The sequence below is a fragment of the Anopheles moucheti genome, chromosome 3 (assembly GCF_943734755.1).
Source record: "Anopheles moucheti chromosome 3, idAnoMoucSN_F20_07, whole genome shotgun sequence".
Taxonomy (NCBI): domain Eukaryota; kingdom Metazoa; phylum Arthropoda; class Insecta; order Diptera; family Culicidae; genus Anopheles; species Anopheles moucheti.
The window spans coordinates 71,354,626-71,426,714 of NC_069141.1; the positions used below are offsets into that span (position 1 = coordinate 71,354,626).

General features: G+C 49.6%; 3 protein-coding genes across 3 annotated transcripts; 2 read left to right on the forward strand and 1 right to left on the reverse strand.

Annotated features, from left to right (window-relative positions):
- Positions 1-3,413: 3,413 nt before the first annotated feature.
- LOC128303650 (uncharacterized) lies at positions 3,414-25,732 on the forward strand. Its single transcript, XM_053040688.1, has 4 exons — positions 3,414-4,800; positions 23,934-24,710; positions 24,788-25,457; positions 25,530-25,732. The coding sequence occupies exons 1-4, from the start codon at positions 4,777-4,779 to the stop codon at positions 25,553-25,555; spliced, it is 1,497 nt and encodes a 498-aa protein (XP_052896648.1). The 5' UTR covers positions 3,414-4,776; the 3' UTR covers positions 25,556-25,732.
- A 596-nt stretch (positions 25,733-26,328) lies between these two features.
- On the reverse strand, positions 26,329-28,121 carry LOC128302057 (nuclear migration protein nudC). The gene is made up of 5 exons (XM_053038775.1): positions 27,970-28,121; positions 27,602-27,885; positions 27,330-27,507; positions 26,842-27,236; positions 26,329-26,771 (listed from the first exon to the last, which is right to left on the reverse strand). Exons 1-5 carry the CDS (start codon positions 28,042-28,044, stop codon positions 26,720-26,722), a joined length of 984 nt encoding a protein of 327 aa, XP_052894735.1. The 5' UTR covers positions 28,045-28,121; the 3' UTR covers positions 26,329-26,719.
- Positions 28,122-37,563: 9,442 nt separating this feature from the next.
- LOC128304861 (basic helix-loop-helix neural transcription factor TAP) lies at positions 37,564-38,958 on the forward strand. Its single transcript, XM_053042100.1, has one exon. The coding sequence runs from the start codon at positions 37,564-37,566 to the stop codon at positions 38,956-38,958; it is 1,395 nt and encodes a 464-aa protein (XP_052898060.1).
- Positions 38,959-72,089: the final 33,131 nt, after the last annotated feature.

Sequence of the window (72,089 nt, forward strand, 5' to 3'; positions counted from 1 at the left end):
ACGGAATGTTTATTTTAAAACACGCATTTGCCTTTGGAATTAAATCAGGTCGATTAGGTGTGATCGAAAAATGTAGGGAAAGATGCGTCCGATGTTGAATGACGGTTACGAGCTACAGCGTGCTCTTTCTTGAACTTCCTAACTTCGAATCGCCAATGGAGTTTGATCGATTTTATTGCACACGGAAGTAAGCGAACCAGTCGACTCAATCAAAGCTGCCACGTGGAAGTGCATCATCTCGCATGCATTTCAATTACACCCACGGTGTGGATGCATGCATGCAACTGTTGCACACGGCGTTGTGCACGTGTTTTTAATCGTTGCGAGCCACAAATAATGCGCGCATCGATAGGATACTGTAGCGTCGATGGATTTCGAATTGATTCGCGATGAACCGCACGAGTTTTACAACCGATCGACCTCGCAGCAGAGTGTTGTTGCGACACACGCTTCTGCGGCAAGTAATTAGCAGTGAAGCGACAACCTTTTGCTGTTCTTGCTGCACAACGGCTTTCCGTCAATCATTGCGGAAAATTAAAGATGATTAATTCACAGTACGTTCACACACCGCCGCATGATGTTAACAGTCAAAGTGGACGAGCGTTAAATTTAAAAGAGAATGGAATGCCTTCCAGTTACAGTTACAGTCGCGGGAGGCACAGTTCGTTGAACACCGGCGTGAACCTACAATACCTCAATGTCTAACCCGTGTCTAAAAATACATGGGCTAGAAAACAAGTCGCATAATTTTGCATATTAAAACAGAAAATTGGATTTCAACAGGAAGTGGTCCGTTTGTTTTGCATCCAACACATCCGTGCAGGCCTGCACCATATCGTCGAGGATCGTCTCTATAGCCTCTCTATTACTGTCGCATCATCGTATCGTGTCGAAAACAACCAAAATCCCAGAATTAGGTGGTTTTGTTGAACCCTTAACGTTTGCACAAACGGTTCGGATCCGTTATCTCGCAACACTCGCATCAACTTAAACTCCTAACGATGCTTGAGGTAGTCTTGGCGTGGCGTGTCCATTCTTCGGCCACGGCGATACCACCACTTCGGCAAGACCTCCCGACATCAGCCGTGGACAGCTACCTGACATGAATTCACCGTACAACGTCTTCAAACCTCAACTTGAGGCGCATCTTCAAGGTTACAATGGGGGATCAAAAGAATAGAGGAGGCATGATTGATGGAAATAGAAATCGATGGACGGCAACACGGGAAGGCAATGCTTGATACGGACTCAACCCGATGTCAATCAGAAGGTGGCTCCTTTTTATATATTTTTTTACTTCTATTGAATGAAGTGATGTAGCCAAGGTAGCTACCAAGAGTGACGTGAAGAGTTCTAGCCTGAAGCAACACGCAACAACCGCTAAACAACCGGAACAAATAAAGAGATAAACAAAGAAATCCAATCACATGCCAACGGGAGGTCCTACGGCAATAAGCCCTATTGGGTGGGTTCCTTTCAAACGCCAGCAACATAAGCTAATCTGCGGTCATTTACATTGAAATGGCAAAACCCCAAAGAATCTCCTGTTTTAAGTTATGTATTTTAATTTAATTTTTAAATACTGAAAACATTCGCCCAATCCACAGAAACCGAGAACGTTATCGTTTCGGAACGAGCGTAATTAAAAGCATGAGCTCATTCCTTGCCTGGGGCTTCTCATCACTCATGTTGCATGTTCATCGCTGTGGCCGGTGCGTGTATGTCCTGGTTTTGAGGAGGTATCGTATGTAGATTTATTCGCCCGGAATCCGGGGGGAGGCACAGCAAATGGCACGATAACGAGCACTCGACTCCCGGATGCGAAACGACCTCCGCTATGGTTCAACGAAACTGTGTCTCGCGATGAGGCACGAAATGGTGACCGGACGCAGGAAAACTGTGGTATTACAATGTCTAATCCACCGCTGGTTAGAGTATGCATTGATTTTCAACACGTCATGATCGATTTGAACTTGTTATTTCTATACATAAATTCTAAAAATTAAACTTCTCCCATGTTATGATGAATTATCACACTAATATTCTTATAAAGAATAAAATAAATTTCAAGACTTTTCTTCGGCAGTCCGCAGCGTAGCGTACACCATCAGAATCCAATATATCATTGATTTGCTACGTGAAATAAAAAATTACAAAACGATTGTTTTGCCAACATTGCTAACAACTTCTCGTGCTATGTAATTTTGTGTGTTGCGCTTTTTATTGCCCACTCGTTAGGGTGCTTTTTTTTGCTTCATCTTAAATCGCCGTGTGAGATAGGTCATTTTTCCTCACTACACACGCTGCATGAAAAAAGACGCTTCTCTAGCGTTCTTCCATTCCAGTGTGTAATTATGGACATGAGCAAATGAAACATTTATAGTGATTACATAATCAACACCTTCTTCTAATCCTATTACCCTGCTTCGGCAGGATGTGATCCGTGGCGATAGAATTTTAGAAGCTAATTTTTTTTATCATTCTGAACCAATTGATCGCACTGGCATGGTAAAAGGTCAGATAAGATCAAAGCAAGCCAAAGCAGGGTTTCTAAATTTAGCATCCTTGTAGAAGCGTATGGTGGTCGGTGAACCTTTCCATATTGGACAATACAACTCACCATGAAGAGCATCTTCATTATTTTGGACAAAGAAACAGAGGGAAAACTCACCTCGTCACGTCCCTTCGCGGGTAGGTCCGGGATTCGCACGCTGAGCATGATTGGGGGGAAGATCGAGTCATGAGTTAGCGCAAAACGATTTGCCCCAGCCATAAAGTTCCGGTATTGTAATTGAAGAAATTAAAATTCCTGTACGAAAAAATTGGTGATTGAACGTTGCTTTCGCTGTGTCCCAAAATAATGCCCAACTGGTATTGGAATGGGCGTGCGGGGAAATTGGAACTTCATTTCATGTTTTTAAATTTAACCGACTATCCAAAAAATGCTGTAGTCGCCTCGTGAGAACAGCCTTAGTGAGACAATCTAGTGAGCAAGCCTGCAGGAGAATCTGAGTCTCTTTCTCACCTGATCGGCAACAGCTGATCAGATCCGAAGGCTACCAGTCGAGAGATTGTGAGAGCAGTCAGTCTTAGTAGACCGTATGCTCGCCGATATAACACCAATCTACTCTCCCAGCATCCACAAAGATCAGCGAGAATTTATCTTAGCGTCTTCTCTTCTGGCATTCGAAACGCGCTCTCCTCGGCCGTGCCCCCTTTTCGTGTTGCGAGTGAGCGCGTGAGAGTGTGCAAATTTATGTAACTCCCATATAACTCTACCGCCAGCATCGCACGGACTGTCAGTTTATGCACAGCCTTTGCGGAGTGTGCCGACACCGAAAGCTACAAGTGCGGAGTGACTAAACCGACGGTGGCCAGAAAGTGGGGAGAAACCAACGTCCCGAAACAGACGGACACGATCGTGTGCTGGGTGTTTGCGTGCCCGTAGACTTTAGTGCCCGGCGGTCTGTGCGGTTTGCCGTGTTAAAGCATAAAGCTACCACAGCATCTCCTGCGAAACACCCGGTGTGGTGTTGCGCAAGATACGGTTTGCCCGCACCGTTAACTCCCGGGAGCATTAGCGGGAACTGCATTGGTGGGAAGGTCGCGTGCAGTAGAGTTCGTGCTGGTGCAGTTTTGAAGTTCATTTTATCAAATGATCGGTGGAAAGGCATCAGCAGAAGCATCCTAGAGAACGAGGCCGATGAGCATCTTCAACGCTTGTGACTTGCCGCGCTAAGTGATCGAGATCAGTGCGTCCTTGATAAAACGCCACCAATTTTAAGAAAAATACACCCAACTCCATCATCCCCGGTTGCGCAATCCTGCAGGCTCTTTCAAGGACCCGCATCACCTTCCACGTTGGAGCGAAACGTGATGTAATCCGGACGCAGACAACCGCTCCAGACACAACACTTCCCAGAAGCCGGTAAAGCTGCTCGCAAAAAGAATTAAAGATACATTACTTTCCTCAACCTTCCTTGCGGGGTTGACCGGTGTTCCGCCCACTACCCTTCCGCGCTCTCAATCTGGTGGGCTTCTCGATCGTTAAGGCAATCATTTAGCCTCGTGCCACGCCACTGCTGCAAACCACATCAACGCACACGCATGATTCATTGCGATAAACGTCACCGCCCGAGAGACAACTAATACACCACCAGAGCCGGGCGTGAGCGGTTGGTTGACGGTAAATGTCAATCAATTCCGCGTGTGTAACCCATTTCCCTGAGAAGTATCGGCACACATGCAGTTGAATAATCTTGCCACCTTGTGTTGCCTGTGCAGTGCCGTGCGCTGGCAAAGATTGGCAAATGCGTGTGGTGAAGCTATCTCGCAAGCCGGAGTAAATTGTCGTTTGGAGTAACACACGAACACAAAGTGACTTCCAAAAACAGAAAACAAAACAAAAAAAAAGCAAGCGTGCCAAAGTGCAAGTGTGAAAGTGCATTTAGTGAAGACAGTAAAAGAAAAAACCACTTACTCCATGTTGCATGTTGCAAACGCACCCAAATCGATTATGCATTGAATCATCGCCAAAGCAAATGCATTTGCTGCGTCCTTAGTAGGCAGAGGGGCAAATAAATTCGCACAATAAAACTTTAATGTTTACCGCGATTTTGGGTGATAAAAAACCATCAAAGTAGACATCAGCGTTTTTTGAACGCTTTGCAGTGTTGTGCAGCGTGAGAGAGCGGTTATTTGTTTCTGTCCGTGCTGCACGTGTGCAGAGAAGGAGCAACAACATAAAAAAAAATAGTACAACGACCCACCAGCACCATGAGCTTTAACACCTTCATGCAGGTAAATATATCCGTAGCGAAAATGATGTAAGAAGGGCTCAATTAAGATATTAGCACCGGGTGGTGGGATGTACGTTATGATTTAAGGTTTAAGGTGTAGTTTTCTACTGGGCGCCAAATCCTCCTATGACCTTTTTCTCGTTGCGGTCTTGTGGTGCAGAGTAAATGCAGTGTGCAGTAAACAATGGATATTGTGATGTTTAAAATGATCGTAGCGAATACCTAAAGTGCACAGGACGAATGATGCGTATCTAATGGTGGAAAGTGTGCTTTACGCTGGGGGCACACCTCACGTGTTGATGGGGTGTGATTTAAAATTTCCTTTCAACGTTTACAGCCATTATTGTCAATGTGTTAGATAATCAAAATTGTGTGCTTCAATGAGTTTTCCCCTTAAACTTATCGATGTTTATTTTCATCCTGGTCACGGCACCAAAGTTTAAAACACAAATATGAAAGTCTATGCGGCAAAATACATACCGATGCACAAAGAAGGTGCATGCATGGGAACTAGCACACACTAGCCCATCTTGAAATCGACAACCGCTACTTTATAATCGTTTGATCATGGATGTGCGTTTATCACTCATCTCTTCATGCCCATGTACATGCATATTCACCTACTCATAGAAAACAATTTTGAGACCCAAAGTACACCAGCATGGGATTCACACTGTACCCTTCGATTAGAGTCACTACCTTTCGTGAATAGTGCGCCGTGGTTGGTTTGCGATTTTCACCACAAAACAAAACAAAAAAAAGTGCATTTGCGCACCATTTGCATATGCAGCGTTGTGCCGCAGCATCATCTTCAGCAGCATGTACGTGCCTGATGCGTTTGCTTGCTGTTTGCCTTATCAAGCCTCCAACGACAGACATAAACCAGCACTCGAGATGAGCTTTTGCCGTTGTGGCCAATATGCAATATTTGCAACACCTCTCTCTTTCTTGCGATGGCTTATTTTGGGGCACGCCAAAGCGAATAAAAAATTTCCTTTCGTGACCTCATACTTTGTTTAATGATGAAGATGATGCGCTTGTATGAGCTGTGGCTTGCATCAGACACTCGATGTGTGGTCAATCACCAAATGTGTTAAACATTGCAAGCAAATTTTATATAAAAAAAAAACAAAATAATAAATAATATACTCATTACGAAAATGAGCCAAAAACAGAGCGTTTGATCGTAAGGCGCGTAAAGTTGAAGAACAAACAAACACGAATCGATACAAAGCATAATCAGGTCTGAGAGGATTGGCGTCTATAATTTCAACTCTCATATGAGGCAGGTTTACGTAATTGACCTTTTAAAAAGATGAGACGCTTTAATACTCCGCGCTCTGCTACGTCCGGAAAATGATCAACTTCAAAATTGATATAATTGAATGGTGTCAAAGTTAAGCTATATTTTGCACTGCTTCTCTGGTTTTAAATCCGGAAGTCCCGCTTCAAATAAAACATTCACGTGATTTATAATCTACTGTCGATTGACTTTATACAAGCGCTTTAAACGATTGATTTCTTAACCCATTTTTCTCACTATTCCATTCGCATTCGGGACTTGGCAAAGAAAACATTTAACTCCAGTGTCTGATGGACCGCGAATACCCAAAGCGGTGGTAAAAATAGCCGACCTTCTTACCATAGCCTCTGCCCCTCTCCAAGGTCAACCGTTTTTCCAGTAAACGCTCCAATTTTGCTCGTCACCGAGTTGGAAAGACCGAGCCTTCTCCATCGCGCATCGCACCAGTTCGGTGGCTTAACATTTAAATCAGCTGTTCGTATGAACAGAGATCTCCCCCTCGAAGCCAACGTGGCCACGAACACGTATCGCTTGCTCTCGATGGCGAGCAAGAAGGATGATGATGGTGATGATGATCATGACGCTGCTGAACGTTGTGTCGAGTTGGGTTTCACTTTTTGCGCTCTCTGTCTACCTTTAAGCCCGTGCCCAATCGATCGATCATTACCACTGCATTGGCGCAATTTGCATCTTCCGCTCGTAAGATGGTTCAATGTTGATCGTACCGCGGTGGACACCGTAGACATACGCTTCCTGACCCGTTGCGTTTCGTTCGGTGTCAATTTACACAGCGCTCGCCGCAGAAGGAGAACGTTCCGTGATGCTAGAACTCAACGGGCACTGTTATGCAAAAAAAGAGCCCCGATACATCAAGCCAAAGACAAAAAAGCATACAATCGCGCCGTCAGTGTTCTAGAAGGGATGGTTCTTTGCTCTGGCAGAATGACATAGATTGAGCGCGACACAACGACCACAACCAACGACAGCCAAGAATTGTGAGCAGAATGTGCAAAAGGAGTGTTGGTATCTGTTTTATATTTATTAGAAGCAGAATGAACCAACCATTCGTCACGCGATGCGGCTAAGGAATTCTAGATTTCTATCAATAAATTACCATCGGGACGCGTTATGCATTTGTTAGCAAAACTAAAAATCTAATTAAAACCCTTTTTTTAATTAAATGTCAAATGTAATTATTGTGACATGATTAACACACTCGAGATGGACAGAAAATGTCGAATAAGCTATTAAGATTAAGATAAAATTTATGGGATAAGAATATTTCTATGGCCATGAATATTTCCCAATGGCAAAACGAAAGACTTCAAGCGACGAACCCGCCAATTTGTCAACAGAAAATAATCGCCATCAGGGCTGTATGTGAGTGTGTGTTGATGGTGATCGTTTATACACTGTTGCAGAAATATTTCTCCGTTCCCCATTCTCACAATGGGTGTTTCGTGTGCCCTTAAAACGTTTTAATTAACCTGCCCAACGGTAAGCACCAGTGTCGGCACCCTGACCATTAGAAAGAAAGAAAAAAAACACCATTGCAAAACCGCCCGTCCGCTGGTTGGCACTGACTGCGCATATCTTTCTTCACGCCAGGGCAGGTTGCAGCACGCGATAACGATCGCCGCGTAGATCGAAAATGTGTGCGTTTCGTTCTTTCTTTTCTTTCAAACGGTGATGATGGGACACGCGCGATATCGCGTCAGTGAGCCCTTTAGAAACCTCCACCCGGTACCGCTGTCCAGCTTCATTCGTGGACGCTCCGTGGTGCTGTTGGTCAACCGCTACACCTTAAGTTTGTAGCACCGACATGTGCACGCGGCGGGTAAGTTTCATGCACACCGGTATTTTACTCACGCCTTACAACGCCCGCCCGGTGCGAGTTCTCAGGCTGGGGCTGGGGAGGTGCTCAATTTTGCGTGGATCGATGGCATGGCTTATCGGATGCCATCCATCCATCGTCGATTGCTGCACCCATTCCAGCGGCAAGCCAGTGTGGCGTATGAAGACACTTTTCTAGTTGCTCGAATATGCCCTAAAAGGTGCAACTTCGGCCGGTAGTTTTGTAGGTCAGTCGCATAGCTACTTCGATGCGGCGTACACTAACAGACCGATCCGCAACTGTCGCCCTACCAGAGGCCAGTAACAAAGACATTTCTCGGTTCGGTGTTTAATCTATTTCTGACGAGCGGCTCGTTTACTATCGTTTGAGAGTGATTACGCGATTACTTCCACCCAAGACGCAGCTAAGACCGAAGGGTGAAAGAGTTCACTGCTCTCACGCTGCACAACATTTCCTCGTGATAGACGCAACCGCACGCCCTGTCGGTGATCGTGTTTTGGATCTTAACCCATTTGCCCGGCTCGGTACGCTTTCAGGGGAGGGTGCGCTGGTAAGATTAAATGATTGATAGAAAATGAATGACAATTCATTCCCGCCTCCTTTTGCTAATACTTTCCATACGCGCACACGCGCTTTACCGTCGCTTTCTCGCGTTATGTCTTCCAGCCTGTGGTCCTGCGTTCGGCATCGTGACGGCAAAAGCTGCCCATTATGCAACACGCCACAGCAACTCGGTGACAATTTCATTTTCCCGGTGCATTATGCCGTTGCATTCTTCACCCATTTTTGGTATGAGCTTTCCGCGTTATCCACATTGCACATAATCGATCGAAACATGCTAACGATATATGGCACGAGATTAATCATCTGTTGGTGTAATTGTACACGGATCCGGTTATTCTTTTGAAATTCCCACGTCTATATCTGCGTGAGTAGCTCATGGAATAACTTTCAAAATAGGTCACCTTTAGGTATCTAACGGAACAACGAGCTGTAAAGAGTGACGAAACTGTCCTACGAAATTCCCCCTAAAAATACCACACTTCCTTGCATATTAATCATCACGATTAGCTGTGCGCGAGAACAACTTTTATCTAGTCAACATTCACACCGCCACGCGGTTCTACGTGATCTCTCCGCCATCTGTTTCGCGGGCGTTCGTCTCCGGCGTGTTAGACATTGACAACAACAGCGCTTAAATAAATCGCCCCCCCAAGATCCGGCACCACACGAGTGCGCTCCCGTGCGAAACGTAACGGTTTGGTGGGACACGTTCTGGTAAAAATAGCCCAAGCAAAAATAGCGTCACAAAGTGACTTTAAAACGCTTCCCAACAACCACCCGATCCATTCGTCACACGCGGCCGGCCCTGCCAATCCCTGTGAGCAGCTAAAAACGCGGATCGTAAAACTCTGCCACGGCTAAAAATATATCGCACGCGGCGCCTTACAATGAGCAAGAACGCTACCGCTTCGAGAGGTACCTAAGGAGTGTAAAATCACGTGCCGGAATCAAAACGGAACCAGATCGCACAATGGTAAAGGCAGCAAGAGGTTAAAAATAAACAATCAAACAAACTCACACCATCGAAAAAGGATCCAAACTAAGCGTGATGACGAAAACGGCCTAAACAGGGGTGGCTATAAAATAACGTTTCGGTCGGTACGTAAAGCCGGATCACACGCCTACGGGCAGTTCTAAATGTGACGCATTGTGTAGCCACCGACCGTAAGCGTGGACCGGTGGAGCAGTAGCAGCATTAGAAGCGTCTTGATCCGGGTCCCGGTAAAGTGCATTCGATCTTATCGTCTTTTTAACTACGCGCTTCGTCATACCCACAGCTATCACCTCGACAACAATCCCCCGCGTACGCGGATCGCGCCTCCTACTGCCACGGTAGTTTATGCGACAAATAGCAAAAACAGCTAGCTCGCCAAACATTAATTACTGTTGCCAAACTTTTCGAACCCCACAATAGAAAGGCTGGTCGCGAGGGGGTTGCATTTTTTGTGGAAAAACTTATCAGACCGATCAATCTCCAATCAGCGTAACGATGCTGAGAAAATGTCATACGCCTTGCAGTGCAATTCTAATGCAATCCCACATTCCCTCGGCAAACCCGTGAGCAATTTTCATCCCCTTGTCTAGTAGCGCCGAATGAAGAAAAAAAACCTTAATGTGTGTTTCAACCACGATTGGAGGCAGGTGTACACACTCGCCAGTGTCGCCAATTTACTCAATCGAGTGTAACATAAACAGAAAGCCAGCGGGTAATATTTACACCCATCGACTGTTTGGAGGAACCCCCTTTTATTCGGTTCTTTGTTTTTGTTGTTGTTTTGTTTCATCGCAATATTTTAGCTCATTTAATCTAACCAACAACTCGTGCTTGGAAAGAAAATGGAATTGGAATGGATAGAAGTGCAGCTCCCATTGCAACATTCCAACAGGGGTTGCACGGGTGCATAAAGCGGGTGTAAAAAACCCCTCTCCAAGCAAAACTCAACCAACACATATTATCGACGATGCGCATTTGTTTTATGTGCTGAACAGGGCTGTGAAACTGTGCTGTGCTTTGTTGTACAACGATTGCTAAGCAACCGCGCGCAAAAAAAAACCCCCAGAAGCCAAATGAGTAGGCTGTGTGGCAAACGTGTTGTGAGGGGCAGTGCAGTGCTGAAGAAGGCACACACATGTTTTATGTTGCATCTTTTTCCACCATGTTTCGCCGTGTTGCGCGATGTGTTCTAATGAGGTGCAGGTGGAGAGCGATCCATTATCGGGTCCCTTTCTTGATTGGATGGATCGAAGCAAGCGACAGCGGGTTTGGTGGAGTTTAATTCCAGAATATATTTAAGAGTATCACTTTGTGCCTAACAATCGTCGGTCGATGGTTTGATACTTTGTGAAATGAAACGGGGGAAAAAAATGAAACACATAAATCAAACACCGCCAGAGCTTTTGTTCGTTCGCGATGCATCGGCTGCGTAAATGAAAACATATTTTTTATGATCTATTTAGTGTGAGTAATGCAGTAAATTGATACAAAGAGACACAATTTGTTAGTTCGCAATAAGTATTACATTCTAATGTCCACAATATTGTACTCTGTATCTGTAGTTGTATCTCTTACGCCTGGCAGTTCTGACACACATCTGTTAGGGGGTTTACCTTAGAACGTTGTGCACTTTATACGTAAAATTGTGTTCACGATTCGGATGCAGGTTATTGAACAGGGTTTGGGGTTAGAAAACGGAAAGACACACGCATGCGTCATAGTCATAGTCGTGCCGGATGCAGTCGACTCCCTGGGAACATAAATCAGATAGTAGAATCAGGTCAAATACCACAGCGACAAAACGCAATAAAAATATTATTTGTCTGCACTCGTAGCCTGTTAGGAATTGTAAGTTCTGTATTAATATTAACTAAAACAAGTACTATTGATGGCATTATATCTCCCAGGATCGCTGATCTTCTGTGCCATTTTACACCACAATGAAACATTTGTCAAAATGATTTATGTGTCTACCACGAACTCAGCAAATCGTAAATTAATTTTCCAACAGCTCCCACTGTAACGGTACGATGCTCACCGAATCGCCTGCCAAAGGGCTACGGATAAACCCGATAGACAAAAGAACCCGGAGAGTCAACCCAGACATGTTTGCGCCGTCGTATCGCTACCCCGAAACAAAACCGTACGCTTCCCGCTGATGCTAGCGTTGAAGTCTTTCGTGGTTCGGGGTTTTATTTCTTTCTGTGTCAGTGGGTGATGAAGCGCATTTATGTTTCCTTCTCGGGGATAGTGTACACGATGGGAGTCTTTTGCCCACGGTAGTATGGCAGAGTGCTGAGGGAGGGGTGTGGAATTTTTATTTGGACACTTCGTACCGGCACCACGAACGATCGGTACCGTGGCGCGGTTGGTGTAACGATGAGCTACGGGCCGTGCGCTGCATTGTATGCTTATTGTATGGTAAAGAGACGCACTTTTCGGGTAGATCCACCGAATTCGAACACGTCATGATGGCCTTCGGGCTGGGCACACAAGCCCATGACGGGTGAAAATGGGAGAAAATGCAAATGGGTGTACAATTGAAAGCGGCAAAATACATATTTTAAGATTGAGATTTACAGCAATCGGCGTGCGTGTGCTCTTCAGAATGCTGTATATTTTATTAGGAGCGAAATATGTATATTTTCTTGCAAGATTTTTGTTTCGCAATAAACACTGATGCACTGGGTATCCAGTTGGGCTTTACGATGTATTTACATTTCCATCACGCTTTGTCGGCAGATGCCAGCTAAATGCGCCAACAACGTACGTCAGGCGAGCAGTCAGGATTTGAGTGTTGTAAAAAGCCCTGTGGCTGCTGAGCCACCGTGACAGTTGACCCCTACGGCTTGAAGAATTCACGCCAAAGTAGTTCGGGTTTTAAGTGCATTAAGATAGCAGCGCAGGCATGCAAAAAAGCTGTGCCAAACAAGCAACACCGTGTTACACGGTGACCTAATTCCACCTCCTGCAAGCATATCCTGCACATCCACCATTGTCTGTCAGTCATGCAGTGTGTGTGTTTGTGCACGAAGGAGGGATCACGCCGTCCGCATTTGCCAAATCGGTGAGCTTCGTGCCGTTGGAAGATGTCACCACCATCATGTGCTTTCGGGGGTATGGTTTTTGTGGCTGTAATAAAGTAATCCTAGCTGCCTTTAGCTGCCGGTGTTGCAATCCGATGGACTCCGCAACGATGACAGAACGATTATCGTAAAACAGAACGACTCCTCGCAAGAAGGTGATGCAACCGGTGGATGTCGTTGTTTGCGATTACATGTTCATCGTGAACTAGGTACGTGAGGGTATTGCTTACACGATGCTTTACAGTATTAGAAGTATTTTATATTCTGATGAAGTGGATTAGATAAATTTAAAGGAAACAAACAATTCGTACAATAAAGAGAAGTGAAGAGAAGTTTCAATACATTGAAATTTTCAAACGTTCTCTAATCAATGCACATCATTAGCTCTGCATGATCACCTTTTGTTCAGTGTTCTAAAATTGTGCTCAAAAATTCCAAACCATCTGCAGCGCAAGAACAAAACCGTTTCTGTCGGGCGTCGCCGTACACAAAGAATTTGCTGCTGACAGCTTCCGAGCCACGGTTGGAATAAATTCTTAAGCCTAACAGCCGCAGCCTCAGGGAGCTGCCACCGATCAGACGCGATTCGATCCGGGGAAGGTCGGGGTCGGCACAATCGACGAGATTGATCTGTAGATTAGTTCCAACCTGACAGCCGACAGTCATCAAGCTGAAGCCGCGTTCGGAACGGTTCGCTGTTTGAAGGCAGTAGTTAATCGCATCATGAACGCCACACCAACGGGTGGGGAAGCTAACGGATCGAAAAAACAATAGACGATGGGTCTGTTGCATAGATGAAGAAGGAAAGTTTGGAGTTGTTGCTTTATTGCTCAAACCCCTAAAGCAACTCCGGCGTTGCTTATCACATCGCTGATACGACTAAGTGACCCACCGTGCAATCGCTTATCGTTCACCGGTTTGCGAAAAGGGAAAGTCATATTATCCACCAAGGGGGCCAGAGTGTGCAATTTGACACCATCCGGTGTGATGTGCCCTTCATTCCCGCTCTGCCTCGAACGGATATTATCTTACAGCGCAAATACCTCCAAATTCGCCAGCATGTCAGCCACGTAGTGGAAGAGAGCACAGCTACATCTCGTTTCTCGTGCCTTTTTTTTCTTACTGGAGCAATGATTGTGTGATCTCCCTGGTGGCGGTGGCTGCATCTATTACCACTGCCACGATAACTGCCACCCTCGGACGGCGCGTACTCTCAAGGGAACGTTTGCCTGACCTTGGCATAATTATGCAATCAGCTGTGCACGAGAGGTTCCACGAAATGGTCGGCGCCATCCACACCCCTGCGCGTAAATGCAACACCTTGGAAAGGAAGGGGTTTTAAGTTCATCGTTGCTACGTACAGTAGCAGCTGCTGCTGGTGAGAAAGATTATCGTCACCGTAAACGCCCTGATGACCGTACCATCCACACGAGATCACCTTTACGTGAGGTACGATCGGAGCGTACCGTACAACGGTCGTCACACTTGCCCACTTGTCGTGTGCGAATTGTCAAGATGATCGCGTTCCTCTTGACGGAACAAGTTATCATCTACCCCCAAGATGATGTCCACGTCAGCTAGAGGGCAGCACTGTTGTTGGTAGGAGTTCTTTATATTTCTGCACTCCTCACTTTGCGATAATTAGTGTCAAAATTATCACAAGCCAGAACAGCGCGTTACTTACAAGATAACATTGCTCACACGACAAGGCAACGAAGTAAGACGCATAATTCTTCCCTAGCGTTGTTTAGCAATGTTAAACAAATAATTATGTAAAACATTATGATTACATTGCCAAAGCTCTTTATTCCCGCAGACACGTAGTACATATGACACACGCTGTAGACATTCAATTAACTTCTGGTCTTACGACTTGATCTCTACTTGCGGCTCCAGGCGTTAGTATCAATCCGTTGCGATCATAATCGGTTTCGGAGTAGGATTTTCACCTCCCGCTTCCCAACTTCTTCGTGGAAGGTTCTCTGAGCAACCCTGAAATATCTTACCATCCATTCCTTTTGACCGCGTGGCACCGGCCCAACAAATTCGATTTAACTGGCCACCGAGTAAGGCCGGCATCGTACCGGGTGGAGGAGGGGTGAGAGGAGAAACCTTTGGGGGGGGGGGTACCGAACATTCTTAAACCTCGCTTTAATTCAATTACCTTCGCGCGCCCGGCACAACAGTACCGCCGACTCCGGACCCAAACCGGGCTGCCCATTCCATCACCCCCGCGTTCTTCTGCACAAAGGGGTTGATCGATTGTCGGTGTATCGTTCGGTTTCCAAGATCCGGAGGAAACAACTATTTGTAACGAGCACGTATACGCCACCACCGAAGTCGGCACCGTGCAACATTGAATAATTATTACTATTATTAGTGCCGAAGGTTAGTCGATCGCGTCGGTCGGATTCACGTTCCCGGTGGTTGACGCGGGGTTTTTTTCTAATCGATTGATCGGTTTGGGACCATTTTGGGTCGGGTTCGGATGCCGGCTGCCGATGTGGCAAGTGAATCCGGCAGATGTGTCCTTCGGCCGGGCACTGGGCTCAGAGCGCCATATTGCAGTAGGTTAGTATTATCACGCGCAGCACGAGTAGCCCCTAGTGTTCGTCGACCGGATGACACATAAATCGTGCCCCGTTGGTACAGACGAGATACCACACACTCTGCGGCACAGGTTTTGCGTGGAATTCTTAATCCAGTAACGAACGATCCACCAGCCCCAAACACCCAGGAAAAAGAGCCTGTGGACGATGGTGGAGGTGGCGTTGTCGTCGTAGTATTTTCGCGGTCACGGCCTGCTACGGAACTTCCACTGGCCACCATTTAGCCGGCGGAGCAGCCAGTTGGCGTCCAAACGCGTCATTGACTCTCACCTTCGAGAGCACACGACACGATGCACCGTACGATCATGCACAGTGCATGATGGATGCAGTTGCATTAGCATACCCGATCGATGCGAGGAAGCTGGTTGGAGTTGGATTCATCTAGCGTCTTCTTTTTTTCTCTCGTCTGCCTGTTACGCTCACACCCCCGTCAAGTGACAGAGGTCATCAGGTTTCCACGCTGGACACAGTGCGGATCTGTTCCAATTTGTAGCATGGGACTTTTCCACGCGTCCGAACACCTTTGTCCGGTTTGTTAATAGTGGCAAATATCGTCCGCGGTGTTGACGCTGCTTCGAGCCGTTTCTCAAGCCACCTCCCCACGGTGCGTTAGGCAGCTTACCCAACAGTCCGCCTGCTAAAGGTCTTTGCATCCTTCTGTACCGCCTATAAAACTGAGATTGAGGTTATCATCATCGCAAGTACTGGTCGCACCAGCGTTTGCAGACGAAATATTCTGCAAGTGACCTTCTACCGGCCACCACGCGACCGGCACGACGGTGACAACAGGGTTTGCTTTTTTTCATTCCCAAACCTCAAAGAGGCTTCGCTAAGTCACACCGAACTGTGGTGCCGTGAAATGTATCACACTCAAATCCTAACCACCCGCTGGGCTAGATCGGTCCAGCCGAAGATATCTTAGACAGAATGCTGGGAAAAATATCGCCATGGGGCACACGTTCGGGGTTCGGTGAGTGCTAGAATCGCGCTGTACATCGGTACAAGGTTCAAATAAATTGGCAAACATCATCCCCCTTTGTAACGCCAATGGCCACCAGTGGAAACACGATAGCAATGCTTCATGCTTCCTTTTGTGACCGCGGAGCGTGTGCAATGGGGGATGGGAAATTCGGAGCAGCAGAGCGCGAGCGAACCTGAGACACACAGGGTAGGCGAGTGAGTCACTCGCTCGTAGGCGATGACGGTACGCGGCCTCTCGAAGCTGTCAAGAATATCGGGGAATTCTTAACGACACACTCTCGAGCACACTCATGTCTGTTATCTTTCCTGTGTGGTTGTGTTAATGACCCGTGCAGGAAAAATCCCCGGGCGCTGCATGAGAATGCGGAAGCCGCTAGATCTCGGCCAGTATTCGGTAGAATTTGTACAGCTGATGATGTTTTTGCAGTATCGCTTGTTTGTTGAACATTGTTTAAGCTAAATCTGACTAATAAATTGGTTCCACTGGAAACGCACTCCAACGTCCAACCCAAATGTGCTCCAGTGGACAAGCAGTTGGCGGTTTAAATTGTCACGGTAAACACACCGAAACAGGGCGCGTAGAATTGTTTCGCGTCGGTCAAATTGTTCTTACCTTGCTGGTGCCTTTCGTGGATATCATGGGCATGTCCTCCAGTTAGACAACCGCCGAGGGGAGAGCAGCTGTTGTTTGCATTGCTTGACAGGTCTGCATTAAACATTGAATGGTAAATATCGGTTCGTACTCTTGGCGGTCACACATTTTAAGCCGATCGGTTCTGAACCGATCCCTTTTTCATTTCACTTTTGAAGAATTATATGTTAAAGATGTTTTTAAGATCAAATAAGAATTTGTTGTAGTAACTTCAAAACAAAAACAAAAACAATAACAAAGGTTCGTTTCTTGCCCACCTCCAAGTCTTTTCACTCCTGAAGTGCAACGAGCTAAGCCTTAGAGCCGTTCTATTGCCATTCTCTTCCTATGCAATGCACATTTAACGCGCGAACAATAAATCTTTCGAATGCAGCTGTTGGGATCGTTCGCATTTTTACTTCTTTTTCATAAGCTGTCGCACGGTATTCCTTAAAGATCGATACCTGGTTCTCCCGGATGCATCAAATTCCCCCGCCAGAGGGCAAATGCGAAAAGCCCTCTGGTGGATGCAACTCCGTCTACCGGTTAGCTCTTGAGCAGGAGGACGAGACGAATTATCGCGCACCGCGTAACCTTCACATTCGTACGATCGCGATCACTACCGTTTCGGTTTGAAAGTCGATCGGGTGGTTGGTTGATGATTGGTTGTGCGAGGCAGTGGAGAGCAGGAAATAGACGATCCTACTGGCACGGCGTGATGCGCTTCACCGAGCATCTCAAACGTTGTTTCTCCGCGTGCCGCATGTGTATCTTCTCGCTCGTTTATCTATCGCCGCGAAGGAATTGTTAATTCACACAGAAAGATTGTAACGAACCGGATCGTAACATTGTACCCGCCAGAAGTTGTACGGAGCTAGAAATAGGGGTAGTTGATATTATTTTTCATTAAAAAAACTGTTTAAAGTTGAACAATAATTACAACCAATAACATATGTCCTTCAACATCGCTTCCATACACTGCACTGCGGGGAGGGACTTTAAACCTGCTTATCTGTTTTGTAGTCCAACGAACCTTTTAGGCAGCGTGACACAATAACACCAAACCACCTTCTCCCTCGTTAACCCGAAAGCGAAAACGAAGAATTCGTCCCGCCCAGCAAACAGCAGTTCGCATCGTCACGCAGATTCCGATCGATTGTGGCTTGCATAACATTTCACATCTACAATTCCTACCTTCCTACCCATCCTCCCATCCAACAGCGCCAATTGGCAATAAATCTGCAAACTATTCGGCGTCCACCAGTTCGCTTGGGTTCAGGTCAGGCGCAAAGCAACCGAAACAACAAATCGTCCTCCACCATTCATCCATCTGCGACCCTCGCAACCATTCCCAACCGGCACCGGGAGTTATGCTGTTGTTCCGATTCCTCTCGGTTTTCGATCGGTCCGCTGGTTTGGCGTGGTCCAAAGAAATGACATTGAAAGTTGTAAGTGTTGTAGCGCGTAGACGACGACGCCAAACCCCCAGTCACACTTTTACTTTCGGTGTGAATGCTTTCGTCTCGCTGCAGAGCGGTACGGCCGGGCAGATCTTTTCGGGACGCCTGCAAACGATGTAAGCGCAACCGGTGGAAAGGTTTCGAGAAAGGTTTAAATTTAATTACGTTTTTTTCTGTTACGCAACCACCAATCAGCTTCTCCAAGGGAGAGAGGCCACACTTCAACGCCATCTCGCAGCTGATCGTTGGTAGATTGTGGGGCGATCAGATCGATCGGTTTGATTGAGTGGTGAGTATTACTCCACCCGGCAGTACCCATCGGGCGAGAGGTGCAAGAAAGACCGAACCACCGTTCATCCGGTTGGTTGGGGTTGGGATTGTTTGGTTTTGTCGGTTGTTAGACGGGCGAGTTCATCGACCATTTGTGGTCGACATTTCGCCACCCGGCGTATTCGTTATACGACGGTAGCCTCCAATAGGTCTCGAGGGCCACGATCAAGTAAGCACGCGCGATCAAGGTTAGCCTTGATGGTGGTGCAGTGAAGAGGCCGGTTCAAAAGTGGCCGCCCAACACGATTTATTGCCCGGTTGCATCAGCCAAGCATATCCGCCTTGAAGATGATCGATATTTGACGAACAAGGTGGAATTCGTTTGTTTATGAACGCCGACGAGTTCGTTCATTTATATGCTAATGGGGCCATGTTCCAAGTGCGGGATGGATGTCCCGTTCGAACAATTTATGTGCATTTAAGATAGTGGTGGCAGATGATTTAAATCAATGTTACACAAATATTCACATCGAAATACGACCATTAAATATGCATGAAACATCCGACTAATCTTAACGCATGATTAAAAATGTATCGCACAGTCCTAGCCTAGCTGGAGCTGGAACTGGGTAGTTATCGAACTAGTCACCGGTGAAATAAAAATAGATGGCTAAAATCTCAAGGTCTCTCGATCGATGGGAATTGGAATGTCTGCAAAACATCCTGCGAACAACGCACGCATTCCAATACGTAACGGACGTAAACATTGGTAGCGTTTGTTGAACTCTTCCAGTGGCATTAATTCTCGATACTAGTGACTCAACTCTTTCCACCAACACCGACATCCACGGACTATGCACCCACCGTGGAAAATCCACCGATTCGTGGCCGATTCGGGTTCCATCTGGCTGTGGCGTCTGATCCGCATACGAAATGGACTGTCGAGTGCGCTGAGACACGGAGCGATGATTCACCGGCAGAATGCACAAAACTAGTCCACCGGTACGCCCGCACAGTCAGTCGTTGCCGTTAGTTCAGTGACCAGTGTGTGAAGAACCGAAGCAGCTTTGAGCTGCCCAGCATCCCAGCAGTGAAAGATTCGGCACATTTTGTCTGGTGCTGCGTTGGTGGATTTTGTCACCCGGTTCTCAAACCAAAACCACCAAGAAAGGTAGTATGAGCTAAAATGTAAGAACGCGGAAAATTAATACAGCGTGGCGTAAACAGGCGGCTATTAATGCGACGACACCCCCGGGTAGGACGGTGTGTTGGAGTCATCATCACACCGCAGAATTTATACAGCCGGGGGGTTGCGACAGATGGGTTCCGATACGACAAACATGTTTGTTTGCTTCGACGATCGCGACGCGATCTCGACGAAGAGGAAAGGGTTTTAAAAATACCAAACGGGTGTCCGGCATACCGTCACCTGGTAGCGCCAGGTCAATTAAAAGAAGATACACCAGAGAACGCCTAGGACTGGTGTCCGCTAGCGAACGAAAACATTTACATGTGATTAGTCGAGAGAAGAAGAAAAAAACACTTCTCCGGAATTCTTAATGGTCATCGAACGAAAATAAACGCCATCTTCTATTCCTGGTTTTGAGTGGTTCGTATGAAAATGTTAATCTGATATATCCTCGGGCTTTACGGCGAATTTACGGTACCGGGTGAGCCGTGTGTCTCGCTGCCCTGGAAAGTGTCTCGAGCGTGATCTTCTTCATCGGTTTGTGACGTCGCCGCGAGGATGGTCGCTTGGGGTTGATGATTTTCTGACAGAAAAAAAACAACCGTACCCAAATGGCACGAACCTGTTTCCGGGTTGTTTGGTTTTATTTTTACCCATTCTTTCCCTCGTACCGAACGCTTCCTCGCTTATCATTCTTGCCCATTCGTAATGATGTGATTTACTACGGCGGCGGCTCGTACCAACGTCTCGGCAGGCGGGGGATACCGTTTTGCTTTTCTTTTTCGCGCGTGTCGTAGAAACTCGCTAAATTGGTCAGAATCGGGCTGGTTTAATGGTTTTACTACAAACCCCAAAGGTTGAAGCCTCCAGCGGCAAGCGCAAAAGCGCGCAAGGTCGTACCGCGAGTGGCTTTGTGTTGGGACGCGATGACGGAAGCCTTCTGGTGAAGATGGACCGACCGCCGTAACGGAGTGTGTTTATACGTATCCGTGATTATTGTTCGTTGGGGTTGGTTTTTTTTTTGTTCAACGTACAATAAAATAAATAAAAAATAACACTAAAAGGAAGCACGCATTGAACTGCGGGGCCGCCGCTTGTGAGCGGTTGTTTGATGATTTTCCAATCATGCGAAAATGTCGCCCAGATTGACGGTGGCTCTGCGGTGCATAGTTATTAAAAAAAGAATAAAGGAAAGGAATCCTTTTATAGCATGATTATGGTCGACAGCGAAGCTTGACTGATGGATAAAGCATGAATAAAACTACGATGCAAAATTCTTCTTTTTTTAACCATGCACCTCCCGTGATGGGCTTTTTCAACATAAAACACCTTTTAAAAATAATAAAGTGATCTTTAAATGTCTTGTGAACTTCCTGCTCTCATCTCATACCATCGCAAAGTATTCTGTAGCTTCCAAAAGAAGTGAACAAGTGAAGTGTATCAATCAACGAACAGGCCAACCGCAAAATTAAATGCTCATCTTTAATTTATCAACCACACCATACACAATCAATTCTATCCCCCGGCAATATTACACGTACATACAAACGGCGTCCGTTGGCCGTCTGTCTGGTGCTGCGTCCATTCACGGACCGGCGCGGTAATAAACCGGTGTCGCCAAACCGTGACTCTTAAGGCCGTAGCCGAGGTCATTCGATAGCATCGCACCGAAGATCACCGGCCTTCCCGAGCCAGAGGTTCGCCAGAGTGTACGACGCGCTCGTCGCCGTCGCTGTTAACACAACACGGAAGCCGGTGTGTCATCGAGCGTAACGTTGGCCGCACTCGTTTTGCCATAGTATTCTGGCAGACCAAAGCAACAGATAACCCGATCAAATTCGTCAGCTGTCAGCCCGATGGAACTGACAGTGTCCCTCCCCACCGGCGAAGAACGTAGATGAATGGCACAAATATTTAAAACTATGTTAAGCGACGATAGGACCATTGTGTGGGATAATGGGTGTGAATGGAGCGGGATGCACTCATCCGCAGCCAAGGCTTTTAGAGAGCGCGCAAATGAAGGCGTTAAAACCTTTCTTGGGCTAATATAAGCGATTTTTTCCGAAAGAAGGATTTTAAGAAAGGAAAACGCTTCACACATTCACCCACACATTAGACCCTTGTCATCTTGATCCGTCTCCAGTAATTCTCACCCTGGCGCCCCGCAAATCACATCCGCCAAAGCAAACGGTGCAATAAATCAGAAAAAGCAAAAGAAAGGAATCATTATGCACACAAAATCCAAATACTCCGGCGGCAGTCGATGCTGATCGCACGTAATAATGCCGCGACCAATTGCAGAGAACCCGGGCAGCAGCAGCCATTGAACCCGGATTCTGGAGCAACAGAGCTCCCACAGGGATCGTGATGAGGGGGGAGTTCGGTGTGCCGGGATGTCTGCTGCCAAACCAGAACAAACCTACTTCTCTTTGGTCGTTCGTTCATTGCCATTCCTTTTCTGAACATTCCCAGATGGAAAAGCACCCCACTGGTGTGTCCGGCGATCGAGACGATTAAGAATTTGATGAAGTCCCGCGGGCCGAAGTGGCTTTTGTTGTAAGTGCGTTCTTTCCAGCAAGTCATCCCCAGGAGAACTTCATTCAAATGTCGCTTCAATCTTGAATCGTCTGTAAAGTAACCCATTTTGAACCGAAAATCTTGCCATCCATCCGGAACAATACAATACAAGTGCAGGCGAACACTCTCCAAATGCCCCCGGCAGGGGGAACAATCATCAAGGCCGTTCGTTCAGCCGAGCTCAGGGGTGGTGGTAACGGATCTTCCGAAAATAAACTTCACAGAACGGTAGCACGGAACAGAAGGCAACTAACGCGATCGAAAGCAAGCAAACAATGAGTTCCAAATTTTACACCACCATCGTGCCATCCATCCTCTTCCAAAACTCGCCGGATATTGGAGGTGGGCAATGTCTGGGAGTCGCAAACATGCTGTGGCAGCGGAAGTAGCAAATGAGCAAGTACTCAATGTACCCGACAACACCACAGATTGCAAACTATCGCTAAATTGGTAACGGTGGGTGCATTGAGCGCTGGTATACGTCAGGACCATACTTCAGACCATACCATTCTCTGCCGTTCACTTCTGGCGCGCAGTGTCTACAAGGAAAGGGGGTTGTCCCCTTTATTCTCCCGCGAATAGTGCGCGACCGCACCGACGCGCATACCTGGGGAGGAGCGGTCAAGTAGAGCAAGATTTCAGCAGGAAAACAAGGAAAACCACCGATCAGGGCCGGTCAGCGTAAGATATTGTACCATTGCGCAATACCCGCGCGAAGTTACACACGCGAGACAGCAATCGGTGTGTGTGTGCGGGAAGTTATTACGATTACCAACCTGCCACCACGCAAAGCAATGCGGGTTGACCATTGGCGAACTGGCCGTTTAATCCTTGTACTTGGCTTTCTTCGCGGCCAGGAGAGCAATGGCGCGGTGCGACCCATTAATCCCGGAGATCTTGTTTTCCTCTCGGTGCCCGAAAATCCTCGTTCCCTGCCAAGGATTTTAGTTGTTTAAATTATATTGACCACACGGAAGGGTGGTAAGTCACCCACAAACGAGCTGCAGTACCGTAAACATGTCGGTGATGTCTTTTTTTATGTTGAGAGTGGTATTAGTGCGTCATGACAAGGTGTGTCCGGTGACGATGTTACGCGAGATTCAAACGGTATACATTGGGCAAATCCAGAGGAGGGAGGTTTTAACTTAAACCGGCTCCACATTGGCACCACTTTTCGAAGGGATTTGTGCAGTATTTGCCGAACCTGCGCCTGAGGGTTAGTTTGGGTGTAGCTGAGTCATCAATAGCGATATACTCGATGCGTGGCAGACATAAGGCGCCCGGATCACGGGAGGCAAGAAGCCGGCTTGCGCTCGGTGCAATCAGACTACGTGCAGATGTGAACGTTGCGCACTAACTTGCGATCATTCGAAGGATTGGTCATTGAGCGCAATGTGAAGAAGGCAAGACGTACGTTTGGTAAACATAGCGTAGAAGGAGTATTGGCCCCGATTGGCATGCAGACTACTGTTTAAGAAACAGACAGATAAACTGTTGCTATTTATATAATTCATTTCCAATTGCAATATTTACTATTAAAATGTTATTTCATAATAACTCGCCACATGAGCTATGATTAAACCAAGATTGTCCCTACCCTTTGCCCTTTTTGCAGATGACAAACAGTTGGGAGGCAGCTCGGGCTTCACTAGGTTCCCTCTCTGGTAGCAGTAGTTCAACACAATCCAACGCGCCAAAACACCCGCAGCAGCAACATTCGAAACAAAAGCAACAAATGTATCTTCCAGCCTCCGGGCCTGCCGTACTGTCGTCCGGTGTCGTACCAGCAGTGCTACCAGCCGCCGCCACCGAACCCTATGATTATTTCGATACCACCGTCAATGCCAATGCCATCGCCGAACGGACCAACAGCTTGCGACGGTTGCGAAGGGCCGGCTATGCCAACCGCAGCTTTATGTACCACGGCGAATATCCGCTCGGGGGTGGAGATGACGGGTACGGTGATGATACCGGGGGCGGAATGGGACGCTTGCCGTACTACGTCGAACCGACCTACCGTTCGCTCGAGTACGACCGAAGGCAACGGCGCCGGCACAGTGTGCATCAGCTGGCCAACTTTAACCCTTCCTCGAAGCTGGACGATCTGAGGCAGCGCTTTGACGAGTACAGCTCGTCGGCAGCAGTGCCTAGGGGTGCGTACTACGGCTATTACACGCTCGATCGCCACAAGAAACTATCCCGCCAGATGGCGACGAATCCATTGCCTCCGATTACGTACGGAAAGGCCTTCTCCTTCGGACAGAGCGCACGGTACAGTGGGAGCCGATCGCTGGATCGTGTACTGGTGGAGGAAGAACGCGAACAGCGCAAGGGCCCGAAACGTGGTTCCCGCTCATCGCAGGGTTCCACCGATAGTAATAACAGTACACATGTAAGTATCTTCTCCCAGGCTGACACTAGCCTTCAATGCTCGCGTAGGTGTTGATCATATTTTATCTAAACCGACAGAGTGCATCATCCGGGTCGCTACTGCTGACGGTAGCAAACCTTGAGAACTTTGCCAAAATACATCGTAAATCGACTGCTGGTGGCGGTAGGGGTGGCGGTCATCACTCCAAGCAAGATGGAGCCGCTAGCAGCCGAACGCTTGAAAGATACCTTTGCTCGACGCTCGATCTGGTCCCACATCCCCATCCCGGTACGCTCGGGCGACGATCGCGCTACAACAGCAACATCCTGCTACCACATCAGCCGATCGACGACGATGATGAGCAGGAGGAGGACGATCGTAACGTTCATCCAGCCGATCATGCCGCGATCGATTACCGAAAGGATGCGCATCACATTGGCAGTGGTGCTATCGTACCGATCGATGAAATTTCCATCGACGAAGGTGAAGGTAGTGGCAATGGGAGCGAACGGCAGCTACAACTGGCCGGTGTAGGACCGGCCGGAGGAGCTAGCCTCGTTTCGCCATTCCGATCGCTGAAGGGCAAAGATCCGGACTCGGTGTCCATTGCCAGCTCAACGCATTTTACCATGGTGAATGGGATCGGGGGGCCGCAACGGGTAATCAAGACTGGCATCTGCTCCAGTGGCCACCAGATCACGATACTGATCGTCACGATGAGCATCATCTTCATGATCGGTATCTGTTCGGCAGTTTTCCTGCTCGAAAGTATGTACTGTTGAACCCTAATTCCGCGACAAATATCATTATGCTAATTTTCCTCCCTTTTTCTCGTTACAGTGCGCGCTAGGGAAATGCCAAAGTAAAGTTTGTTTCCACCGTCAGCCGACAGAAGAGTTGGGGAAAATATTACGATTACCATTACGAAGTACACTTAGCAATCAAAAACTGATGGATTAAGCGCTATCGCCCCGCAACACCGCGTTGCCATATGGAAAGTAGAATAGTTATTATCTTTAAGACTTTTTAGATATTTTCTTCTCAAATCATGTTAACCGTAGACCGACTCTATAACGATAAAACGCAGTCATTATTGAAAGTGATGTACTATTTCTGATACAGATAAACACATACTATTGCCGTTTGCTCCGTCCTGATAGGTAGGCAACGATAATTACATTAGATTGATATCATTTAAGATTTCATGGTCCTCGTGCTTCTTAAGGATTTGCTTTCTGAAAACAAAGGAGAACCTCAAACGAATTAGGCACTAGGGACATCTTCTAGAGTTGAGTTAGACTCCGTAGAGCGTATAGTTGAGATAATGATAAGTCAGCGTGCGTTTCACATATGCCAAATGCCAACAGCCTCCCATATCCTGCATTCTAGTGGCATCAACAGATACGAAAAATGTTCTCCTTTTAGCAACAGACTATTTTCCCCAATTTCCTAAGCCACCAGTATCTACATTTCACTGATTCAGTTCTGTGATATTTATTAAATTATTTAACTTATGTCGAGAGCATAAAGAAATAATGTGAATATTTTAGAGTGCGGCGTTTCTATTGCTTTGGTCGGGAATGAAAGAAAGAAAATGCTTTTAAACGAATGATTTTAATGCTACATTAAATGTACAAAAATACGAAAGAATAGTTTTGTTTCTTTCGGCACGCGTTAGAACAAAGCGGCAATTTGAAGGAACTCTTAAACGATCATACTCTATTTTCTACGTCGTTGGGTGGAAATGACAATATAATACGTGGAAAGTAAACGTAGCAGTGAGCCAGTGCTCCTGCTACACGCTATCTGCATCACAAAAGTACAAACATACCATGGTTAATGGCGATGGCCTATGAGAGCGCGGCAGCATTCTTAAAACCTGCTAAACCTTGGAGTATCGATCATTACACCTGCTAATTTTGTCATGCACCACCAGCATCGAGCACCATGCGGTTCGATTGGTTTGTGAAAAGCATGTTAAACGGAGATTTTCAAATCGATTGCACTGTTCGAGAACCCGGTTCGATCGTTTAGGTAAACTTACACTTCGAAAAGTCCATCTCAGGATGCTGTTCCATGAACCTGTACGAGAAAAGCAGAATTAATGTTAGCAAACCTCAAAAATGCACAGGCGGAAATTATGAACAATTACTTTTTTAGCATATCTTGCTTCTTCTGCTCGTCGCTCGTAGGTAGACCCATATTCTTTTGATGTTGGTCGTACATCATCTTTTCGACCATGCTGCGCGTCGATAGGTCCAGATCGGCCAATTTCGACGATTCGGGATTGATTTTGCGCGTGTTAATAGGCGGGTCCGTTTTCACCAGCCTGTCCCACCAGTTCATTTGGTTTATCTTTTCAAACGTTATTATTACCGCATTTTTCTCCAAGTGCCAGAGTGAATCCTCCATTTTGATCTCTGCACATAGCTCTCCGTCAATGACCGGCGGATGACCCTTCAGGCCTACTTTCAGTGTCTTTCGCTGCATGTTTACAACGACATCTTTCGCTTTTAAAGTAAACTTAACATCGAACGGAACGCGCAACTATAATGAGCAAAAGAAACATATTAAAAAGCGGAACAACCTATTACTTTGTCGTTACCCTGAAGGCCGATTTTGGCATAAAATTTTACTTACCTCAATTTCCTGAAGCGTCTGTGTCCAACTGTATTTGTCCAGATCACATCCGTTGAAGCGGTTTGGTTTCAGCTTACCTTCATCACCCGGCTCTACGTCGTCCGTATCACTTCCGGCTTTAGTTGCTGATTCCTCATCTGTTGGTGTTGTTTGCACGGGTGGTTCACTTTCTTTTTGTCTAGAATAAGCAAACAAAGCAACAAAGTTCTTAGTTTCTGTGCAATACGCTCATCACCATGGATACCGGAATTCAAAACCAAATCGTGACTTACTTTTTCGCATCCAGTTCCTTCTGCAATTGTTCTGCTTCTTCCTCGGTCAGCTCGGTAATGGAAGCTGAATTGCTTTGTTCTTCCTCCTCCTTTTTCTTGCGCAGCACTTCCTGACGTCTTCGTTCTGCTGCCTCACGCTCCTCGCGCTTTTTTCTTGCCACTTCCTGTGCGTTCGCTGCTTCTCGTCGGAATATTTGTAACACCAGCTTCTCCCACTCGCCTTCATCTCCGCCAACAAAGAAGTCAGTCTTTCTGTTCAAAAACCCGGCGAATGTAGCTAACATCTGTAACGGAAGTATGAAAGGAGTGCGTAGCGGTGAATGATTTGTTAGGTTAGGTCGAACCGGGTTAACGAGAGTCTATGTTACCTCCGGTACGCCACCGGAATGTTGTTCTGCCATCGCAAACAAAACGGAGTCAAACTTTGCTTCGTTTTCCGACATTTTCTGTACTAAACCTTTGTGAACTGTTTGCTCGAGGAAACCGAAATCTACAACTCACGCACGACACTTCTGTGCTGTACAACGGATAAAGGTAAATAAATAAATGTTCTAGTTTTTCTTGTTACCGACCGATTGACAGTTCTCGAATATTCGAGAAATAGCGGCAAAATTTGACCAATTGTGAAAATTACATTGTGCGCCCAGTGTGTTCGGTAAACCCATAGCTGGAGTAGTAGCGTGGATGACACGTTCAAAATTATAATTAACAATGTGAATCTGTACGCATCGAATTAATTATTATTCTGCTAAAAATATATCAAAATGTGTTACGTGTTGAGAAACAATACCTTTTATCTTACACCCTATTTTTCATCGGTCTATTTTCTGACTGCACATATCCGATAATTTATTAATTGGTTGTACATGATTAATAAGCCACATTCGATGTTCTGCTTATCTTATCATATGCATGTTTTATGGAGTGTTTATGTTACATCGTCCTTATTAGTACCATGAGGCTGCCCCTATCGCGTACTTCAACCCTTTTTTTGGCGTTGTTTGGCCCGAGGATATCAAAAGTAACATCCAGTTCCAGTTAACACCCCACATTGTACGGTAATGTAGGGAGATTAATTTTATGACATGAACGATGACGGATCGATTTGCTTGTCCACGATCGATTCAGGGCTACCCTTGCATAAAGGATAGCCTCCCGATGGAGTGGCTCCCATGTTTATTTACCGTGTCTGTTTGTTCAACTCAACATCGTAATGCTACCAACTTGTTTGCTTCAATTGAAAATAGTACCAATGCTCTATGAGTTGCAAAATTTAAGTTGCTCTATGCTCTATATGATAGCTACTATGGGAGTGGTTTGCTGAAACAGCCCGTCAATTTCAAGATATAACGATCTTCAAGCGAGAACCCGTACATTACATTTTACTTCACATGCTCCACATGATCCAGTGTTTGATGTCATCAACAAGATGTCCAACCAACATGAAGTGCAACAAAAGCACCTCATTATCGCTCAATAGCTCCAGCATCCAGACGAAAATGAATTCAGTTTATTATCTTGCTGGTTTAACTCGAACACCTTCCACAGGCACTAAACACACGACAAAGACCACCATCACCATTATCCGAAATCCGTTAACCCGTTACTGATCCATAACCTGGATAGAGAAACAACAACGCATGATTATGATTGTGCGGAAATTTATGAGCTTTTCCCTCCCTCCCGACCGTGCGTCCAAGGCTTATCCTTTGATTGATATCCTTGCGCAGATTGTGCCTGGAGGGTGTTCGAAGGCCCTCCTCGCTTCAATAAGGACGAGGGACACAACTTCTACTGCTGCATTTGTTTTTTTTGCATCCTCCCCGTCCCCGCGAAGATACAAAGTCGGAAAAACTAACATCATTTTTTCTACATTAAACTACAGAAAAGTTCTGCACCAGTTTTATATTTTATTCTTGCCAAACCTTTTGTTGTACTTGAACAATTTTATGCTCGTGAAGCGGGTTAACGATTTTTTTTTTCATATTTTATGACATCATTTTTACCTTAACCCTCTCCCTTTCGCCCTCTTTACTGTGCCGTTTTGTTTGTTCAAAAGCAAGAAAGAGCCAACACATTCGAGCGCATCGTCACCATTAAACGTTCTGGGTTTTCCGTTTGCAAAAAAGAAACGGAAAGATTTTATTATTTAAATTTTTTTTCTATACCCAGTTAACTAGTGACAACGGCTATCGGTGCAAAAAGGGCAGAAGCGGGAGTTGCTCCTGCCGTTCGAATGAAAGGGGTTGCAAAACGGTTCGGAAGGGTGCGATCGAGTTGCATTTGTTTAACTTTTGATAGAGTAGCAGCGACTGACAATCGGGTCAGAGCGGGACACACAACTCTGGGAAGGGGATGAGGCACTCAATCGGTAGGGGAAGAACTTTAAACATTTTGTAACATTTTTGAGGTTAGGAGGTGGTCGGTAGGCGAACACACAAGCATGTGATCCCTGCTGCAGGAAGAGAAAGTCAGCCGCTAGTTGAAACCGTCGGGCCAGCATTTCTAGGATGCTTTCGGAACACGTGTAGTTTAGGTGTAACGAGCATTTGGGTCAGGATGGGTAGGGTTGTAACAAAAGTTTTGCTGGAACATAATATTCTATTTCATGTTCGCTTAGATCGGTAAGAGTTTCATACACATTATACTTAATTTTTATTTAGGTTTTTTTTATTTTTATTTAGGGTATAATGTAAAATTAAGTTTTGTATAAAACTTTCAGTTTTGAATTCAAATGTAGAAGCATTTCCTAGACTCTATTCAAGTTGAACTAAAATATGTGGAGGACATTTAAATTTTTAAGAAAAGTTCCAGTTCAACTTGAAACCATGCCAGAAATGGCTGCAACATTCATACTTAGGTTCGAAATCACTGAAAACTACACATTCTATAGAACAAAACTTTTCGCACAACCCAATCCCCGCGACAATCTTGTCCCTTTCCAGCAACAAACATTCACCCGGAAATCTGGATCTTCTTCGGCGGGGGAAAAAAGGGTAGAACACCAGCAACAATAACAACAAAAAGGGGTTGATCGTTCACTCCTCCATGCACGCGTGCTCGCGTTGTGTTTGCGGATGGATGCATTGCTCGTCCTTTACAATAGCACGACCAAAGTGTAACATTTATTTTGATACTTTTCCATGTCGTACGAACCGTAGAACAAAAAAAAAGTTGTAGCTCTCTCACCCTTCCGTCTTACAGTGCGCGCGAAAAATACACAGCCAACGCGACAAACGCACGGCCACCGGAGCAGGGAGTGAAGGATTAGCTCGTGAATGTATTCATTACCCCGTGCCGACTGGCACGGCCTGTGCAACGGGTGTTTAACCAGGCAGGACAGGATTAAGGCTTGTAATTAGAATTTTATTCACATTTTACAGTGCCGAGGAGTGAAATCAACAATAAAAATCACTAGCTTTGATCTGATACGGTACACCAATGCAGTGGAACGGATTATCAACAACAAGCACACAGCGAACCGAAAAAAAACCCTCTTTTGGATGTTTATATGGTTTGTTTTTTCTTCCACCTCTTCACGATTGACAACCCGTAACGGGTTGCTTTGATGGACGAAACGGGCTGATTGGGGAATAAGGCTGCTACGGTGTTGTTAAATTGTGTTATTTTAAAGTATTTACGAGTAGCAACGACACTGGACAAGGATTAGCGCGCTTTATTGCATGTTGTATGGTTTTATTATTTGCCGTACTAAGCCTGCTATAAACGTGGCTTAAAACAACTTTAATTAACAACGTTATCGCACACACACACACACACAGCATCAACTGATCAGCACTATTTGTTCGAACACATTAGCAATATTAGCAGTGATCATATCAATTCAATTATGGGAGAAATCTTTCCTTCCAAACAACCATCCCCCGGGAGGAGGTTTCTTTCTTACGTTGAAGTCTCTCGATTTCTTCGCACATCTCACCCTCGCTGATGCCCAGAATTTCCCTTCTTTCAATGTGCAGAAAAATGTTCGCTGTGAGCGAATAGCTGAATATAGGCTTATCATTTAATTTCACAATCATAAAACCAAATGCAATAATGGTTATGCATCAACGCCTTCGCTCGTCTCGTTTGATGCGGTCCGCCGTGCGTCGTTCGTCCACCCTAAACGAGTATGTTTTCCGTTGAAATACCGGCAACCCAGCGTACCAGGCTGGTGGTTGAGCGTGTTTAATTAAATTTTTCCCATCCCAGTTCTCGGAGCTCGATTTGCCTTTTCCTTACCCGCGCCAATTGGAGAATGACATGATTTCGGGTGGTAATGAAAAATTACCACACCAAAGTCAAAAAAAGGTTCATTACCGAAGCGATTGTTATTCAAATCATTCCCCCGTTGCACATCAATCGGGATACCAAAGGAAATGGAAAAGTTTTGCAGCAACGAAATGCATCTCGTGACGCTAGTCGGCAAGGACCTTCAGCAAGCATTTCTATTTGTTTTATATTCGTTACAAACTTTGCACCGATTGTTTTTTTTCTTCCTTTCTCTCTCTCCATGATGAGCTAAAGTAATTTGAAATAATCTGCACTCAGATAAAAAAATGCTATCCATGAGGTCCTTACCAGGAGCAAGCACTGCACGTCCATCGCTCGCGGGAAGGGGCAACACGTCTACGGATGCCCGAATCGTTTGCATAAATTAAATTTTTCATGTTTATTTGCGTCTGACAAAACAACGCATAATTTATGGGCCAGCAGCTCGGGTGTTTTGCGGTGCATTCTCTCGGGAACGCTCACGAGCTAAGGGAAAAAGGGGCCACCTACTGGAAGGGACGTAAGCAAAAAAGAACGTATCAAACTGGAGAGCGGCGTAAATGGCGCAACGGTCCGTAACGGTAACGAAAGGATGATGTCCTTCGGGAGAGGATACCGATCCACCAGTCAAAGGGATGCAGCACCGTTCCGAATTGTGCCGAAAATACTCCGATGGATGGATAGAAATATTATGCAAATTAATTTTCATCAGCAAGCCCCCAAACACACAAACACACACATTACAAAATCACAAATACACTTATGAAAGGTTAGATTTGATACACACTCGATTCGGTATGGTTGGTTAGGAAGGCAACAACTATCGCCCAGCAGTGAAAAGGGGTAGCGCAGAACGAAATGGCATTAAACAACGGACAAAAGGCGAGGTATTGGGTAAAAAAGAGTCTGTGGCCAACCACTTGTGTTCAAGTGGGATTTAAATACCACTAGCATAATTCGCTGTGCTGTGATCATAGAGAAAAGATCGTAAGAATCTTATTTTTACGATTCATCAAACTTTTGTTCTGTTCATTCATAATTTAGATTACGTTACAAACGCTACCCACGTGTCATTACACGGAGCGTGATAACGTGGCGCAAAAAAGGGCTAACCGAATAAACATCCCTCCAATTCCCACCTTTCCGACGCATTAATGTGTTTTTCTCCCTTGCACGGTGGAGCGCGCGCGGCACGCGATCATTTGCTCTGTTTGTTCGGGTGTATGTTTGCCGGCTTGCCAACGGGTTTCGTCACATATGAAGCATATGTTTCCCCGTTTATGATCTATGGGATGTTTGCATACCCGGGAGCTACAAGGGTCAGTTTTACACCAAGCAAACGGCACAGGTGTCCGCTTTACATTTACACGTTACAATGTTGACTTTGGTGACGGTGAATGGTACCATACTGTTTAACAATTGTGTATTAATTTTATTTTATTTGCTAACTAGCAAAGTCAGAAAGGCAGTATGATACTGAAAGGTACATGTGTGCATAAAAGCCATAATATTTTTAAGTAATATTTTTTTCCAAAACGTTAAATGATAATTAGTGACATGAGTTAATATTTCTTGAAAACGTAGGATATTACTTACGCTACTTGTCTATCAATTTCTTCTCATGTGAATAATATTATACACGTAAATAGAAGATGCAATACCGATATAAAAACATTAAAGCTAAATTTCATGCCTTCACACAGTGGAGGAGAATTCTATCCGAAGAGTGACTCGGAGAACGGATGAAGTAAAGCCGTTATGCTAAGCCCCACAGTATATGTAACACATAAAACTTAAATTATTAACTTCAAATTGCTCTTTACAAGTTTACAAATTTACATGTTTAGTAATAATTCTTTATCCTTAAAGAGGATTTCTTTAACAAAATGTTGTTCTTGAACGATTGGCAACAAGGATGTCTTTTAACTCCTAAAAAAACCTTTCTTCCCAATATCCTTTTACATCGAAATAAATATGATCTTAAGCGTCTTCCTTCCGTATGTAAATGAGTTACCGGAAGAAGGCAGGCAAAGTCCAAAATTATCATAATAACAACACTAATGAGATTCCAGGACCTTAAAAGCACTCCTCTGTGAGAGTGTTTCTTCCTTCCACCACAAAAAATGGATAGATCATCCTCGCGGAAGCATAATTGTTACCTTCCTTCCGCTTATGCTCAACCGTCCTTACCGGTAGCTCCTGACGCAGCAACTTTCTAGTTCCGCTTTTCGATTCTGGTTTCTTCGCACCTCGCTTTTATGGGGTCATACAGCCCAAAACCCATTGACCATTCTGTAGGGTGTGTGAGCATGCATTTACTGTCTACCATCGCTTACGCTTTCATCGTATTCGGATATTGTTTTGGGCTAGGACACGTGCGAGTTGTTTGTGAGTTCGGTGCGCTATATCGCGCTCAGTTATGGAGGGAACGAGCCCAGTCGACTTCGCACGTGTCCTCACTTAGTTAACGCGGGCGCGAGTACCTTTCGATAATTGTATGTTTGTTTTCTTGGGTATTTGAGAGCAAAAACTTTGAACCAGGACACAACAACAAAAAACCCCACAACAGGACAAACTTTCGTATCTAGTACTAACGAAGCCTCACTGTCACTGATCGATCGCTGGAAACGCTCAATCTCGGTCAGTGGTCAACACATTGTGTCCAGCCTTAATCCACCCACAATCCTTCCAATGAAATGGAGTCGTGTTTCTTCAGCTTTCACCACTCAACGAAGAACGGAAGCCAACGATGGGAAGGGTGTCGAAAGGCTTAAAGGATTGTCTCACCCAGCAGCGTGCCACAGCCTTGATGGGTTAATCCCTCAGCGAAAGAGTTCCAAACGAAATAATCCTTCCTCGAAAACTTGCCACTTCTTTCGGGTGGTATCGTTTCGAGATGTTTCTTCGCGAAGAGATGGAAGAAAAAAACAACATCCTCCATCTGGATCATTTTTTTTTTGCAAAAGCGTGACAATTGCAAGCTGCACCATTCCACCAAAGCATCTGCCGATCTGTACGTTCAATCGATTTATCACCTTCAATTATTGTTAAGCATTTTCCGCCGATTTAACCCGGGCCACCAGTTCGTCGTTCGTCGCTACCATCAATAAAATCAAATAAAATTTCGCCACGCATCCGGACACATTTTGCACTTTGCACATTTGTAAATAACGCGTTGATAAAGGATGTACGAAAAAAAAACCAGGAACAGACACACACCGAAAGGATTCCATTTTGCCGGTGCGGGGAAAGATAAATAGAAACGCCCGGTTTGGCATCGATTTGGAAACGGCACACGCGTACGAGAAAAAGCCAATCCACATGCCGAAAACATTCCGAAACGAATCAATCTTCTACCTTCCGTGCACATGCTGAAGCGTCCCAGGGTGGAAAAAAGCAACCCGTCCGCCCAAAATATGCCATGAAAGGGTTCGGTGGTGGTGGTGGCCGTTTTTGGCAAAAAGATATTCCCGAAATAGAACACTTTCATCACAACCCGACTCTCTGTTTGACAATGTGGTCTACTTTTGTCAGCGATCGATCGTACGATCCGCAACGAATTCACCGCCCCGATCAGACCTGATGCTAGACAATACCAGTCCGGTGGTGTACCAACCAAATAAAAAAAGGGTTTGCAAAAAATGGAATGATAAAGCATAAAATCGCAACGACCCCGAGGAAATGCTAGGGTTAGCCAGACGAAGATCAAACAATTTTCATTGATCCGATACCGCCTTCGGATGACTTTTTTTCAAGGGTCGATGAATCCTTTTTTATTGTGGCGTTTGATTCATTACCTGTCGGCACGTACGGTGCCGGAGAGGGGATTTGTTGCCATTTTTTTTACTTTGCAAAATAAAAAAGGATGTATGGTTGTAAATTTTACGCATATTTGTAAAAATGTCCGGTTGCAGCAGTGCGAAGCATTGGGAAAAGATCACACCATGAAGGATGATCGGATGAGATCTGCACGTTTGAACGTTAAATTCTTTATAGTAAAAGCTCGTGTCACGTGTAAAAATATGTTTTTTCCCCTATTTAGCCTGCGTGCTAGGAAAATTTGCCCTTTTGTACAAACCACTCCCGCTAAACAAATGCTCCTTTACGGCTTTACAAATCATTTGTCACCCATGTCGGTCACCGAAAAGTGCCATTAAAATTCGATAACTACCACCCAATCCGACCAAACCCAGCATCATTGAATATCCACCAACCACCAACTAAAACCTTCCCGCAAAAACTTCCTCGCACAGATAAATCCTCACAGATTAGCAATAGTATTAGCAGCGGTAGCTATCCGCCTATGGTTCGATCTAACGCACCCATTATACACCACCCGGACACTCGGTAGGGGAGCGCAACCAACTACCCGAACCAGCCATAAAACCAACTCCTTCACCATCACAGCTCAGCATCTTGAGACTGCATCAACCACTGCGGGGATCGTCGATTGTGTCCCTCTGCGGCCGAAGCATGCGAGCAGGTTCGTGATTAGCATCCGAAAGAAACACTCGGAGTGTTTCTCCGTTCGGCGGCACATCAAAACAACATTTTCCTCACCGCCCAATTGGTGGAAATTGGATTGATGCCTCGTTTGATAGTGCCTGGCTGGAGGGGTTGGTTGTCGTTTTGGGGAGGGTTTGGTTCGCTTTGTGTAAAAACACCCCAGACACCGGTTGCCGGACGGTGTTGGTCGTACGAGTAGGCACGTTTGAAAGGTTTTTGTAGCATTTTTCATAGCAAATATTCATAGCAGGCGTTGCTAGCTCAAAGCTGTTTATACATTGCAGTTCAAATCGCAACTTTATGTATTTTATTTTGCGCATTTTATTTATTTTTAATTCTAATGTTTAACACACGACTGTAGTTTGCTTAGTCTTTCCTGTCAAGGACACAGCAGAATCCACCCTCTCTCTATACAATCCCCGGTATACCAGCTCCTGGTCCACCGATACTGACCTGTACTAGCGTCCATGTCACCGGGAACAATTGAATACTTCGGAAACAAGTGAACGAGGGTTGCCGGCACGGTCCCCGAACCGATTTTCCATCCCCTTACGCACGTAATCAAACCAAAAAAAACGGCCCAGCACTTCTAACGAGCTGCTTCACTCTGTAGCAAGTCCGCGCGAGCAGGACAACAGCAACGCTGTGCTTCCTTCACCATAGGAAGAAACGAAATACCCAACAAGGGCAAAGGGAAAAAAGGAACCCCCGGGAAAAACAAACGCCACTGATAGGACGCACTTCGGTACGGGGTTGGACGGGAAGATCGGAAGGAAAAAAAAGGGATGAAACGAGGACGAACGCTACCGGTAAGGAGAGGGAAAGCTAGGGCGAATGTGAGAGCGAGACCGAAACCAGGGCCCCGGTAGGGGTTGTTCGTTATAAAACTTTTCAACCCTGCCGGTCGGGTGCGTATTTGGTGTTCGGTACCGGTAGAGTACGGTAGAGCGGGAGCGTGTTTTATTTTTTCCACTATGCGACTTTACTAAGCTAAGAAGAAATTGACCGTGCTTGTGTGTATGTGTGAGAGTGAGTTTACTAAGAATAGTTTATAAAGAACCTAACTATAGTGCCTGAAGGTGAGACGTGTAGCCACATGAGTGTGCTGTTGTCCGCAACGTGTTGTCACCGCTGTTCGTGTGTTCTGTCCCAGTGCTCCAAAGGATTCGAGTGACGCGCGAAGTATGTCCTCGTACTGTGGCTTCGATGATCGTTCGTTTGAAGACTTCGACGACTACACGTCGGAGGACAGTGGGTTCGAAAAGAGCTATGAGTCGGGTGCCGGTGATCTTACGTTTGCCGGCTGTCTGCAGCAGGGCCCGCGAAAGTTAAATTTCCAACATGCAGCACTCGTTCCCCAGGTCGTCCCGGTTCCTACCCAGATCGATATGATGCTTGCCGAAACCGAGACTTCACCTCCAGCGAAGAAACGAGGCCGGCAATCGCTCAAGGACAAAACTGTAGCCGCGTCCCTAGGCAAGAAAGAAGCCGGTGGCGCCTTCTGTCCCAGTCTGGGTGTTCAAACCTCCACTCCGGTTAAACCCGTGCCTGGCGGGGATGGTGTGGACCAGAAGCCAAAGCGTAAGTACGCGATGGGCAAAAGCCGTATCACGCGCAACCGGAGTCCCACTCAGGTAATGCGGATCAAGCGCGTACGGCGGCTGAAGGCGAACGATCGCGAACGGAACCGGATGCATACGCTCAATGAGGCACTCGAACGGTTGCGGTTAACGTTACCGACCTTTCCCGAGGATACCAAGCTGACCAAGATCGAGACGCTGCGCTTTGCGTACAACTACATCTTCTCGCTGGTGCAGCTGCTCGATCTGGACGGCTCCATACAGCTGGATCTGGAGAAGCTGCAGAGCCTCACACTGAGTGGGGAGCGTATCAACAAGGAGCTGTTCGACGCGATGTTCATCAACCCACCACCGCCGGGTCAGCACTGGGGCATGGGAGGTACATTTACGGCAGGCGATTTCTACAGCAGCATCCAGCAGTACGGTGCTGTCGTGAATGGGCCCGCCAGCACGGGAGACGTTGGCTTTCCACAAGCAACTGCTTCAGCAGGACAATTTTCCAAACAAAACTATAACCTATTTCGTGGTGCCTTCGATGCGGCCTATAATGCACGGTCGCCACCAGTGAACCAGTCCACATATCCGGCCGAATATCCACACCAACATCAGCAAACCGCAACGCCGATGTCGATGTCCCAGCAAAGACCTCATCATCATCACCTTCATCCCCATCATAATGGCACTCGGCAAGCGTCTTCGCTAGCTTCAGGTCCACCAAACGTACAGCCTGGACAGCAGCCAACGTACAGTCGTGATGGGTACTACCCTCAGATGGCCCAGCATGGAATGTCCGAGTTTAGACAAACGTCAAGCCAATGTCCGGAAATGGTCAGTCAGCAGCAACGCCATTCACCTCAGGGAAGTGTTGGCCAGACAATGCACTACAGCAGCAGCTTCTACAACCAAACTCCACCCTGGCGTGAAGGCAACGGAGATCCCAGTTACACGGGGCTAGATTCGGGCATGTTCGATGACTTTGGTGGTGCCGCCGTAGCATGAAGGATTGGGGGCCTACCTGCATTACTACTACTGCCCAGTGCTTAGTGAAGGTTTACACAACACGAAAAGTGATACGCGAAGAACGTTTTAAAAGCAATTCTAGAGGTACAATAACTATAGGTTAGACGACGCACGGCAATCATGTTGTTCATGGTGATAGACTTGTGATTGTTTTGTTGCAAGAACTCAGTGTCCTGGCGTGTGTTCCAACAGGTGGGAGGAACTAGTGTAGGGCCGGTTCTTAATATCGCAGAGCAATGGTGATTCTATCCACGTAGTTATCGGATAATGCATGTTTAACTGTTTTGAATCGTTTACTCCATTACAATCGGTGCTGGAAGAAATTTTAGAGACGGAAGTCTCTCAATTATTGGTTGTTTATTTTAGTGTTCTTTTTGTTAGTTTAGTTTTGTTAGTTTAATGTTCCACCCTATAGTTGTGTTTGCTATTATTTTTCACAATATTTTTCTATGTTTTCACAACTTTTATGACAGTTTTCATTTATGCTGTTCTTATCCTTTCATTATTTTCATTTTTTGTGATTCCTCGCCTTCATCGAAGTATATTTCTTAATTCCTTCCAGCAACGGTTGTACTTTTCGTTAGGATGAACAATACTTTTATGGCTTTTCTGTACAGTAAACAGCTTGTTTTGCTTCATCAGTTTCGAAAGGAAAATAATGGTTTGAGGTAAAACGATTTGATTACTACATTTGCAGAATGTTTTCACATAACGATGGTCTGATTTACCTAGTCAAGTTCATGCAAGAAAGTTTATGTAGATGTATAAAACCTATGTGGAAGTGGCAGGAGGTGAACGATTTTTTCGTGACATTTCGATTTGCAAATCTCACCCAACAATCGTTTTATTGGATAAATCAATTGGAAGGATTAAAAAACTTTTGCTTTTGCTCCTTCCGATCGATTTCAGCATCTCGACAATTCCTTCTGTAACATTGCCTTCAGAAAATACAAAATCATATACATTGTACTAGCTAAGAGGTATAGCGATATAAAGTGCTCTTCGGCAAATCAGGGCCTCTTGAAAGATTTTTTTTCTATATACACAAACTAAGTAGGAACATTTTTAAACACGTTTATAGCGCCAGAGAACAAATTAGAGAAGGAAAACAAACGATGAATAAAAATAAAACACAATGGAACCGGTAGACACCAACCATTATACATAAATATGTTTTGCTTTGTATTGTGTCCTTTACGGATGACCTTGTTATGTTGTTTATTATGAAGTTTTGTTTTTTTTTATCACCAATTTAGCGAATAATTTGAACCTTCTAATCGCCGATGCCAATCGCAATGTCACGCGATTCGTTTCGCGCATTAACGGACAGGTCGGTCCGGCTTCCGAATTCTACCCTTCGCTATTTACACCAGTCGAAAGAAAGGGAGTTCCACAATGTCCAAACAATGACTCTGAATCGCCGATGAATGGAAGGAATCAAGAATTCATTGCTAACGTTTGACACCCGCTAGAAGCAGACGTCGAGTTTCACTAGCGCATGGACCCAACTGCTGGATGGGAAAGGCTGTACGTTTTCCCCCTTTACGATCGCTCCGAAGTTTGGTGGAAAACGAAGCAAAATCACGGGTCGATTATTGGTCCCTTTAAATGCGAAACCTGTCCACCGTGGTACAAGCTCAAACACGCCTGGCAAGCGCAAAAACCCCAATTCATCACAATTACCCGAAGCAAACAAACAGTACAAAACGTCATCCGGCGTGCGCGTTCGGCTAAGGGTCCGCGTTTAAATCACTAGCGCACGCATGTTCGTTACTGGCACAGCATTACTGGAAGCGCACAAAAAGCGTCCCTATGAAGGCGATGGTGTGGTGGTTGTGCATGCAAATCACCACTAGCACCGTCACCCGAGTACGAGAACGACCGCGCGAGCGCAACTTCGTGAAAGCCAAGGCGCAGAGAGTCCTTGCGGAGTCCTTTCTGCGTCCCTTTTATTCCCGCCTCGTTCCCGATCCGTACCGGGCCTGTCAAGCGACCCGAATTATGCGAATAATCCACTGTTCAACACCTCGGGGGTTCCGAGCGGTGGATTGTTCGGGCTAGCGCAGTACCACTGCCGCCAGGACCCTAGCACTCGAGGGCTTGGAATTGAATTTCCTCTGCACTATTATTTTTATAGCCATTGTTCCGTGCACCGGTGCACCAAAGCATCCCTCGTGCTCGTTAGAGAGTGCTCATAAATCTTGCTCTGCCCTTTCAACCTTCCATCCCCGGTGCGCGGCGCCAGTCTCTGACAAACTGCGAAACCTGGCTGATTGATGATACGTTTTTCGTCCGCTCAAAGTCTCGTTGCATCCACCACCCATTTTTCGATGTGTGCCCGTACAGTTGAACGACGAACATTCGCAAATATCACAACCGAACGGACGGATTGACTGAATGGCTCGAGCGTAACGCTCCTCTGGTAGTTTGAGGCAAAAAAAAATAGACAAACTGTCCAACGCTACTGCCTGAGCATTCATGAATATCCGACCTTCAGATCGTATAATGTTCGTCCTGCAAGATACATAAGAGAATTCTAATTGCACCGTGTTTCGTTTGGAGAAATATTAATGATTTTGACGAAGTACTTGCCATCGATTCCTCATCAATCAGTACTGTTTCGTGTGCGAGTGACAACTGAAGGTTGCGTTCTAGCGCAACGCCTCATGATGTGATGGCTATTTTCATCTACAAATACCATTTTATAATACATGAATTATTTATAAACCGTGCCAAATGCTTATTGAAGGCCAGTGGATCGTGAAGTTGCTTGAAAGAACGTGTTTTAGCTTCAGTGGAGGATCAATCCCCTTGGAGGCCCAGGGCGGAATTTTTCAAGGGGGGCCCATAATTTTGCTACGGCATTATCGGTGTTAGGGAGATGTACTTCAAACATGATGTAACAACACCAGCAAAGTCTTGGAAAGAAAGCTCCCTTGCGTACATCTCAGCGTTCTGTTGCGTAGCCCTGTAAACGGGCATAGTAAGCTAGTCTCTATATATAAACGTTTTTATGCGCTAAGGAGAACGATAACGCCACTACTTGGATCGCCATTAGCTGGTACGAAATTCCATACAAAACCAGCTGTTTTCAGATTGCCGATACCAGGAGAGCATCCACGGAAGAGGTAGCACCTAGTACAGCAATTTTGGTCGAAAACCGCCGAAAGGTATGCAATGTTTAAACACCAGCTTTCCCGTTGGTCGTGAAAAATTTCTTCGAAAACTACCAGTTTCCGAATTTAAAGTACCAGGAGAGCATGCACGGAAGAGGTAGCTCCTGGTACTGCGCCGTAAGGTATGCAATGTTTATACACTAACTTTGCAACCAACTTGCAACGCAATGCGCCGTAAGGTATGCAATGGTTATACACTAACCTTGCAACCAACTTGCAATGCAAGTTTGGTGCATGCAAGAAACTTGCAGCAAGATGGCGTGCAAGATGGCGCCCAACTTCGTACTTGCATGCAACAAACTTGCATGCAAACTTGCATGCAAGTTCTTGCAAGCAAATTCTTGCATGCAAGTTTGCATGCAAGTTTGTATGCAAGTTTGCATGCAAGTTTTTGTATGCAAGTTTGCATGCAAGAATTTGCTTGCAAGAACTTGCATGCAAGTTTGCATGCAAGCTTGCATGCAAGTACGAAGTTGGGCGCCATCTTGCTGCAAGTTTCTTGCATGCACCAAACTTGCATTGCAAGTTGGTTGCAAGGTTAGTGTATAAACATTGCATACCTTACGGCGCATTGCGTTGCAAGTTGGTTGCAAAGTAAGTGTATAAACATTGCATACCTTACGGCGCAGTACCAGGAGCTACCTCTTCCGTGCATGCTCTCCTGGTATTATACATTCGGAAACTGGTAGTTTTCGAAGAAATTTTTCACGACCAACGGGAAAGTTAGTGTTTAAACATTGCATACCTTTCGGCGGTTTTCGACCAAAATTGCTGTACTAGGTGCTACCTCTTCCGTGGATGCTCTCCTGGTATTATACATTCGGAAACAGGTAGTTTTCGAAGAAATTTTTCTCGACCAACGGGAAAATTAGTGTCCTGGTCCTGGTGCAATTTCGTTTATACTTTAAAGTCACAAAGTCGATATTCTTCTCTGCATTTAATTTATCACATAGAAAAAAATGTTTTATATAACCAAGAAAGATATTTTTGATCAATTTTCAACCTTGTCAATTAATTTTTTTTTGCAATAATTTAACTTTGTTTTAAAATTTTCAAAAATCGCACAATAGGCACAAATTTATTGGGGCCCCCAACACGGCGAGGCCCTAGGCGACCGCCTACTCCGCCTACCGTTTGATCCGCCGCTGTTTAGCTTTACAGGGAGTCCTTTGATTTAACATCCTACTGCTCGGTATCAAGCATTGAAGACTCTGAAATGAACCTTGGCGGAGGACCTACTGAATTCCAAGGCGATGGACACCTTATTGTATAGCTTGTTATCGTATATCAAGGATGAGATCTAGATCTTCCAGTAAGTAAAGAAAAAACATTAGTTTTTGCCAGTGTTATTGAACGAACTACTGCTAAAGGAGGGACGTTCGGTGTTAAAGTTTTTAAGATACAGGCAGTCCTTGAGATACCGCGTAAGTCGAATCCTGGTGCAATTTAGTTTATTCTTCAAAGCCACCGAGTCGACTACTTTCTCTGCACTTAATTTGTTCAGCAAATCAGGATGTTTTTAGAAAGAATGCATTAAAATAAGTTGAAAAATAAATGTTTCATGCGACAAAGGAAGCTATTTTCAACCAATTTTCAACTTTTTGCTTAGATTGTGTGCTATAAATCAACTTGGCTGTCACATTTCCAAAAACCGCGTGTCTCGGGGACTGTCTGTAATGAAACAAACATTTTACAAACATTATTTTCTTGTCCAACATGTTCCGTCATGTCAGTTGGCTTTATGTTTTATTGGATTTGTCGTCTAATTTTATTTTGTCCCACATCCATTCATGATTACACAGTAGGCGCTAAGGACATTGGTAAAAGCCGGGTATTTTTACATGTTGGATGGCACATACACCTTTTTGCTGAAATTAGATTCAAATCGATATAACTCTCGTGAATGCATTTCCACTTTTTTTGCCCATTTTTCCGCACCACCGCACGTATTCAGCCAAAAGGGGGAAGAAAAAGGACCAAATCCATTTACAAACAATGTGTAAAGCGCAAATTTGAGTTGGCTCTTCGACGGCCGTCCGCTGTGTTCCCTTCCAAAACACACAATGAGCCACGGTACAATCGTATCGCCCCCGTATAATTTTACCATAACCTCAGCAAACCTCTGCAAGGTTGGTGCAAGGCCACAAACGCATGCATGGAAGTCTCCTACGCCGAATGGAAATGTTTGGGGTCGTTATTGCGAGTCGAACATTGGACCGATCAAATATTGGCATAATTTTTATTACCTGGTGCGTCCAGTTGCATCCCTCCAGGAGGTCCTTTTCGGTTGGAGAATCGGAGTATCGGTCGTAAAAATCATTCTGCAGCGCTGGTTAACGTAATTGCTCAAGTTTGCCCATCAATTTGGAACGATCCTTACACCACAGACCATTGGTCATTGCGTAACGAGACCTTAACGATCATTTCCGGCTATAATGTAGACACCAATGATCCAGAGAACTTTAAAATCAGGTTCAAACTGTTGACAACTCCATTGATTGTACGGGAAAAGTGGAATGTTTTCCGTTTCTGGAGCTATAAAACCGGTGACTGACATTTACGACTGTGGTCGTTGGGGAGTGTAGATGTCGCATCGATGATAAACCCCCTCAACTAGGTCAGAAAAGCTGCAACAGATGTGTCCCATCAGCAGCGTCTGTCAGCGGAGGTTCGGTGGTTATAAGAGGCATCAAATATGCAACATCAGGCTTGCAGAAATAAAGGGTTCCACGTACGGGTGTTTTGATGCACTGAGAGTGTTGCAACTAAACCCGTTTCAAACTCAACCCGCTTGCATGCAGCAACAACTTCAACACGGGTGAGGTGACATGTGAAATAACATAACTGACGGTAAAACCACCAGTCGAAATATATTTATTTTCTCCCTCAACAATTTGATTGGCCGTATCGTTGTTTAGCCTTTCGCGGTTTTGTACTTGGTTGCGGGTAACAGATGCAACAGATGGAACGGGATTGCATCGAGATGAAAGATTCTCCAACTGCAACGGTTGAGCGGAAGTTGGAGTGTTTGCTTTTGAATGCGTAAATAGAGGTGACCATAGTCTGTTTAGTTCACTATTAATTCACAAGTTGATATCGTTGTGTTTGGAGAGAACTTGTCCAACTCCATTCCGAACTTTGATAATCTGCGATACTAACAGGCTTTAAAGAATGAGAGAGTTACCCCGTTTCAGATCTGGGAATATGGGCTCCTGATCTCCTGATTCAAGAGAGCATCCTACGTGACGAGTTGATGTAAGAACATGGAGGATCTTTAAGGTGCGTACTTCATGCAGAACCTCAGATGATTTAAAGTTCTAAAATCTTTAGCTTCATTGCGATATTCAATAGCTGCAACGATCAATCAAATCTATTAATTGAAGAATAAATAGATCACCCTGCATTACGGACATCATATCAAGTGCCAGCGGCCCATTCATTGCCAACGGTTTAAAGTTGTAAAACCTTCCAACAGCAAACTAAAAGTCAATCAATCATGGCGCTCTCCCCAAAACCGGCGTGTTGCTACACTTTAAAGTACAAAACTTTGTATCGCAACATTGGGCACTTGGTCTAAAGAACAACAAACAAACAAACAAACCCACCCTGGTACGGGCATGATTAAAACAGTTTTTGATTCGATTCCCTACCTACGATCACGTAAACTCAAGAAATTAGCCACACCAAGCACAGCACAGCAGGGATTTTGTTTTTCGCTTTGCTTGTCACATTTACAAACGGGAACAGAGTTTTCGGTCCAATGCTGGCCAATCAGGGGTAAAACGGGATCGACGGTTATAGATGAACAGCAACAACAAGAAAAAAAGATGCCAACTAACCTCTAATCCTATCAGCAAACACGTTTGCCCAACGGGACGGGGAATCGTTGCCAAACTTTACGGAGGCTCATTGCAAGGATAAAAACGCTAATGCATCGCTCCTGTGCGTCTCATCTCGTCTAATCACCTCCGCGTAGGAAATCATGATTGACGTTAGGTAAATATGTAATGAATGCATTTGTGTGTCGTTGGCCGTACCGCAACGCCTCGCAGCCATCCGCCACCGGAAGGCAACGCAAACATTCGCTTGGTTTTATTAGCTTTTAATAGCCTCGGGACAGTTTTTTCCCGAAACCGGTACCACCCATACGCATGTGTGCAGTGCTGTCCGCTGCTTATGCTAGTTAAGTACCCATTTTACAAGGGGTGGTAATGGTTCCTGCCGTACTCCCGCTTATTGCACAATGGTGCCGACGGAAGAATGTTTCTCGGCGTATTTCCTCACTGAAAAGCGACAAACAAATTGAATTTTCCTACGCACCCACACAGCTGCAGATGGTTTGGCCCGGGTGTGCCCATAATTAACCGTGGCCAGCTTCCGTTCTTAACGTTCCGTAGCCTGCAGGTAGGCGACAATCTTCCACTTAACCAATTGTAGCTCGCAGCAATATGGCGGAATCCACGGAATCGGCGTCACGAATGCGGAACGGGAAACGTTGGAGACAATTTTCTCCTTCCTTTTTCCCCTGAGGGGGTTTAGCGGGAGTGGAAAACAAACGGAACAGAAGTCCATTTCCGGGGTACACATACCGAGCGCAGCGCAGATTTAGCGTGAAATTTCGGCACTTCCTGCAGCCGGCGTTCCTGCGTTCCATTCTCGCTCCCGGGGGCGCATTTGCGCATCCGTGTGGGAAATGCGGCAACCATAAAAAGGTCCTTTTTCTTTGAGAAGACCTTTCACTCGGAGCTTTTTTTTTAATATCCTGATTTTTTAAAAAATATTTTACCATATTCAAATGCACTTTTCCAATTGGCCCGTTGTACCGGATCGGTGTAGCGAATTGGTACAAATTGGTTTTGTCCCATAATTTCATCCACTTTCTTGCCCGCGGTACGTCCTGTTTTTGTCAACCGCAGCCAATGCGCGACCATCGCACACATGTGGCATGTGTGTGGTTTAGCTGCGTTTTGCCTTTTTCATCTTTCATTCCCTGCCCGGAAAAGGGGACAAATCCTATCGGATTACGGTGGCGGGCGGCCAAGGGACCACGCTATGCAACATATGACACGGACAAGCAAACAGTGTGGCTCAAACCTTCCGAAAGTAAACAGCATTTAAATTCATTACAATTTTCGATTTGCTCGAAAAGTACAGCAGCACCCGTACGATACGTTCCGGTGCGTTTGGTTGCAGGACACGCTCCGTACGTGGGCAGCCCGTTAAGTCGAGCAGGCGGAACGAAATGCATACAATTTCACGCTCTTTAAACAACTCAATCACAGCTTTTCGTGTGGCGTGACGGGTTGCCGGCAGTTGAGCTTGGGTCGTGTAGATGTTTAGGAAAAGGCTAGTTTGTGCGTATTCTCGGGCAGAGGAGAAAACACGAATCAAATCAAATTATAACATTTCAACCAACGCAAGCCAATTAAAGCAGGAACGGGTTGAAGCGTGCGACACGTGACAACTTGTCACTCTATTAGAAATCATTTAAGGCGCAAAGACGCACCTCACCACCACCATCCGCCTGGTTGATGCGATTTAAGCTAATTGTTTTTAATCAGCGAATCCTGATTTTGCCCAACTGCACGTGACCACAACCGCACCAAACCGGTGAAAGAATAAACAAATTGTTCGCACCCTTTCCGGATTGCGCGCCACGACAAGCACCACGTGGCGGCAACCCACTTGTTGGCGCGTGTTGTCACTTAAATGCAGGAAGCTACACGCCACAAGTAGCGCCACAAGACACGGCAGTTACATAGGAGGAGCAATGGTGCAAATCTTTTCACACACACACACCCTGACCACCTACCGGAGTGTGCGCAAACACGATGATAGGTGCCGCCATTGCTAAACGGCGGATCATTTACCATCGTGGCACGTGGCGGGTGTGAGAAACTGCGCGCAACATGCGCTCTTTGGCGCGATGGAGCGATCAACCGGGTGGATGAAGCCGCTACTGTACGGGGTGGTAAGTGGTGGTTTCCGGTAACTGGAAGACACTTCGGGAAGTGGGTGAAATTGTGTGAAAAGTTATTCCTTTTTTATTCCATGACAGTTGTTTTGTGTCGTTTTTTTTCTCTACCGAGTGGAGTTGATATTTTCACTATCATCATTAGGCACTCGCGTCCGTCTTTGGGATGATTGTTTGCTAATAACACTTAGGCGTACGCGTGTGGTTTTATTGCGTCATCTTCACAGGAGGAAAATTAGTCCCGTGGGAAAAGATATCTAAACGTTACTGATATTTTAAACAACTGTTGCTAATGTTGAGGCTGTTATCAACTAATCAACCGGTTTCATGAAAATTAAGGATGGAGTAAAAAATAAGAAAAGAAATATGTACAATGAATATAGTAAATTATTACATAATTTCCGTCACGGCGATAAAGTCAGTACGACAGGAATTTGAACTCATAATGTTTAATTGTTTTTATAGCAATTCAATTACTTTTTTGTACTAACGTTTGCATGTAAAAAAACGTCGATGATTTTTGTTTTAGGATAACTGAATGCAGTAAAGTTTGCTTCAAGTTGAGGCCGCGGCCACCGCCCCCAATCATCTTCTTCAAATGGTCCACCAGATCTGTTCATCACCGTGACTTATAATCCGAGTAGCCCGGAAATAACACGAAGCCTCCTACCGGCACAATCTTGATAACCGGAATATAGTCCAGTACGTTTACAGAATGCAGAATGAGCGAGTTACTAATTTGTGAATTCCGATTCTTTTGTTTATTTATTATTTAGTGGATTGTTTAACATTGTGTAGCAATTAAGCAAACAAAGCAAATTTTATCAAATAATAAAAATTTGTGTTATGCACAGCCGGTTAGATTTGCATAGCTTTTAGCATTTGAAAACTCTAATGCTAGGTCTAGTTTTAGTGTTGAAAGACTACGTCCATGATCAAACAAACACCAGCAAAGTCTCGGAAAGAAATAAGTCTTGCCTACACCTCAGAGTTATGTTGCGTAGCCCTGTAAACGGGCCTAGTAAGCTAGTCGGGCCTAATAAGTCTAACGTTTGTATGCGCTAAGGAAAACCATAACGCTACTACTAGGATCACAATTTTTACGATTTACGTACATTTATGATTCCTGATTAGTCCAACGCCTTCTACGATTTATTCACCCAAGGTACAGTTTCCAATCGGTTTACTTTTTCGGTAACAATCAGCGAAATTTCTTAGCAACCTGTTCCGCTCATGTAGATGTTTTAGGCGATGAACAAAAATTAACGGTTGATTTCTGTGGTGAGCTCCTACTTACTGAAGTTTTTCTACAATTGATCATGTTTTATAGCATTCTTTTATCCATTAGGTGCAGGGCCACGAGAGTTGGGAAAATGCTGACAAATTTGTCGAATGACCAAATCAGCTGGTCAACTGTGAAAACCACTATACCATTGCCGCGCACACAATTGTTTTCAGATTTCCGATACCAGGAGAGCCTGTTTTTCCAGAGGTGACATCTGCAGCTTGGGACAAATTTGCCCATCACAATTGCTATTGCATACTATCAAACACGTGAGAACGATCGCTAATAAGTAATATCAATAAAACGGAAAGCATCCTTCATCTCGCTCAAACTTTCCGTCGGCTGGTACGAAATTCCATACAAAACCAGCTGTTTTCCGATTTCCGATACCAGGAAAGCATCCACGGAAAAGGTAGCACCTTGTACTGCAATTTTGGTCGAAAACCGCCGAAACGTATGCAATGTTTAAACACTAACTTTCCCGTTGGTCGAGTAAAATTTTGCAGCAATTTTGCTTAAAAACCGCCGAAAGGTATGCAATATTTAACCACTAACTTTCCCGTTGGTCGAGTAAAATTTTGTAGCAATTTCGCTCAAAAACCGCCGAAAGGTATTCAATGTTTAAACACTAACTTTCCCGTTGGTCGTGAAAAATTTCTTCGAAAACTACCAGTTTTCGAATTTATAGTACCAGGAGAGCATCCACGGAAGAGGTAGCTCCAGGTACTGCGCCGTAAGGTATGCAATGTTTATACACTAACTTTGGAACCAATTTTCCGCCGTAAGGTATGCAATGTTTATACACTAACTTTGCAACCAATTTTCCGCCGTAAGGTATGCAATGTTTATACACTAACTTTTCATACAAACCAGCTGTTTTCAGATTTCCGATACCAGGAGAGCATGTTGTTCAAGAGGTAACATCTTGCATCCCCCTTCCCCCTTCCCCTCAAACATGGTGACCAAGATGGCGGACAAGATGGCGGCCAAGATGGCGGACAAGATAATGGACAAGATGGCGGACAAGATGGCGGACAAGATGGCGGACAAGATGGCGGACAAGATGGCGGACAACATGGCGGACAAGATGGCGGACAAGATGGCGGACAAGATGGCGGACCAAGATGGCGGACAAGATGGCGGACCAAGATGGCGGACAAGATGGCGGCCAAGATGGCGGACAAGATGGCGGCCAAGATGGCGGACAAGATGGCGGACAAGATGGCGGACAAGATGGCGGCCAACATGGCGGACAAGATGGCGGACAAGATGGCGGCCACAATGGCGGACAAGATGGCGGACAAGATGGCGGACAAGATGGCGGCCAAGATGGCGGACAAGATGGCGGCCAAGATGGCGGACAAGATGGCGGACAAGATGGCGGCCAAGATGGCGGCCAAGATGGCGGACAAGATGGTGGACAAGATGGCGGACAAGATGGCGGACAAGATGGCGGCCAAGATGGCGGACAAGATGGCGGACAAGATGGCGGACAAGATGGCGGCCAACATGGCGGACAAGATGGCGGACAAGATGGCGGCCACAATGGCGGACAAGATGGCGGACAAGATGGCGGACAAGATGGCGGCCAAGATGGCGGACAAGATGGCGGCCAAGATGGCGGACAAGATGGCGGACAAGATGGCGGACAAAATGGCGGACAAGATGGCGGCCAAGATGGCGGACAAGATGGCGGACCAAGATGGCGGACAAGATGGCGGACAAGATGGCGGACAAGATGGCGGCCAAGATGGTGGACAAGATGGCGGCCAAAATGGCGGACAAGATGGCGGACAAGATGGCGGCCAAGATGGCGGCCAAGATGGCCGACAAGATGGCGGCCAAGATGGCGGACAAGATGGCGGACACAAGATGGCGGACAAGATGGCGGACAAGATGGCGGCCAAGATGGCAGACAAGATGGAGGGCAAAATGGCGGACAAGATGGCGGACAAGATGGCGGCCAAGATGGCGGACAAAATGGCGGCCAAGATGGCGGACAAGATGGCGGACAAAATGGCGGACAAGATGGCGGACAGAAGATGACGGACACAAGATGGCGGACAAGATGGCGGACAAGATGGCGGACAAGATGGCGGACAAGATGGCGGACACAAGATGGCGGACACAAGATGGGGGCCAAGATGGCAGCCATGATGGCGGACAAGATGGCGGACAAGATGGCGGACAAGATGGCGCCCAAGATGGCGGACAAGATGGCGGACAAGATGGCGGACAAGATGGCGGGCACAAGATGGCGGACAAGATGGCGGACAAGATGGCGGCCAAGATGGCAGACAAGATGGCGGACATGATGGCGGCCAAGATGGCGGACAAGATGGCGGCCAAGATGGCGGACAAGATGGCGGACAAGATGGCAGCCAAGATGGCGGCCAAGATGGCGGACAAGATGGCGGACAAGATGGCGGACAAGATGGCGGACAAGATGGCAGACAAGATGGCGGACAAGATGGCGGACAAGATGGCGGACAAGATGGCGGCCAAGATGGCGGACAAGATGGCGGACAAGATGGCGGACCAAGATGGCGAACAAGATGGCGGACAAGATGGCGGCCAAGATGGTGGCCAAGATGGCGGACAAGATGGCGGACAAGATGGCGGACAAGAGGCCAAGATGTCGGCCAAGATGGCGGACAAGATGGCGGACAAGTTGACGGACAAGATGGCGAACAAGATGGCGGACACAAGATGGCGGACAAGATGGCGGACAAGATGGCGGCCAAGATGGCGGACAAGATGGCGGAAAAGATGGCGGACAAGATGGCGGACAGAAGATGACGGACACAAGATGGCGGCCAAGATGGCGGACAAGATGGCGGACACAAGATGGTGGCCAAGATGGTGGACAAGATGGTGGACAAGATGGTGGACAAGATGGCGGACCAAGATGGCGGACAAGATGGCGGCCAAGATGGCGGCCAGGATGGTGGACTAGATGGCGGACAAGATGGCGGCCAAGATGGCGAACAAGATGGCGGCCAAGATGGCGGCCAAAATGGCGGACAAAATGGCGGCCAAGATGGCGGACAAGATGACGGCCAAGATGGCGGACAAGATGGCGGACACAAGATGGCGGCCAAGATGGCGGACATGATAGCGGACACAAGATGGAGGCCAAGATGGCGGACACAAGATGGCGGACAAGATGGCGGATACAAAATGGCGGCCAAGATGGCGGACAAGATGGCGACAAGATGGCGGACAAGATGACGGACAAGATGGTGGACAAGATGGCGGACAAGATGGCGGACAAGATTGCGGACAAGATGGCGGACAAGATGGCGGCCAAGATGGCGGCCAAGATGGCGGACAATATGGCGACCAAGATGGCGGACAATATGGCGACCAAGATGGCGGACAATATGGCGGACAAGATGACGGCCAAGATGGTGGCCAAGATGGCGGCCAAGATGGCGGCCAAGATGGCAGACAAGATGGCGGCCAAGATGGCGGCCAAGATTGCGGACAAGATGGCGGACAAAATGGCGGCCAAGATGGCGGACAAGATGGCGGCCAAGATGGCGGACACGATGGCGGACACAAGATGGCGGACAAGATGGCGGCCAAAATAGCGGACCAAGATGGCGGACAAGATGGCGGACAAGATGGCGGACCAAGATGGCGGACAAGATGGCGGACAAGATGGCGGACCAAGATGGCGGACAAGACGGTGGACAAGATGGCGGCCAAGATGGCGGACAAGATGGCGGACAAGATGGCGGACAAGATGGCGGACAAGATGGCGGCCAAGATGGCGGACAAGATGGCGGACAAGATGGCGGCCAAGATGGCGGACAAGATGGCGGACAAGATGGCGGACAAGATGGCGGACAAGATGGCGGACAAGATGGCGGACAAGATGGCGGACAAGATGACGGACAAGATGGCGGACAAGATGGCGGACCAAGATGGCGGACCAAGATGGCGGACAAGATGGCGGCCAAGATGGCGGACCAAGATGGCGGCCAAGATGGCGGACCAAGATGGCGGACAAGATGGCGGACAAGATGGCGGACAAGATGGCGGACCAAGATGGCGGACCAAGATGGCGGACAAGATGGCGGACAAGATGGCGGACAAGATGGCGGACAAGACGGCGGACAAGATGGCGGCCAAGATGGCGGCCAAGATGGCGGCCAAGATGGCGGCCAAGATGGCGGCCAAGATGGCGGACAAGATGGCGGCCAAGATGGCGGACAAGATGGCGGCCAAGATGGCGGCCAAGATGGCGGACAAGATGGCGGACAAGATGGCGGTCAAGATGGCGGACAAGATGGCGGACAAGATGGCGGCCAAGATGGCGGCCAAGATGGCGGCCAAGATGGCGGCCAAGATGGCGGCCAAGATGGCGGACAAGATGGCGGACAAGATGGCGGACAAGATGGCGGACCAAGATGGCGGACAAGATGGCGGACAAGATGGCGGACAAGATGGCGGACAAGATGGCGGACAAGATGGCGGCCAAGATGGCGGACAAGATGGCGGCCAAGATGGCAGACAAGATGGCGGCCAAGATGGCGGACCAAGATGGCGGACAAGATGGAGGACAAGATGGCGGCCAAGATGGCGGACAAGATGGCGGCCAAGATGGCGGCCAAGATGGCGGCCAAGATGGCGGCCAAGATGGCGGACAAGATGGCGGACAAGATGGCGGCCAAGATGGCGGACAAGATGGCGGACAAGATGGCGGACAAGATGACGGACCAAGATGGCGGACCAAGATGGCGGACAAGATGGCGGCCAAGATGGCGGACAAGATGGCGGACAAGATGGCGAACAAGATGGCGGACAAGATGGCGGACAAGATGGCGGATACAAAATGGCGGCCAAGATGGCGGACAAGATGGCGGACAAGATGGTGGCCAAGATGGCGGCCAAGATGGCGAACGAGATGGCGGACAAGATGGCGGACAAGATGGCGGACAAGATGGCGGCCAAGATGGCGGACAAGATGGCGGACCAAGATGGCGGACCAAGATGGCGGCCAAGATGGCGGACAAGATGGCGGCCAAGATGGCGGACAAGATGGCGGCCAAGATGGCGGACAAGATGGCGGCCAAGATGGCGGACAAGATGGCGGACCAAGATGGCGGACAAGATGGCGGACAAGATGGCGGACAAGATGGCGGACAAGATGGCGGACCAAGATGGTGGACAAGATGGCGGACAAGATGGCGGCCAAGATGGCGGACAAGATGGCGGACAAGATGGCGGACAAGATGGCGGAAAAGATGGTGGACAAGATGGCGGACAAGATGGTGGACAAGATGGCGGACAAGATGGCGGACAAGATGGCGGACAAGATGGCGGACAAGATGGCGGACAAGATGGCGGACAAGATGGCGGACAAGATGGCGGACAAGATGGCGGCCAAGATGGCGGCCAAGATGGCGGCCAAGATGGCGGCCAAGATGGCGGACAAGATGGCGGACAAGATGGCGGACAAGATGGCGGACCAAGATGGCGGCCAAGATGGCGGACCAAGATGGCGAACAAGATGGCGGACAAGATGGCGGACAAGATGGCGGACCAAGATGGCGGCCAAGATGGCGGACAAGATGGCGGCCAAAATGGCGGACAAGATGGCGGACAAGATGGCGGCCAAGATGGCGGACCAAGATGGCGGCCAAGATGGCGGACAAGATGGCGGACAAGATGGCGGACAAGATGGCGGACACAAGATGGCGGCCAAGATGGCGGACCAAGATGGCGGACAAGATGGCGGACAAGATGGCGGACAAGATGGCGGACCAAGATGGCGGACAAGATGGCGGACAAGATGGCGGACAAGATGGCGGACCAAGATGGCAGACAAGATGGCGGACAAGATGGCGGACAAGATGGCGGACAAAATGGCGGACAAGATGGCGGACAAGATGGCGGACAAGATGGCGGCCAAGATGGCGAACGAGATGGCGGACAAGATGGCGGCCAAGATGGCGGACAAGATGGCGGCCAAGATGGCGGACAAGATGGCGGACCAAGATGGCGGACCAAGATGGCGGCCAAGATGGCGGACAAGATGGCGGCCAAGATGGCGGACAAGATGGCGGCCAAGATGGCGGACAAGATGGCGGACAAGATGACGGACAAGATGGCGGACAAGATGGCGGACCAAGATGGCGGACCAAGATGACGGCCAAGATGGCGGCCAAGATGGCGGCCAAGATGGCGGACCAAGATGGCGGCCAAGATGGCGGACAAGATGGCGGCTAAGATGGCGGCCAAGATGGCGGCCAAGATGGCGGACAAGATGGCGGACCAAGATGGCGGACCAAGATGGCGGACCAAGATGGCGGCCAAGATGGCGGACAAGATGGCGGACAAGATGGCGGACAAGATGGCGGACAAGATGGCGGCCAAGATGGCGGCCAAGATGGCGGACAAGATGGCGGACCAAGATGGCGGACAAGATGGCGGACCAAGATGGCGGACAAGATGGCGGACAAGATGACGGACAAGATGGCGGACAAGATGGCGGACCAAGATGGCGGACAAGATGGCGGCCAAGATGGCGGACAAGATGGTGGACCAAGATGGCGGACAAGATGGCGGACAAGATGGCGGACAAGATGGCGGACAAGATGGCGGACAAGATGGCGGACAAGATGACGGACAAGATGGCGGACAAGATGGCGGACCAAGATGGCGGACCAAGATGGCGGCCAAGATGGCGGCCAAGATGGCGGACCAAGATGGCGGCCAAGATGGCGGACAAGATGGCGGCCAAGATGGCGGCCAAGATGGCGGCCAAGATGGCGGACAAGATGGCGGACCAAGATGGCGGACCAAGATGGCGGACCAAGATGGCGGCCAAGATGGCGGACAAGATGGCGGACAAGATGGCGGACAAGATGGCGGACAAGATGGCGGCCAATATGGCGGCCAAGATGGCGGACAAGATGGCGGACCAAGATGGCGGACAAGATGGCGGACCAAGATGGCGGACAAGATGGCGGACAAGATGACGGACAAGATGGCGGACAAGATGGCGGACCAAGATGGCGGACAAGATGGCGGACAAGATGGCGGACAAGATGGCGGACCAAGATGGCGGACAAGATGGCGGCCAAAATGGCGGACAAGATGGCGGACAAGATGGCGGACAAGATAGCGGACAAGATGGCGGACCAAGATGGCGGACAATATGGCGGACAAGATGGCGGACAAGATGGCGGACAAGATGGCGGACAAGATGGCGGACAAGATGGCGGACAAGATGGCGGACCAAGATGGCGGACCAAGATGGCGGACCAAGATGGCGGACAAGATGGCGGACAAGATGGCGGACCAAGATGGCGGACAAGATGGCGGCCAAGATGGCGGACAAGATGGCGGACAAGATGGCGGACCAAGATGGCGGACAAGATGGCGGACAAGATGGCGGACAAGATGGCGGACAAGATGGCGGACAAGATGGCGGACAAGATGGCGGCCAAGATGGCGGACAAGATGGCGGACAAGATGGCGGACCAAGATGGCGGACAAGATGGCGGACAAGATGGCGGACAAGATGGCGGACCAAGATGGCGGACCAAGATGGCGAACAAGATGGCGGACAAGATGGTGGACAAGATGGCGGCCAAAATGGCGGAGGAGATGGCGGACAAGATGGCGGACAAGATGGTGGACAAGATGGCGGACAAGATGGCGGCCAAGATGGCGGCCAAGATGGCGGCAAAGTTGGCGGACCAAGATGGCGGACAAGATGGCGGACAAGATGGCGGACAAGATGGCGGACAAGATGGCGGCCAAGATGGCGGCCAAGATGGCGGACAAGATGGCGGACAAGATGGCGGACAAGATGGCGGACCAAGATGGCGGACAAGATGGCGGACAAGATGGCGGCCAAGATGGCGGACAAGATGGCGGACAAGATGGCGGACCAAGATGGCGAACAAGATGGCGGACAAGATGGCGGACCAAGATGGCGGACCAAGATGGCGGCCAAGATGGTGGCCAAGATGGCGGACAAGATGGCGGACAAGATGGCGGACAAGATGGCGGACAAGAGGCCAAGATGTCGAACAAGATGGCGGACAAGATGGCGGACAAGTTGACGGACAAGATGGCGGCCAAGATGGCGGACACAAGATGGCGGACAAGATGGCGGACAAGATGGCGGCCAAGATGGCGGACAAGATGGCGGAAAAGATGGCGGACAAGATGGCGGACAGAAGATGACGGACACAAGATGGCGGCCAAGATGGCGGACAAGATGGCGGACAAGATGGCGGACACAAGATGGTGGCCAAGATGGTGGACAAGATGGTGGACAAGATGGCGGACAAGATGGCGGACAAGATGGCGGACAAGATGGCGGACAAGATGGCGGACAAGATGGCGGCCAAGATGGCGGCCAAGATGGCGGCCAAGATGGCGGACAAGATGGTGGACACAAGATGGCGGCCAAGATGGCGGCCAAGATGGCGGACAAGATGGCGGCCAAGATGGCGGCCAAGATGGCGGACAAGATGGCGGCCAAGATGGCGGACAAGATGGCGGACAAGATGGCGGACAAGATGGCGGACAAGATGGCGGCCAAGATGGCGGCCAAGATGGCGGCCAAGATGGCGGACAAGATGGCGGACAAGATGGCGGACAAGATGGCGGCCAAGATGGTGGCCAAGATGGCGGACAAGATGGCGGACAAGATGGCGGCCAAGATGGCGGCCAAGATGGCGGCAAAGTTGGCGGACCAAGATGGCGGACAAGATGGCGGACAAGATGGCGGACAAGATGACGGCCAAGATGGTGGCCAAGATGGCGGCCAAGATGGCAGACAAGATGGCGGACAAGATGGCGGACAAGATGGCGGCCAAGATGGAGGCCAAAATGGCGGACAAGATGGCGGACAAGATGGCGGACAAGATGGCGGCCAAGATGGCGGACAAGATGGCGGACAAGATGGCGGACAAGATGGCGGACAAGATGGCGGACAAGATAGCGGACAAGATGGCGGCCAAGATGGCGGCCAAGATGGTGGCCAAGATGGCGGACAAGATGGCCGACAAGATGACAGACAAGATGGCAGCCAAGATGGCGGACAAGATGGCGGCCAAGATGGCGGACGCAAGATGGTGGCAAAGATGGCGGACAAGATGGTTGACACAAGATGGCGGACACAAGATGGTGGCCAAAATGGCAGACAAGAAGGCGGCCAAGATGGCGGACAAGATGGCGGACAAGATGGTGGACAAGGTGGCGGACAAGATGGAGGCCAAGATGGCAGACACGATAGCAATTTTGGCGGCCATCCGTCATCTTGGCCGCCATTGTGTCCGCCATCTTGGCCGCCATCTTGTCCGCCATCTTTACCACCATCTGGTCCGCCATCTTGTCCGCCATCTTGGCCGCCTTCTTGTCTGCCATTTATGCCACCATCTTGTGTCCGCCATCTTGTGTCCGCCATCTTGTCCATCATCTTGTCCGCCATCTTGTCCGCCATCTTGGCTGCCATCTTGTCTGTCATCTTGTCCGCCATCTTGTCCGCCATCTTGGCCACCATCTTGGCCGCCATCTTGGTCGCCATCTTGTCCGCCATCTTGTCCGCCATCTTGTCCGCCATCTTGTGTCCGCCATCTTGTCCGCCATCTTGTCCGCCATCTTGTCTGCCATCTTGTCCGCCATCTTGGCCGCCATCTTGTCCGCTATCTTGTCCGCCATCTTGGCCGCCATCTTGTCCGCCATCTTGGCCGCCATCTTGGCCGCCATCTTGGCCGCCATATTGTCCGCCATCTTGGCCGCCATCTTGTCCGCCATCTTGGCCGCCATCTTGTCCGCAATCTTGTCCGCCATCTTGTCCGCTATCTTGTCCGCCATCTTGGCCGCCATCTTGGCCGCCATCTTGGCCGCCATCTTGGCCGCCATCTTGGCCGCCATATTGTCCGCCATCTTGGTCGCCATCTTGGCCGCCATCTTGGCCGCCATCTTGTCCGCCATCTTCTCCGCAATCTTGTCCGCCATCTTGTCCGCCATCTTGGCCGCCATCTTGTCCGCTATCTTGTCCGCCATCTTGTCCGCCATCTTGTCCGCCATTTTTGCCTCCATCTTGGCCGCCATCTTGTCCGCCATCTTGGCCGCCATCTTGTCCGCCATCTTGTCCGCCATCTTGGCCGCCATCTTGGCCACCATCTTGGCCGTCATCTTGTCCGCCATCTTGTCCGCCATCTTGTCCGCCATCTTGTCCGCCATCTTGTCCGCCATCTTGGTCCGCCATCTTGGCCGCCATCTTGGTCCGCCATCTTGGCCGCCATCTTGGCCGCCATCTTGTCCGCCATCTTGTCCGCCATCTTGTCCGCCATCTTATGTCCGCCATCTTGTGTCCACCATCTTGTCCACCATCTTGTCCGCCATCTTTGCCACCATCTTGCGTCTGCCATCTTGGCCGCCATCTTGTCCGCCATCATGGCTGCCATCTTGTCCGCCATCTTGTCCGCCATCTTGTCCGCCATCTTGTCCGCCATCTTGGCCGCCATCTTGTCCGCCATCTTGTCCGCCATCTTGGCCGCCATCTTGTGTCCGTCATCTTGTGTCCGCCATCTTGTCCGCCATTTTGTCCGCCATCTTGTCCGCCATCTTGTCCACCATCTTGTCCGCCATCTTGTCCGCCATCTTGTCCGCCATCTTGGCCGCCATCTTGTCCGCCATCTTGTCCGCCATCTTGGCCACCATCTTGGCCGTCATCTTGTTCGCCATCATGTCCGCCATCTTGTCCGCCATCTTGTCCGCCATCTTGGCCGCCATCTTGGTCGCCATCTTGTCTGCCATCTTGTCCGCCATCTTGTCCGCCATCTTGTGTCCGCCATCTTGTGTCCGCCATCTTGTCCGCCATCTTGTCCGCCATCTTGTCCGCCATCTTGGCCGCCATCTTGGCCGCCATCTTGTCCGCCATCATGGCTGCCATCTTGTCCGCCATCTTGTCCGCCATTTTGTCCGCCATCTTGTCCGCCATCTTGGCCGCCATCTTGTCCGCCATCTTGGCCGCCATCTTGTATCCGTCATCTTGTGTCCGCCATCTTGTCCGCCATTTTGTCCGCCATCTTGTCCACCATCTTGTCCGCCATCTTGGCCGCCATCTTGTCCGCCATCTTGTGTCCGCCATCGTGTCCGCCATCTTGGCCGCCATCTTGTCCGCCATCTTGGCCGCCATTTTGTCCGCCATCTTGTCCGCAATCTTGGCCGCCATCTTGGCCGCCATCTTGTCCGCCATTTTGCCCTCCATCTTGTCCGCCGTCTTGTGTCCGCCGTCTTGTGTCCGCCATCTTGTCCGCCATCTTGGCCGCCATCTTGGCCACCATCTTGTCTGCCATCTTGTCTGCCATCTTGGCCGCCATCTTGTCCGCCATCTTGTCCGCCATCTTGTCCGCCATCTTGGCCGCCATCTTGTCCGCCATCTTGTCCGCCATCTTGTCCACCATCTTGTCCGCCATCTTGTCCGCCATCTTGTCCGCCATCTTTGTCCGCCATCTTGGCCGCCATCTTGGTCCGCCATCTTGGCCGCCATCTTGTCCGCAATCTTGGCCGCCATCTTGGCCGCCATCTTGTCCGCCATTTTGCCCTCCATCTTGTCCGCCATCTTGTCCGCCATCTTGTCCGCCATCTTGTCCGCCATCTTGTCCGCCATTTTGGCCGCCATCTTGTCCGCCATCTTGTCTGCCATCTTGTCCGCCATCTTGGCCGCCATCTTGTCCGCCATCTTGTCCGCCATCTTGTCCGCCATCTTGTCCGCCATCTTGTCCGCCATCTTGTTCGCCATCTTGGCCGCCATCTTGGTCCGCCATCTTGTCCGCCATCTTGTCTGCCATCTTGGCCGCCATCTTGGCCACCATCTTGGCCGCCATCTTGTCCGCCATCTTGTCCGCCATCTTGTCCGCCATCTTGTCCGCCATCTTGTCCGCCATCTTGTCCGCCATCTTGTCCGCCATCTTGTCCGCCATCTTGTCCGCCATCTTGTCCGCCATCTTGTCCGCCAACTTGTCCGCCATCTTGTCTGCCATCTTGTCCGCCATCTTGGCCGCCATCTTGTCCGCCATTTTGTCCGCCATATTGGCCGCCATCTTGGCCGCCATCTTGTCCGCCATCTTGTCCGCCATCTTGTCCGCCATCTCGTTCGCCATCTTGGCCGCCATCTTGTCCGCCATCTTGTCCGCCATCTTGTCCGCCATTTTGTCCGCCATCTTGTCCGCCATCTTGTCCGCCATCTTGTTTGCCATCTTGGCCGCCATCTTGTCCGCCATCTTGGCCGCCATCTTGTCCGCCATCTTGGTCCGCCATCTTGTCCGCCATCTTGTCCGCCATCTTGGCCGCCATCTTGTCCGCCATCTTGTCCGCCATCTTGTCCGCCATCTTGGCCGCCATCTTGGCCGCCATCTTGTCCGCCATCTTGTCCGCCATCTTGTCCGCCATCTTGTCCGCCATCTTGGCCGCCATCTTGGTCCGCCATCTTGGTCCGCCATCTTGGTCCGCCATCTTGTCCGCCATCTTGGCCGCCATCTTGGCCGCCATCTTGGCCGCCATCTTGTCCGCCATCTTGGCCGCCATCTTGGTCCGCCATCTTGGCCGCCATCTTGGCCGCCATCTTGGCCGCCATCTTGGTCCGCCATCTTGGTCCGCCATCTTGTCCGCCATCTTGTCCGTCATCTTGTCCGCCATCTTGTCCGCCATCTTGGCCGCCATCTTGTCCGCCATCTTGTCCGCCATCTTGTCCGCCATCTTGTCCGCCATCTTGGTCCGCCATCTTGGTCCGCCATCTTGTCCGCCATCTTGGCCGCCATCTTGGCCGCCATCTTGTCCGCCATCTTGTCCGCCATCTTGTCCGCCATCTCGTTCGCCATCTTGGCCGCCATCTTGTCCGCCATCTTGTCCGCCATCTTGTCCGCCATTTTGTCCGCCATCTTGTCCGCCATCTTGTCCGCCATCTTGTCTGCCATCTTGGTCCGCCATCTTGTCCGCCATCTTGTCCGCCATCTTGTCCGCCATCTTGGTCCGCCATCTTGTCCGCCATCTTGTCCGCCATCTTGGTCCGCCATCTTGGCCGCCATCTTGGCCGCCATCTTGTCCGCCATCTTGTCCGCCATCTTGTCCGCCATCTTGGTCCGCCATCTTGGCCGCCATCTTGTCCGCCATCTTGTCCGCCATTTTGGCCGCCATCTTGTCCGCCATCTTGGCCGCCATCTTGGTCCGCCATCTTGTCCGCCATCTTGTCCGCCATCTTGTTCGCCATCTTGGCCGCCATCTTGTCCGCCATCTTGTCCGCCATCTTGTCCGCCATCTTGTCCGCCATCTTGGCCGCCATCTTGACCGCCATCTTGGCCGCCATCTTGGCCGCCATCTTGTCCGCCATCTTGTCCGCCATCTTGTCCGCCATCTTGTCCGCCATCTTGTCCGCCATCTTGTCCACCATCATGTCCGCCATCTTGTCCACCATCTTTTCCGCCATCTTGTCCGCCATCTTGTCCGCCATCTTGGCCGCCATCTTGTCCGCCATCTTGTCCACCATCTTGTCCGCCATCTTGGTCCGCCATCTTGTCCGCCATCTTGTCCGCCATCTTGGTCCGCCATCTTGTCCGCCATCTTGGTCCGCCATCTTGTCCGCCATCTTGGCCGCCATCTTGTCCGCCATCTTGTCCGCCATCTTGGTCCGCCATCTTGTCCGCCATCTTGTCCGCCATCTTGGCCGCCATCTTGTCCGCCATCTTGTCCGCCATCTTGTCCGCCATCTTGGTCCGCCATCTTGTCCGCCATCTGGTCCGCCATCTTGTCCGCCATCTTGGCCGCCATCTTGTCCGCCATCTTGGCCGCCATCTTGTCCGCCATCTTGTCCGCCATCTTGTCCGCCATCTTGGCCGCCATCTTGTCCACCGTCTTGTCTGCCATCTTGACCGCCATCTTGTCCGCCATCTTGTCCGCCATCTTGGCCGCCATCTTGGCCGCCATCTTGTCCGCCATCTTGGCCGCCATCTTGGCCGCCATCTTGGCCGCCATCTTGGCCGCCATCTTGGCCGCCATCTTGTCCGCCATCTTGGCCGCCATCTTGTCCGCCATCTTGTCCGCCATCTTGTCCGCCATCTTGTCCGCCATCTTGGTCCGCCATCTTGGTCCGCCATCTTGTCCGCCATCTTGTCCGCCATCTTGTCCGCCATCTTGGTCCGCCATCTTGGCCGCCATCTTGGTCCGCCATCTTAGCCGCCATCTTGGCCGCCATCTTGGTCCGCCATCTTGGTCCGCCATCTTGTCCGCCATCTTGTCCGTCATCTTGTCCGCCATCTTGTCCGCCATCTTGTCCGCCATCTTGTCCGCCATCTTGTCCGCCATCTTGTCCGCCATCTTGGCCGCCATCTTGGCCGCCATCTTGGCCGCCATCTTGTCCGCCATCTTGGTCCGCCATCTTGGTCCGCCATCTTGTCCGCCATCTTGTCCGCCATCTTGTCCGCCATCTTGTCCGCCATCTTCTCCGCCATCTTCTCCGCCATTTTGGCCGCCATCTTGTCCGCCATCTTGTCCGCCATCTTGTCCGCCATCTTGGTCCGCCATCTTGGTCCGCCATCTTGGTCCGCCATCTTGTCCGCCATCTTGTCCGCCATCTTGTCCGCCATCTTGTCCGCCATCTTGTCCGCCAACTTGTCCGCCATCTTGTCTGCCATCTTGTCCGCCATCTTGGCCGCCATCTTGTCCGCCATTTTGTCCGCCATATTGGCCGCCATCTTGGCCGCCATCTTGGCCGCCATTTTGGCCGCCATTTTGGCCGCCATCTTGTCCGCCATCTTGTCTGCCATCTTGTCCGCCATCTTGGCCGCCATCTTGGTCCGCCATCTTGGCCGCCATCTTGTCCGCAATCTTGGCCGCCATCTTGGCCGCCATCTTGGCCGCCATCTTGTCCGCCATCTTGTCCGCCATTTTGGCCGCCATCTTGGCCGCCATCTTGTCCGCCATCTTGTCCGCCATTTTGGCCGCCATTTTGGCCGCCATCTTGTCCGCCATCTTGTCTGCCATCTTGTCCGCCATCTTGGCCGCCATCTTGTCCGCCATCTTGTCCGCCATCTTGTCCGCCATCTTGTCCGCCATCTTGTCCGCCATCTTGTCCGCCTGCTTTGTCCGCCATCTTGGCCGCCATCTTGGTCCGCCATCTTGTCCGCCATCTTGTCTGCCATCTTGGCCGCCATCTTGGCCACCATCTTGGCCGCCATCTTGTCCGCCATCTTGTCCGCCATCTTGTCCGCCATCTTGTCCGCCATCTTGTGTCCGCCATCTTGTCCGCCATCTTGTCCGCCATCTTGTCCGCCATCTTGGCCGTCATCTTGTCCGCTATCTTGTCCGCCATCTTGGCCGCCATCTTGGCCGCCATCTTGGCCGCCATATTGTCCGCCGTCTTGGCCGCCATCTTGGCCGCCATCTTGTCCGCCATCTTGGCCGCCATCTTGTCCGCAATCTTGTCCGCCATCTTGTCCGCTATCTTGTCCGCCATCTTGGCCGCCATCTTGGCCGCCATCTTGGCCGCCATCTTGGCCGCCATCTTGGCCGCCATATTGTCCGCCATCTTGGTCGCCATCTTGGCCGCCATCTTGGCCGCCATCTTGTCCGCCATCTTGTCCGCAATCTTGTCCGCCATCTTGTCCGCCATCTTGTCCGCCATCTTGTCCGCCATCTTGGCCACCATCTTGGTCCGCCATCTTGGCCGCCATCTTGGTCCGCCATCTTGGCCGCCATCTTGTCCGCCATCTTGTCCGCCATCTTGTGTCCGCCATCTTGTGTGCACCATCTTGTCCACCATCTTGTCCGCCATCTTTGCCACCATCTTGCGTCTGCCATCTTGGCCGCCATCTTGTCCGCCATCTTGGCCGCCATCTTGGCCGCCATCTTGGCCGCCATCTTGGCCGCCATATTGTCCGCCATCTTGGTCGCCATCTTGTCCGCCATCTTGGCCGCCATCTTGTCCGCCATCTTGTCCGCAATCTTGTCCGCCATCTTGTCCGCCATCTTGTCCGCCATCTTGTGTCCGCCATCTTGTGTCCACCATCTTGTCCACCATCTTGTCCGCCATCTTTGCCACCATCTTGCGTCTGCCATCTTGGCCGCTATCTTGTCCGCCATCTTGGCCGCCATCTTGGCCGCCATCTTGGCCGCCATATTGTCCGCCATCTTGGTCGCCATCTTGGCCGCCATCTTGGCCGCCATCTTGTCCGCCATCTTGTCCGCCATCTTGTCCGCCATCTTGTCCGCCATCTTGTCCGCCATCTTGTCCGCCATCTTGGCCGCCATCTTGTCCGCCATCTTGTCCGCCATCTTGGCCGCCATCTTGTCCGCCATCTTGTCCGCCATCTTGGCCGCCATCTTGTGTCCGTCATCTTGTGTCCGCCATCTTGTCCGCCATTTTGTCCGCCATCTTGTCCGCCATCTTGTCCGCTATCTTGGCCGCCATCTTGTGTCCGTCATCTTGTGTCCGCCATCTTGTCCGCCATTTTGTCCGCCATCTTGTCCGCCATCTTGTCCGCCATCTTGGCCACCATCTTGGCCGTCATCTTGTTCGCCATCATGTCCGCCATCTTGTCCGCCATCTTGTCCGCCATCTTGGCCGCCATCTTGGTCGCCATCTTGTCTGCCATCTTGTCCGCCATCTTGTCCGCCATCTTGTCCGCCATCTTGTCCGCCATCTTGTCCGCCATCTTGTCCGCCATCTTGGCCGCCATCTTGGCCGCCATCTTGTCCGCCATCATGGCTGCCATCTTGTCCGCCATCTTGTCCGCCATTTTGTCCGCCATCTTTGCCACCATCTTGCGTCTGCCATCTTGGCCGCCATCTTGTCCGCCATCTTGTCCGCCATCTTGTCCGCCATCTTGGCCGTCATCTTGTCCGCCATCTTGTCCGCCATCTTGTCCACCATCTTGTCCGCCATCTTTACCGCCATCTTGTCCGCCATCTTGTGTCCGCCATCGTGTCCGCCATCTTGGCCGCCATCTTGTCCGCCATCTTGGCCGCCATTTTGTCCGCCATCTTGTCCGCAATCTTGGCCGCCATCTTGGCCGCCATCTTGTCCGCCATTTTGCCCTCCATCTTGTCCGCCGTCTTGTGTCCGCCATCTTGTCCGCCATCTTGTCCGCCATCTTGGCCGCCATCTTGGCCGCCATCTTGGCCGCCATCTTGGCCGCCATCTTGTCCGCCATCTTGTCCGCAATCTTGTCCGCCATCTTGTCCGCCATCTTGTCCGCCATCTTGGCCGCCATCTTGTCCGCCATCTTGTCCGCCATCTTGTCCGCCATCTTGTCCACCATCTTGGTCCGCCATCTTGTCCGCCATCTTGTCCGCCATCTTTGTCCGCCATCTTGGCCGCCATCTTGGTCCGCCATCTTGGCCGCCATCTTGTCCGCAATCTTGGCCGCCATCTTGTCCGCCATCTTGTCCGCCATTTTGCCCTCCATCTTGTCCGCCATCTTGTCCGCCATCTTGGCCGCCATCTTGTCCGCCATCTTGTCCGCCATTTTGGCCGCCATTTTGGCCGCCATCTTGTCCGCCATCTTGTCTGCCATCTTGTCCGCCATCTTGGCCGCCATCTTGTCCGCCATCTTGTCCGCCATCTTGTCCGCCATCTTGTCCGCCATCTTGTCCGCCATCTTGTCCGCCATCTTGTCCGCCATCTTGTCCGCCAGCTTTGTCCGCCATCTTGGCCGCCATCTTGGTCCGCCATCTTGTCCACCATCTTGTCTGCCATCTTGGCCGCCATCTTGGCCACCATCTTGGCCGCCATCTTGTCCGCCATCTTGTCCGCCATCTTGTCCGCCATCTTGTCCGCCATCTTGTCCGCCATCTTGTCCGCCATATTGGCCGCCATCTTGTCCGCCATCTTGGCCGCCATCTTGTCCGCCATCTTGGCCGCCATCTTGGCCGCCATCTTGTCCGCCATCTTGGTCCGCCATCTTGTCCGCCATCTTGTCCGCCATCTTGGCCGCCATCTTGTCCGCCATCTTGGCCGCCATTTTGTCCGCCATTTTGGCAGCCATCTTGTCCGCCATCTTGGCCGCCATCTTGTCCGCCATCTTGTCCGCCATCTTGTCCGCCATCTTGTCCGCCATCTTGTCCGCCAACTTGTCCGCCATCTTGTCTGCCATCTTGTCCGCCATCTTGTCCGCCATCTTGTCCGCCATCTTGTCCGCCATCTTGTCCGCCAACTTGTCCGCCATCTTGTCTGCCATCTTGTCCGCCATCTTGGCCGCCATCTTGTCCGCCATTTTGTCCGCCATATTGGCCGCCATCTTGGCCGCCATCTTGGCCGCCATTTTGGCCGCCATTTTGGCCGCCATCTTGTCCGCCATCTTGTCTGCCATCTTGTCCGCCATCTTGGCCGCCATCTTGGTCCGCCATCTTGGCCGCCATCTTGTCCGCAATCTTGGCCGCCATCTTGGCCGCCATCTTGTCCGCCATTTTGCCCTCCATCTTGTCCACCATCTTGTCCGCCATCTTGGCCGCCATCTTGTCCGCCATCTTGTCCGCCATTTTGGCCGCCATTTTGGCCGCCATCTTGTCCGCCATCTTGTCTGCCATCTTGTCCGCCATCTTGGCCGCCATCTTGTCCGCCATCTTGTCCGCCATCTTGTCCGCCATCTTGTCCGCCATCTTGTCCGCCATCTTGTCCGCCATCTTGTCCGCCAGCTTTGTCCGCCATCTTGGCCGCCATCTTGGCCGCCATCTTGGTCCGCCATCTTGTCCGCCATCTTGTCTGCCATCTTGGCCGCCATCTTGGCCACCATCTTGGCCGCCATCTTGTCCGCCATCTTGTCCGCCATCTTGTCCGCCATCTTGTCCGCCATCTTGTGTCCGCCATCTTGTCCGCCATCTTGTCCGCCATCTTGTCCGCCATCTTGGCCGTCATCTTGTCCGCTATCTTGTCCGCCATCTTGGCCGCCATCTTGGCCGCCATCTTGGCCGCCATATTGTCCGCCATCTTGGCCGCCATCTTGTCCGCCATCTTGTCCGCCATCTTGGCCGCCATCTTGTCCGCAATCTTGTCCGCCATCTTGTCCGCTATCTTGTCCGCCATCTTGGCCGCCATCTTGGCCGCCATCTTGGCCGCCATATTGTCCGCCATCTTGGTCGCCATCTTGGCCGCCATCTTGGCCGCCATCTTGTCCGCCATCTTGTCCGCAATCTTGTCCGCCATCTTGTCCGCCATCTTGTCCGCCATCTTGTCCGCCATCTTGGTCGCCATCTTGGCCGCCATCTTGTCCGCCATCTTGTCCGCCATCTTGTCCGCCATCTTGTCCGCCATCTTGGCCACCATCTTGGTCCGCCATCTTGGCCGCCATCTTGGTCCGCCATCTTGGCCGCCATCTTGTCCGCCATCTTGTCCGCCATCTTGTCCGCCATCTTGTGTCCGCCATCTTGTGTCCACCATCTTGTCCACCATCTTGTCCGCCATCTTTGCCACCATCTTGCGTCTGCCATCTTGGCCGCCATCTTGTCCGCCATCTTGGCCGCCATCTTGGCCGCCATCTTGGCCGCCATCTTGGCCGCCATATTGTCCGCCATCTTGGTCGCCATCTTGTCCGCCATCTTGGCCGCCATCTTGTCCGCCATCTTGTCCGCAATCTTGTCCGCCATCTTGTCCGCCATCTTGTCCGCCATCTTGTGTCCGCCATCTTGTGTCCACCATCTTGTCCACCATCTTGTCCGCCATCTTTGCCACCATCTTGCGTCTGCCATCTTGGCCGCTATCTTGTCCGCCATCTTGGCCGCCATCTTGGCCGCCATCTTGGCCGCCATCTTGGCCGCCATATTGTCCGCCATCTTGGTCGCCATCTTGGCCGCCATCTTGGTCCGCCATCTTGTCCGCCATCTTGTCCGCCATCTTGTCCGCCATCTTGTCCGCCATCTTGTCCGCCATCTTGTCCGCCATCTTGTCCGCCATCTTGTCCGCCATCTTGGCCGCCATCTTGTGTCCGTCATCTTGTGTCCGCCATCTTGTACGCCATTTTGTCCGCCATCTTGTCCGCCATCTTGTCCGCTATCTTGGCCGCCATCTTGTGTCCGTCATCTTGTGTCCGCCATCTTGTCCGCCATTTTGTCCGCCATCTTGTCCGCCATCTTGTCCGCCATCTTGGCCACCATCTTGGCCGTCATCTTGTTCGCCATCATGTCCGCCATCTTGTCCGCCATCTTGTCCGCCATCTTGGCCGCCATCTTGGTCGCCATCTTGTCTGCCATCTTGTCCGCCATCTTGTCCGCCATCTTGTGTCCGCCATCTTGTCCGCCATCTTGTCCGCCATCTTGTCCGCCATCTTGGCCGCCATCTTGGCCGCCATCTTGTCCGCCATCATGGCTGCCATCTTGTCCGCCATCTTTTCCGCCATTTTGTCCGCCATCTTTGCCACCATCTTGCGTCTGCCATCTTGGCCGCCATCTTGTCCGCCATCTTGGCCGCCATCTTGTATCCGTCATCTTGTGTCCGCCATCTTGTCCGCCATTTTGTCCGCCATCTTGTCCACCATCTTGTCCGCCATCTTTACCGCCATCTTGTCCGCCATCTTGTGTCCGCCATCGTGTCCGCCATCTTGGCCGCCATCTTGTCCGCCATCTTGGCCGCCATTTTGTCCGCCATCTTGTCCGCAATCTTGGCCGCCATCTTGGCCGCCATCTTGTCCGCCATTTTGCCCTCCATCTTGTCCGCCGTCTTGTGTCCGCCATCTTGTCCGCCATCTTGGCCGCCATCTTGGCCGCCATCTTGGCCGCCATCTTGTCCGCCATCTTGTCCGCAATCTTGTCCGCCATCGTGTCCGCCATCTTGTCCGCCATCTTTGTCCGCCATCTTGGTCCGCCATCTTGGCCGCCATCTTGTCCGCAATCTTGGCCGCCATCTTGGCCGCCATCTTGTCCGCCATTTTGCCCTCCATCTTGTCCGCCTTCTTGTCCGCCATCTTGGCCGCCATCTTGTCCGCCATCTTGTCCGCCATTTTGGCCGCCATTTTGGCCCGCCATCTTGTCCGCCATCTTGTCTGCCATCTTGTCCGCCATCTTGGCCGCCATCTTGTCCGCCATCTTGTCCGCCATCTTGTCCGCCATCTTGTCCGCCATCTTGTCCGCCATCTTGTCCGCCATCTTGTCCGCCAGCTTTGTCCGCCATCTTGGCCGCCATCTTGGTCCGCCATCTTGTCCGCCATCTTGTCTGCCATCTTGGCCGCCATCTTGGCCACCATCTTGGCCGCCATCTTGTCCGCCATCTTGTCCGCCAACTTGTCCGCCATCTTGTCCGCCATCTTGTCCGCCATCTTGTCCGCCATATTGGCCGCCATCTTGGCTGCCATCTTGTCCGCCATCTTGTCCGCCATCTTGGCCGCCATCTTGGCCGCCATCTTGTCCGCCATCTTGGTCCGCCATCTTGTCCGCCATTTTGTCCGCCATCTTGGCCGCCATCTTGTCCGCCATCTTGGCCGCCATTTTGTCCGCCATTTTGGCAGCCATCTTGTCCGCCATCTTGGCCGCCATCTTGTCCGCCATCTTGTCCGCCATCTTGTCCGCCATCTTGTCCGCCATCTTGTCCGCCATCTTGTCCGCCAACTTGTCCGCCATCTTGTCTGCCATCTTGTCCGCCATCTTGTCCGCCAGCTTTGTCCGCCATCTTGGCCGCCATCTTGGTCCGCCATCTTGTCCGCCATCTTGTCTGCCATCTTGGCCGCCATCTTGGCCACCATCTTGGCCGCCATCTTGTCCGCCATCTTGTCCGCCAACTTGTCCGCCATCTTGTCCGCCATCTTGTCCGCCATCTTGTCCGCCATATTGGCCGCCATCTTGGCTGCCATCTTGGCCGCCATCTTGGCCGCCATCTTGGCCGCCATCTTGGCCGCCATCTTGTCCGCCATCTTGTCCGCCATCTTGTCCGCCATCTCGTTCGCCATCTTGGCCGCCATCTTGTCCGCCATCTTGTCCGCCATCTTGTCCGCCATTTTGTCCGCCATCTTGTCCGCCATCTTGTCCGCCATCTTGTCTGCCATCTTGGTCCGCCATCTTGTCCGCCATCTTGTCCGCCATCTTGTCCGCCATCTTGTCCGCCATCTTGGTCCGCCATCTTGTCCGCCATCTTGTCCGCCATCTTGTCCGCCATCTTGGTCCGCCATCTTGGCCGCCATCTTGGCCGCCATCTTGTCCGCCATCTTGTCCGCCATCTTGTCCGCCATCTTGTCCACCATCTTGTCCGCCATCTTGTCCGCCATCTCCTCCGCCATTTTGGCCGCCATCTTGTCCACCGTCTTGTCCGCCATCTTGTTCGCCATCTTGGTCCGCCATCTTGGTCCGCCATCTTGTCCGCCATCTTGTCCGCCATCTTGTCCGCCATCTTGGTCCGCCATCTTGTCCGCCATCTTGTCCGCCATCTTGGCCGCCATCTTGTCCGCCATCTTGTCCGCCATCTTGTCCGCCATCTTGTCCGCTATCTTGTCCGCCATCTTGGTCCGCCATCTTGTCCGCCATCTTGGTCCGCCATCTTGTCCGCCATCTTGTCCGCCATCTTGTCCGCCATCTTTGTCCGCCATCTTGGCCGCCATCTTGGTCCGCCATCTTGGCCGCCATCTTGTCCGCAATCTTGGCCGCCATCTTGGCCGCCATCTTGTCCGCCATTTTGCCCTCCATCTTGTCCGCCTTCTTGTCCGCCATCTTGGCCGCCATCTTG

Excerpts from the sequence above, each read along its gene's own strand:
- LOC128302057 (XM_053038775.1), bottom strand. The coding sequence starts at position 28,044 with ATGTCGGAAAACGAAGCAAAGTTTGACTCCGTTTTGTTTGCGATGGCA. Across the intron at positions 27,886-27,969 it reads ATTCCGGTGGCGTACCGGAG|ATGTTAGCTACATTCGCCGG; the intron begins GTAACATAGACT and ends CTTCCGTTACAG. Across the intron at positions 27,237-27,329 it reads AGACGCTTCAGGAAATTGAG|TTGCGCGTTCCGTTCGATGT; the intron begins GTAAGTAAAATT and ends TGCTCATTATAG.
- LOC128304861 (XM_053042100.1), top strand. The coding sequence starts at position 37,564 with ATGTCCTCGTACTGTGGCTTCGATGATCGTTCGTTTGAAGACTTCGAC.
- LOC128303650 (XM_053040688.1), top strand. The coding sequence starts at position 4,777 with ATGAGCTTTAACACCTTCATGCAG. Across the intron at positions 4,801-23,933 it reads GCTTTAACACCTTCATGCAG|ATGACAAACAGTTGGGAGGC; the intron begins GTAAATATATCC and ends CCCTTTTTGCAG. Across the intron at positions 25,458-25,529 it reads GGCAGTTTTCCTGCTCGAAA|TGCGCGCTAGGGAAATGCCA; the intron begins GTATGTACTGTT and ends TTCTCGTTACAG.